Source organism: Mustela putorius, unplaced genomic scaffold (assembly GCF_011764305.1).
Source record: "Mustela putorius furo isolate JIRA1106 unplaced genomic scaffold, ASM1176430v1.1 tig00003834_pilon_pilon_pilon, whole genome shotgun sequence".
Lineage (NCBI taxonomy): Eukaryota > Metazoa > Chordata > Mammalia > Carnivora > Mustelidae > Mustela > Mustela putorius.
Genome location: NW_025421987.1, coordinates 13,421,085 through 13,493,173, shown reverse-complemented (window position 1 = coordinate 13,493,173; position 72,089 = coordinate 13,421,085). Strand labels below are relative to the sequence as shown.

General features: G+C 36.1%; 1 pseudogene; it reads left to right on the top strand.

Moving 5' to 3' along the window:
• The first annotated feature begins 14,657 nt into the window (after positions 1-14,657).
• On the top strand, positions 14,658-40,064 carry LOC101671710 (annotated as a pseudogene).
• The last annotated feature ends 32,025 nt before the right edge of the window (positions 40,065-72,089 follow it).

The following is a 72,089-nucleotide window of genomic DNA, read 5'->3' as shown; positions in this document are numbered from 1 at the left end:
TTGTACTTCCACAAGCCGAGGAAAATCTATAGCAAAAACTGAAAGAAGAAAAAAGGATCCTTCCCCTATAAGTTTCAGAGGTAACATAGCCTTGCCAATGTTGATTTTAAAATTTCAGCTTCCAGAACGCTGAGAGAATTCATTTTTCATTGTTCTAAGCCACCTAGTTTGTAATACTTTGTTATGGCAGCCCTAGGAAACCAATATAATATAAAGCTAATAGCTACTTTGATTCATAGCATATAAATTTCATGGACTGTGATTATATAAACACAGTTTTGAATAATTTATTTTAAAAATGAATCGTTACTGGGGTGTCTGGGTGGATCAGTTGGTTAAGCATCCAACTCTTGATTTCAGCTCAGATCTTGATCTCAGGGTGGTGAGATTGAGCCCTGCATCAGGTACTGTGATGGACACGAAGCCTGCTTAAGATTCTCTCTCCCTCTTTCTCTGCTCCTCTTCCTGCCTTCTTTCTCCATCTCTTAAAAAAAAAAAGATTATTACTTTAACACTATGGATCTTTAACATTATGGGCTATTTTGATAACATAATAAAGAATACTTCTTTGTGTCTACTACCATAATAAGTGTCTTACCTTTATCAATTCACCTAATCCTCATAACTATATTTCAAAATAGTTATTACCATTATAACCCCTTTTAAAGCACAAAGAGGTGAAGTAGCTTTCCCTGATGTAATCCCTAGTATGTGAGGGAATCGATTCAAACCCATAAAGTCTGCACACAGAGTCCATGTTTTCAGTCACTACATGAGATAACTTTCATCTAGTCTATCCCCCATGACTTCACCTGTTCCAACCAATGTCTCACGTTGTCCACCTTTTAAAACATAGTGATCATGGGACACCTGGAAGGCTCAGCTGGTTAAGCATCTGCCTTCGGCTCAGGTCATGATTCCAGAGTCCTGGGATCGAGCCCCACATTGAGCTCCCTGCTCAGCTGGGGGAGTCGTCTTCTCCCTCCCCCTCTCCCTCTGCTCCTCCCCCTGCTCATGCTCTCTTTTTCTCTCTCTGTCTCTCACTCACTCTTTCTCTCAAATAAATACATAAAATCTTTAAAAATAAGTAAATAAAATGTAGCTCTCGTGGCTATAGCCAAACACTCAAAATACATTTTATCATTGTTTACAAGAAGGCTGCCAGATTCTTCGGTGTGACATATAGCATTCATAGTGTTCCATAACCTGACATAAACTTGCATTTCAAAATCTCTAGTCACATTATGTAGAGAGACATTAAAGGAAAGGAAATTGCATAAGTGGTGTTGGAGAACAATAAAAGAATGTAGAAATGTCAGGATTTAGATTCAGTGCAGAAAATACCACTGACAATGAGTCCTTTTTATAAGACATCAGGTCAGGATAAGACACATAAGCATAAAATTTTGACCTTGTCCCTACTTACCTGCCTAATCCTATCTTCTCCTACACTTGCTTTTTCACAGCACACTCAGCATATACTTCTGCAATTTTAGAGTGATCGCATTCTCTCTTATATTCTGACATTTATGTTTGCTGCTGTCCTTTCTTGTGCTCTTTTTATCCCTAACATAGTTTCCCCTCCACCATCCCATTGCACCTCTTTATGCATAGCTTCTCCTAGAATTCTATAAAACAGCTTGTTTGTCTCCTGTCCTGAGAGGCTTTCTCTCATTTGCCTCCCATCCACTGGCCAACCCAGAATCTGTGCCTCACCTGTGTGCTTCTTGGTCTTTAGCATTCATTGCACACTTTTGAAATAGTCAGTTGGCTTGTCAGCATGGCCATTCTAAACTTCACATTTAGTCTTTGGCTTCCCAGAGCACATACAATAACTAGAAAGAAGTAGCAACTCAATAAGAGTTTGATAAATTAATAAATAAATGTTGAAACCTAGAAAAGCCTGGGAGTGTATGCTGAAGAACAGAGGAAAAAATGCCCAGAGTCTGGAAAGACCCTAAAGCCAGAGCTGTCTGTGGTGCTGAAACTCTGACATCAATAAATACTGGTACAGACTGAGTCATGCCTGCCAGTCAAGAGCCCAAAGGCAGGGACAATATCATGTTGTTGCAAGAAAAGGACTGGAAATATTGCATAGGCCAAAGCAGATTGTTATCCAAACTGACTAGCCTGGAGGAAAAAGCAGAAAGATAGTTGAAAAGAGTGGATCATTGTAGAGTCAGAATCTATATAGACAGAAAGAATGAAAGGAAATGCAGGCAGTAAAGATCAGGTGACACAAGTGGTAATTCCATAAGTAGATGAATTAGAAATAGAAAATTGCCACATTAAAAGATTATATGATCTTTGCTGCAGAAAGTGTTCAGGCCAGGAAATCAACAGACAGGAAAGCAGATGCAGCCACAATTTTGTAAAATATTGATGACTACAGTAGATGTGTAATTTAGACCCTAAAATTTTATGGAATTCCTACTAAAGCAGACATCAGCTTCTATATGAGTAGCCAAGGCCATAAGATCCATGAGCACAGGCTTATATCTGTCTGACTCACTGCTGTATCTGCAGCCTAGCATCTCATTGGCACAAAGAGATATTTAGATAGGATGGGCCTTTCAGTTACATGACATGCTAATCACTCTTCACTCTCTCTCCTCTGTCATCAGTCATCTATTTGTCCAAGCAAGAAACCATGAATCATCGTAGACTTCTCCTTCACTTGCTCTCCCAACATAATTAGCAATAAGCAACCTGTTAATTCTAATACCAGAATTCAATTTAGTGACTCTGTGTCCCTATTTTTCTATCAACACAATGCTTGTTTAGGCCACAAGTCTTTTTAATTTATACTACTGCCAAATTCTTGTAATGATCTCTTCTGTTTCTAACTATTCTCCTAGAATCAGCTCTCCAAATCGCTACCATACTAATAAGTATTGTGTATTGAATTATGTTCCCAAAAAGATATGTTTGAATGCTAACCTCTGATACCTGTGAATGTGACCTTATATGAAAATATGTTTAATATGAGGGTGTACCAGTTTGGGATGGACCTTAATTCAATGACCAGTATCCTCATAAGAAGTAATTTAGACCCAGAAAACAAAAACAAAAACAAAAACAAAACAGGTAGACTGCTATAAGACAATAGAGAGATGACAAAGGCAGAGATTGGATGCATCTACAAGCCATGGAACACCAAGGATTTCCAAGAACCACTAGAAGATGGAAGGAGGGACACCTGAGATCCTCAATCCATTGGGCATTAGGGCTTTGGTTTCTGCTCAGGTTGTGATCTCCACTAGTGATCTCAATCCCAGTGTCATGCTCCATGGTCATTGTGGAGTCTCTTTCAGATGCTTTCTCCCTCCCCCTCCCCGCTGCCCTTCCCCACTCACATGCACATGCACATTCATGCTCTCTTTTTCTCAAATTAAAAAATATATAAAATTTTTTAAAAAGGTTCCTACCCTAGAGCTTTCAGAGAGACAATGGACCTGCCTGCTGATATCTTGATTTCAGAGATTTAGCCTCCAGAACTATAGGAATACATTTCTGTTGTCTTAAGTCAACCAGTTCATAGTTATCTGTTTCAGCAACCATAGGAAACTAATACAATCTGCAAAAAACAAAAATCCAATCAAACCACTCTATTGCTCAATATCTTTAACAATCCTTTTAGATAAAATACAAAAATTTTTATAAGTCCTTTGAACCCCATGTGATCTAAATCATACCTATCTGTTTTTACTTTTACTTTCTGGGTTTGCCATACTTCAGAGACCTGGGACTTGTTTATTTTCCTCCAATATGTCTCAATTTCCAGGACCTCATACATATGCTCCTTCTGCTTGAGCATCCCATTTCTCTGCACTCCCCTCCTATAATTAACATGACTAAGTGTGATATTTTCCTATCTCACAGTCTCATTCCATCAAGGAAGCTTCTCAAGATGCCAAAACTAGTTTAGGCTCACCTGCTATGTAATAGTATGATATAGACTTTATTCTAAATATTGGATTATTTCTATTTTTCTTCTATAAACTGTAGATTCCCTGAAAAGAAGAACAATATCTTTTCTGTGTTTTTTTCTGTATTTCTTGCATCTAGAAAAATGTTTGTGAATTACTATGAATACCTTGCTATTATTATTAGTCACAATTGCCACTACTAATAGTAATAAGTTAAAAATTATTGAACACTTATTTGTACCAAGGATTTTGAAAATGATAAAAAAGTCACATTACTTGATGTTCTTCTCTAATAGTTATGTACATGATAATCACCATTATTTCTAAGCTATCACTGAGAAAAGTGAATTTACAGTTGTTGAATTTCTAATGCAAGGTCACACTGCTCTGAAGTGATAGAATGAGAGCTCATGCTAGTTGTTTCTGACTTCAAAAGGCCATATTCCTAATGATTTTGCTCAATAAATATTTGTTGACATTCCAACAGAGAGAGCAACACAAATAAAGGCCAGGTGCTGAAATTAACACAACTGTGTTTGAGGAAAATGAGACAGAGATTTAACTTTTAGTGATAAAATGAAAATGATGGTTTATAGCATGTAAAGAACAGATAAAGAAGCAAATTTGAAGAAGATAATTGTGACCCTATGATTCAAAGCAAAATGGTTTTGAGGAAGGTAGTATAGGGAGAAGCAAAATTGTATTAATTGTTAAGTCAAATACAACACGATCCTCTCTGAAGATACCAAGCAATAAAAATATCGCTGGATCAACAAAATGTAAATTGATTCAGACTCCTCAAATATACAGCATCCTATGGAAATTAAAAGAAAAGTACTACCAATTTGGGGGGGGAAAGCACAGGATGGGGTAGAGTGTTGTGACATATATGTTTTGATATATTACGATATAGCTGTTTAAGTTTGTTGGTCACCATTGGCTTAATTTCTGAAAACAAATAATGTAGCATGTACCAGAAGTGAAGAATTCATTTTACTACCTAGATTTAAATCCTTTAGTAAGATTTTCAAGAAAATGTTTAGTTTTGAAAGGCACAGGAGAAAATTAGAGTAATATTGTCCTCTTTTTCCACAAAATTAATGCTGCTTCAGGCAATGACAGATTATTAATAGATTAATCCCATTCTGCATATACTTTTTTAATAACAGAAAATGAATTGTAGGGAGCCTGGGTGGCTCAGCTGGTTAAACATCTCACTTCAGCTCAGTCATGATCTCAGGGTTCTGGGATGGAGCCCTGCGTTGGGCTCCCCACTCATTGAGGAGGCTACTGGTTCCTCTGCCATCCACCCCCAACTCAGGCCCCCCCGCCACTTAAATGAATAAATACAATCTTAAAAAAACAGGGCGGGGGTGCCTGGGTGGCTCAGTGGGTTAAGCCTCTGCCTTTGGCTCAAGTCATGATCTCAGGGTCCTGGGATCGAGCCCCGCATCAGGCTCCCTGCTCATCAGGGAGCCTTCTTCCTCCTCTCTTGCTGTGATCTCTGTCTGTCAAATAAATAAACAAATAAATAAATAAGAAAGAAAGAAAATGAGTTTCATCTCAATGTAGATGTTGAAAATGTGTGTAAAAATTATACATTGGAAGAAACTTAGGAAATGCATATGACCCCATCAAGCTTTGGTGGAAGGAAGCTTCAACTTCTGATAATGCTTGAGGTAAGGACACAGTCACAATGACTTCAGATTTGAACCTGAGCTGTGGTGATTGAAAGTTGATTTTATAGTTTAAAAAAAAAAACCACTTTGTACTCATATTATTAGAAAGACATCCTAGAAAGAGATGGAATACTTTCAGAAGAAAGGATGATAAACAATTGAAAACTGGAAGGGTTTTAAGTAGATTGGAGGGGTCCATATTCATCCTTTGATTAAAGAATTTACTAAAACTCATATATCTTTGAGGCCTTGAAGAAAAAGGCGTCTGAGTGGTTTAACTTAAGAGAGATTAGAATACTGGTTTTTAAACATGAATATCTCATGTTAAAAATGTGGGGTTTGGGCCCAACCAAATATCTTTTGATTGAGTAGATAGGGGTACCCAAGAATATTCATTTTTAAGGGCACCCAAATTAATTTATCTCCAAGGTGACAGAGGTACTCTCCTCCCACATTTTGAAAATATTAGTGGGTAGTCCAGAAAACACTTTAAAATAATAATAAAATACTTATTTTAAAAGATGGAATGAATTCTAGTGAGAAAGAATAAAGACGTTAACTTTAATTTGTAGCAAAGAAGCCAGAGGATGATTTAATAACTGTCTCCAAGTGTATTAAGTGTATATATGAGGATGGCTGGGCAATATTTCTCCATTTCTATTGTTGTCTACACAAGGGGAAATTGACTTGGATTAAAGTAAGAACTCATTTACAAGAAAAGATTTCTTGACTTAAATAATGATTATAGGCTAGAACTGTCATGAAGGACATTCTGGAGAATCCATATTCCTGTTTTGTTGTGTCTTGCTTAAATATTATAATCACCATCCTCATCATCTATCAGTCCTGGCTATTTCAGGGTGTGTCCCTTCACCAATATTGGAGATAGGGTCATTGACCATAGGCTCTTCTGAGGTTTTTCCCTGTTCTATGATAGGGACATTTAATAAGGATATATTGCTCTTTGAGTAGGCTATGCAGGAGTCATTAACTGTGACTAATATGCTATCCTCAAGATGTGCCAGAGCAGCCTCATTAATCAAATCAAATTGCTGCTGAAGACATTTTTGTATATGGATGTGTGTGTGAGTGTGTGCATGAATGTGTGTTTGTGCATGTGGTCATTTATTAAACTCTTTTGTTGGAGTTACAGAATAAAGATAATGACTTAATTGAAAGGCATACCTTGTCTCTCTCTCTATTTCTTTTTTAACCTTTTCTCTCTTTCGCCTAACCCTTAAGGACTAGACCTGCAACCAGGCTGCTGTTCTCCTCAGACAGCATTTGTAAATGCTAAGTGGTACAGAGTTGCTCAAGCAAACAGAGGGTGGAATTCCACCTGGTCTCTCTCCCTGCTACTGCTTGGTTTCTGCAGCCCTCTCATGCTGTGATAAGCCATAAAAAAGACTGGCTAAAGTGACTACAGATGTTGTGTGAAATAGCCAGTATGTTTTCCACCTGTCTATATTTGCCTAAGGGGTCAGGGACAATCAAATTAAAGCAATATGCAAGATGTGACAGATGTTTGTCCTATTGAGATAAATCTGAGCAAGTTACAGAAAGGTAGAATAAATGTAATACATAAAACAAAACAGAGAAATCACTTTAGAAGGTGTCCTGAGAATAACAACATTTCTAAATAAAGGCCCATTACTATATGCCCTTCCCTCCTAATTAGACCCATAATTGGACACTTTATAGTACCTAGTGGAAGCATAATTAGTTATTCTTTTTATAGCACTGTAATTTGTTGGGAGTTAGATTGTTGAAGTGGAAGAAGGATCATTTTGGAGATTTTTTTAATCTCTTTTTCGGGCAATGGGTAATGACATGCATGGTGCATTGTCCATTTTGTTGAAAGAACTTGGATGAATGTTTCTCCATCAAACTAATGTCCTACAATTATCACATGTTCTTCTCAAAATATAGGATGCTGGTCTGTATCTCTGAGGCTAAGCCAGGTAATGAAATAGCCTTTCAATAACTTATTGACTGGAACATTGCTAACATGTCAAGATCAGGCAAGAGGGAGTTAGATGTGACATTATGATTATATATGTCTTGAAACAATACATTAATATGGAGCATTTTTCTTTTGTGTCACACTGGCTAGATGTCTCTGGCCAAATAGACAATATATGTTCCCTGGCAAAGTTCTTTTCTGGTCTTTATCTTTCTTTTCCTATCTCAAATATTTTATGCTCTGAAATTTCAGCAACTGCTCCTGAAAATTATTAGGCTTAAAAAATATGAGTTGGCCAGCAAAAGCATAAAACCAACCAACCATTGGATATTAACTCTTTTGAAGGTTGTAAAACCATACAAGACATGATGAAATAGTATTCATTGCATTTTGTAGAAGGAATAATCTGTTCCAATTCAAGTCATTTGTAAATACTTTCAGGGACATAATAGAAGGTTGTGTGTTCGTTAAGGCAAAAGACTATTATGATTACAGGTATATATTATTCCCTAATTTCATTGTTCTAATGTGACAAGTGGGTCTGAATATAGGCAATTCACTTCTGGTCCCACTGCTGCCAACTGCAGGTTGATTTAGATGACAACCTATGTGGCTGTAGTGAAGGCCAATGGAAATTACATAAGCCATTTTTCTTTCCATATGGAGCTTTCCAAACTCTCAATCACAAGACAAGTCAAGCACAGAAGCCTAATTGAGATTTGGATACCTACTGCTTATTGCAGCATCCCTCTTTACTAATATAGAAGGAATATTCACTGTGAACCTTGGCCTTTTTGTTAAAGTCATTCAGTGTTGGGTAGTGTTTAAGCATTGTTGGTTTTGAAAAGGTCTTTCTCAGGAGAACACCAATATTTTCAAATTGACCTAATTGATCTGTAATTTAGCAATATATTTGTTGAGTTCTTATTATTTGTCAGACACTGCTTTACACCTAAGCTTTTTCCTTCCCAGATTCTGTCTGTTGCAGCAACTGTAGTACTGGAATCACTTGATCAGTGGTGATTTGGAACACACATCATTCCATACCCTCTCTCATCCAATCCTTCCAGGAACAGGGTGTGTAAATCATCACTATTCTCATGAGAAAAGGGAACGTACTCAGAAGGTTCCAAATTTCTCCTGGCATTAGTAGTGAACATCATGAGAATGTTGGGAAGCCAGGGTAGGTGGCCAAAAAAAGGGAAAAAGAGCAACAAGATGGGAAATGAGGATGCCTCAGGCTAAAAAGATGCTAAGAGGAGTGATTGCTCATTGTTCCATCAACCAACTCTGTCAATCACATGGCAATAGGAAAATGTGCCTGCCAACACGAAGGAAATGGATGGACTAATTTAACTAGCACTAATCAACTAACTCAGGTGGAAATTTCAGTTAGATTGCACTGATGTGTATTTGTTGACAATAGGTTAATTTCTAGGGCAGTTCAGGCATTAGGAAATTCCTTGGCTAATAAAATTGACTGATTTGTGTGTTTGTGTGTTCTTCACGTTTGAAAGAACAGCATAGCCTCAAAACCCATTTTAAAAGAATTGAAAAATGATAGTTATTCTTCAAAAAAAAAAAAAAGAAACTTTTGAGATCTCTGGTATCGTTTAATTTATAGTAAATGCATCCTTGACCAAAGATTTTTTTTTTAATGTATATAATTTTGAGCATTTTTAGTGTACTTTTGGCCATTTACTTATATTACTTTACTTACATAAATGCCATTTATTTACACTATTAAAAGGAAGAATTGTTCTGATTTTTTTTTTTTGAGAGAGTGCACACAAGTGGGGGGGAGGGGCAGAGGGAAAGGGAAAGAAACTTAGCAGGCTCCATGCTCAGCGTGGACCCCAATGTGGGCTTCAATGTCACAATCCTGAGATCATGACCTGAGCTGAAATCAGGAGTCCTACACTTAACCAACTGGGCCACACAGGCACCCTGTTATGATTAAAATTTTATGATTATATGGTGGACTTCAGAAAATCTGTGTGAAAATGTTTATAGCCTCCTGGCTATAAATTTACATATCATGAAACAGTTTTTAAATATTATGAAATTATATAATTTTATACCTCAAAGAGATTGTAAAGATTATTTGCAAAAATGCAATATATGCTCCATAAAAATTGTGAAATAAGATTCAAAGTTATGAAACTGAAGAACTTAGAAATCTATATGACCATATGGAATACAGAATTAAATTTAAATACAATTGTTCTTGAATGCAAAGATAATACATATTTTCTTATATATAATTAGTTTTACTTGTATTACCAACACTTGTTTTCCTATCAGCTCTTACCATATATACCCTTTCAAACAAAATGGAGAATCACATAAAAATGTTCTTGAATGGGAAGGTTAGAATTTTTTTTAACTTAATGGTGTTTTTTTTTTAAATTATGGAAGAAGTTATCTTTTTATTTATTCATGGGAAAGAGAAGAAATAGATTTAAAACAAAGTCCAAGCAAAATACATGAGAAATTAATGCATTTTTTGTAGCTTATAAATGAAGGTGACTGCAAGGTGTTCCCCATAAACATGGAAATTATATTGGAAGGTTCCACCCTGAGAGTTTTACTTTATGAATCAGAGATATGTATTGTCAACTTAAATAAATTCTGAAAGGCTATGTGTTCCTGTCCATGACTGTAACCATTTTAATATCTAGAGAAATAAAGTATTTATCTGTATTCTCTTCTGGTTGGTTTCCAAAGACCAAAGAGAAAGAGAACAAGAAAAAAGGAAGAAGAAAGAAAGGTAGAAAGAAAGAAAGAAAGAAAGAGAGAGAAAGAAAGAAAAGAACTTATATAGAGTGTTCATGAGAGGAAAATGCCCTAACAAGTTCATCCTTAGATCTAGTGTGCTGGATCAGTACTTCACAAGTGAATAAAAAGTTCTGGGGATATAATGTACAGCATGGTAAATATAGTTAATTAATACTGCATTGTACTTTTGAAATTTGCTGAGAGGAAACCTTAAATCTTCTAACAATGCATACAAAATTCCAGTAATTATGTCAGATGATAGATTTATTAAGTGGATTATATATATATATATATATATGTCAAATAATCTCAATGGACACTTTAAATACATGTATTTATATTTTATAGAGATCCATTCATATTTATATCCCATAAATGCATACATATATACACATTCTTATTTGTCATTTTTTTTAAAAACAATTGAGAAGCAGAATGCTTAAGACTAATGGCTCAAAACTTACCAGACCTAGCAATTGTATTTTGTAACTGTATTCTGTCCTGTAATATAACTTAAAATGAAATTTTTAGGTAATATAATTATGCTCTGCATACAAATTTATATGTATAGGGTACCTGGGTGGCTCATTTGGTCAAGCGACTGCCTTTGGCTCAGGTTATGATCCTGGAGTCCCAGAATCCAGTTCAGCATCAGGATCCCTGCTCAGCAGGGAGTCTGCTTCTCCCTCTGACCCTTCCCCCTCATGCTCTGTCTCTCTTTCATTCTCTCTCTCAAGTAAATAAATAAAATCTTTTTTAAAATTTATACGTAGGGGCGCCTGGGTGGCTCAGTGGGTTGGGCCGCTGCCTTCGGCTCAGGTCACAATCTCAGGGTCCTGGGATCGAGTCCCACATCAGGCTCTCTGCTCAGCAGGGAGCCTGCTTCCTCCTCTCTCTCTCTGCCTCTCTGCCTACTTGTGATCTCTCTCTGTCAAATAATAAATAAATAAATAAATAAATAAATATTATATGTATATATGTAAATAATACTCTAACAATAAAAAAAGAGAGAGAGAGAGAGAAATTAATGATAAACAATGGTCAGGCATGATTACATGAGAAGATTTCATGAAGTTGACTAGTACTCGTATCTTCTCAAGAAGCCATTTCATACATTAAGGTCAAGAAGATGAAAGATCTCAGTATAGTTGAGAATCTACTATGATGGTTAGAAGCCAAAGTATTAAAAATAACTATAATAATTTGTTAATGGATACACAAGGTGAAAAAATGTAAATTGTGATACTAAAGACACAAATTTTGCAAGTGGGAGAGTAAAATGTATACCTTTAGAATGTGTTCAGAATTAAGTTGTTAACAACTTGAATTAGATTGTTGTAAATGGAAGATACTGTATATGGTTTCATGTTAATCACAAAGCAAAAACATACAGTGGTTACACAGAAGATAGAAAGAACCTAAGCTTATCATTACAGAATATCATCATATAACAAAAGAAGAGAGGGAGGAAAAGAAAAAACAAACAAACAAACAAACAAAGACACTACAAAACCATCTAGAAAATAATTAACAAGGGGCGCCTGGGTGGCTCAGTGGGTTAAGACCTCTGCTTTTGGCTCAGGTCATGATCCCAGGGTCCTGGGATCGAGCCCCACATCAGGCTCTCTGCTCAGCAGGGAGCCTGCTTTGCCCCTCTCTCTGCCTGGCTCTCTGTCTACTTGTGATCTCTCTCTGTCAAATAAATAAATAAAATCTTTAAAAAAATAATTAACAAAATGGCAGTAGTAAATCCATACCTATCAACAATCCTTTTAAAAGTAAATAGAATAAATTTACCAATCAAAAAAAAAAATAGAGTGGCTGAATGGATGAAAGAAAGGAAAAAGAAAAAAAGGAACGAGAAGAGGAGCAAGAAAGGAAGGGAAGGGAAGAGAAGAGAAGGGAAGAGAAGAGAAGGGAAGGGAAGGGAAGGGAAGAGAAGAGAAGAGAAGACAAGAGAAGAGAAGAGAAGAGAAGAGAAGAAAAGAAAAGAGAAAGGAAATGAAAGGATGAAAATATGTGCTGGCTAAAAGAGACCCACTTTAGCTTTAAACAAAAACAGTCTGAAAGTGAAGACATGGAAAAGATATTCCAAGCAAACAAACACCAAAAAAAGCAAGATTGATTAAACTTTTATCAGAGAAAATAGACATTAAGCCAAAATCTATCATCAGAGATAAAGAAGGTATTTATATAATGATGAAGAGGTTAATCCCATAAGAAGACATAACATTTGCATATATTTAAGCATCTAATATAGGAGCAGCTAAATATATAAAGGAAATATTAACATACCTGAAGAGAGAAATAGATAGTACAATAATGGTAAAGGAATTAGTATTCCACTTTCAAAAATAGATAGAGCATACAAACAATAAAAAAAATCAATAAATATTTGGACATAAACTACAGATTAGACCAGATTAAATTAACAGCTCTTTACAGAATATCCTCTCCAACAGCAGCAGATACATTCTTCATCAGCTCATATGTTAGGCCACGAAACACACCTTAATAAATTTAAGAAGATGAAATCATATCAAATATGATCTTCTGACTACAATAGCATGAAACTTGATATAAATCACAAGAAGAAAACTTAAAAATTCATAAATATGTGGAGATTAAACAACATCCTGCTGAAGAACTGAGGGGTCAAAGAGGAAATCAAAAGAGAATTCAAACAGAATCTTCAGACAAATGAAAATGAAAATACAACACACTAAAATTTACAGGACAAAGGAAAAGCAGTTCTAAGAGGGAAGTTTATAGTTCTAAAAGCTACATCAAGAAAAGAGAAGGTTTCTAATAAACAACCTAAATTTACATCTTGAGGATCTAGGAAAATAATGATAAATTAAATCCAAATTAGAAGAAAAAGAATAAAGACGATCAGAATGGAAATAAAAGAAATTGAGAATAGAAAGACAATATAAAAGATCAATGAAACTAAGTTTTTTTTTTTTTAAATTAACATACAATGTATTATTCCTTCAGGTGTGCAGGTCTGTGAATCATCAGTCTTATACAATTCACAGCATTCACCATAGCACATACTCTCTCCAGTGGCTATCACCCAGCCACCCTATCCATCCCCACACCCCCAGCAGCCCTCAATTTGTTTCCTGAGATTAAGAGTCTCTTATGGTTTGTCTCCCTTCCTAGTTCCATCTTGTTTCATTTTTCCCTCCCTTTCCCCCAGGAACCCCAACCCTGCCTTTCAAATTCCTCATATCAGAGAGATCATAAGAGCTGGTTTTTAAAAAGATAATCAAAATAAACAAATCTTTAGCTAGGCTTACCTAGGAAAAAAAGATAAAATAAAATAGAAATGAAAGAGGAGAGGGCTGCCTGGGTGGCTCAGTCAGTTAAGCAACTGCCTTCAGCTCAGCTCATTATCTCAGGTTCCTGGGATCAAATCCTGTGTCAGGCCCTCTGCTCAGTGGGAAGCCTACTTCTCCCTCTCCTTCTGCCTGTCACTCCCCCTGCATGTGCTCTCTCTCTCTGTCAAAAAAATAAATCAAATCTTAAAAAAAAAAAAAAGAGAGATGAAATGAAAGAGAAGACTTTACAACTGATACTACAGAATTTCAAAGGATAGTGAGACTACCATGAACAGTTCTATGCCAACAAACTGGACAACCTAGAAATGGATAAATTCCTAGATACATACAACCTACCAAGACTGAACCATTAAGAAATAGAAAATCTGAACAGATCAATATTGACTAAGGAGATAGAAGCAGTAATCAAAAACCTCCCAACAAAGAAAATTCTAATACTGTCTGGTTTCACTGGTGAATTCCAACATTTAAAGAATTAATATCAACCCTTCTAAAACTATTCCAAAGTATAGGAGGGAAACACACACACACACACAAACACACATACACACACACACTCCAAAACTCATTTATGAGAACAACATCAATTACCCTGATAAAGCCAGACAGGAACACTAGAAAAAAAAAAAAATTACAGGTGAATTGCCTTAGTCAACATATATGCAAAAAATCATCGATAAAATATTAGCAAACAAAATTCAATAATGCACTAAAAGTATCAAACAAAATAATCATGTAGAATTTATTCCAGAGATGCAAGGATGGCTTAACATTTTAACTCAATTAATGTAGTATAGCACATTAACAGAATGAAGGGTAACAAACATATGACCATCTCAATCAAAACAGAAAAAACATTTGACAATTTCCAATATCCATTCATGAAAAAATTCTCAACAAGTTTAGTGTAAAGGGAATGTAACTCAACATAATAAAGAACAGATATAACAAGCCCACAGGTAACATGGCACTCAATGATGAAAAACCGAAAGCTTTTCCTGCAGGATCGGAACGAGGGTTTCCCACTCCCACCACTTTTATAGTACTGGAAGTCCTAGTAAGAGAAATTAGGCAAGAAAAAAAAAATCATACAAGTTAGAAAGATACAAGTAGAACTGTCTGCAGATTATATGACCTTATACAGAGAAAATCCTAAAGAATCCACCCAAAATCTGTTAGAATAAACAAATTCAGTAAAGTTGTAGGATGCAAAGCAGATACACAAAAATCAGTGTATTTCTATCTACTAATAACAAACTATCAAAAAGAAATTGAGAAAATAGTCCTAATTATTTCAATTGCATCAAAAATAGTAAAATACATATAAATAAATTTAACCAAGTACTTGAAGGATCTATACAGAGAAAAGAATAAGGCATTAATCAAAGAAATTTAAGAAAATATAAGTAAATGGAAAGATATTCTTTGTTCATGGATTAGAAGAATTGATATCATTAAAATGTCCACACTAAGCAAGGCAATCTACAGATTCAGTGCAAGCACTATCAATGGTATTATTCACAGAAATAGAAAAGAATTTTTTTTTTAATTGGTATGTAGGATCCCCTGGGTGGCTCAGGCTGTTAAACATCTGCCTTCAGCTTAGGACATGATCACATGATTCTGGGATCAAGCTCCCACATTGGGATCCCTGCCCAGGATAGAGTCTGCTTCTCCTCCCTTTGTCTTTCCCCCTCTGCTTGTGTTCTCTCCCATTATCTGTCTAACTCTCTCAAAAACTAATTAATTAATTAATTAAAATCTTAAATAAAATTAAAATATAAAATAAAATTTGTTTAGAACCATAAAAGACCCCAAATAGTCAAAGCAATCTTGGGAAAGAACAAAGCTGGAGACCTTACACTCCCTGATTTCAAACTCTACTACAAAACTATAGCAATCAAAACTATATGGCATTAGCATAAAAATAGATATATAAAATAAAGAAACAGAGTATAGAGCCCAGAAATAAATCCAGGCATATTTGGTCAATTAATGTACAACACAGAAGTGTATATAATAGGGAAAGAATAGTGTCTTTAGTAAAACGTGTTGAGAAAATTGGATGGCCACATCCAAAAGAATGAAACTGGATCCCTACCTTACAACATACATAAAAATCAATTCAACAGTTATATGCCAATAAGCTAAACAACTTAGATGAAATGGATGCATTCCTGGAAATCTATAAATTTCCAAAACTGAATCAGGAAGAAAGTGACAACCCAAATAGACCAATATCTAGTAACAAGATTGAAGCAGTGATCAAAAGCCTCCCAAAAAACAAGAGCCAGGACCTGACAGATTCCCAGGAGAATTATACCAAATATTTAAAGAAAAAATAATACCTATTCTCCTGAACTTTTTCAAAAAATAGAAACAGAAAACTTCCAGACTTTTTCTATGAAGCCAGCATTACCCTGATCCCCAAACCAGGCAAAGTCCCCATCAAAAAGGAGAATTTCAAACCAATATCCCTAATGATTCTCAACAAGATCCTAGCTAATAGGATCCAACAGTACATTAAAAAGAATATCCACCATGACCAGGCAGATTTATCCCATTGAGCAAGAATGGTTCAATGTTCACAAATCAATCAATGTGATAGAACAAATCAATTCTAGAAGAGAGAAGAACTACATAGTTCTCTCAATTGGTGCAGAAAAAGCATTTGACAAGATACAGCTCCATTCCTGATTAAAACACTTTAAAATATAGGGATAGCGGGAACATTACTCAACTTCATAAAATCTATCTATGAAAAACCCACAGTGAATATCATTCTCAGTGGGGAAATCTGACAGTCTTCCCTTTAAGATCAAGAACACGACAAGGATGTCCACTCTCATCACTCTTGTTCAATTTAGTACTAGAAGACTTAGCAACAGCAATCAGACAACAACAACAACAAAAAGGTATTCAAATTGGCAAAGAAGAAATCAAACTCTCTCTCTTTGCAGAAGACATGATTCTTTATATGGATAACCCAAAAGACTCCACCCCCAAACTACTAGAAGTCATACAGCAATTCAGTAATGTGGCAGGATACAGATTCAATGTACAGAAATCAGTTGCTTTCTTGTACACTAACAATGAAAATATAGAAAGGGAAATTAGAGAATTGTTACCATTTACTATAGCACCAAGAACCATAAGATAACTTTAAATAAACCTAACCAATGAGGTAAAGGAACTACATAAGACTCCTGAAAGAAATTGAAGAAGACACAAAAAGATGGAAGACCATTCGATGCTCATAGATCAGAAGAACAAATGATAAAATGTCTATACTGCCTAGAGCAATTTATACTTTCAATGCCATCCTGATTAAAATTCCACCAGCACTTTTCAAAGAGCTGGAACAAACCTAAAATTCATATGGAACCAGAAGAGACCCCACATTGCTAAGGAAATGTTGAAAAAGAAAAACAAAAGAGGGGGCATCATGTTGCCTGATTTCAAGCTTTACTACAAAGTTGTGATCACTAAGACAACATAAAACTGGCACAAAAACAGACACATAGACCAATGGAACAGAGTAGAGATCCCAAATGTGGACCCTCAACTTTATGGTCAAATAATCTTTAACAAAGTATGAAAAAATATACAGTGAAAAAAAAGACAGTCTCTTCAATAAATGGTGCTGGGAAAATTGGACAGCTATGTATCAAAAAATGAAATTTGATCATTCTCTTATACCATACACAAGGATAAACTTGAAATGGATAAAAGACCTCAACATGAGGCAGGAATCTATTAAGATCCTAGAGAAGAACATAGGCAGTAACCTCTTTAATATCAGCCACAGCAACTTCTTTCAAGACATGTCTCCAAAGGCAAAGGAAACAAAAGCCAAAATGAACTTTTGGAAATTCATCAAGATCAAAAGCTTCTGTGCAGCAAAGGAAACAGTCAACAAAACTCAGAGGTAAGCCATGGAATGGGAGAAGATATTTGCAAATGACACCACAGACAAAGGGCTAATATCCAAGATCTATAAAGAACTCCTCAAACTCAACACACACAAAACAAATAATCATGTCAAAAAAAAAAAATGGGCAGAAGACATGAACAGACACTTCTCTAAACAAGTGTCTAATGGCTAACAGACACATGAAAAAATGTTCATCATCATTAGCCATCAGGGAGATTCAAATCAAAACCACATTGAGATACCACCTTACACCATTTACAATGGCCAAAATCAACAAGACAGTAAACAAGTATTGGAGAGCATGTGGAGAAAGGAGAACCCTCTTATACTGTTGGTGGGAATGCAAGTTGATGAAGGTACTTTAGAAAACAGCGTGGAGAAATTCCTTAAGAATTTCTAAAAATAGAACTACCCTATGACCCTGCGATTGCACTACTGGGCATTTACCCCAAAGGTACAGATGTAGTGAAAATAAGAGCCACCTGTAGCCCAATGTTCATGGCAGCAATGGCCACAGTCACCAACTGTGGAAAGAGCCAAGGTGCCCTTCAACAGACAAATGGATAAAGAAGATATGGTCCATTTATACAATGGAGTATTATGCCTCCATTAGAAAGGGTGATTACCAACTTTTGTATCAACATGGAGGAGATTATACTGAATGACATAAGTTGAGCAGAGACAGTTAATTATCATATGGTTTCACTTACTTGTGGAACATAAGAAATAACATGAAGGACACTGGGAAATGAAGAGGAAAAGTGAGTTGGTGGAAATCAGAGGGGGATACAAACCATGAGAGACTGTGGACTCTGAGAAACAAACTGAGGTTTTGGGAGGGGTAGGATGTTGGGTGAGCCTGGTGGTGGGTATTAAGGAAGGCACACATTGTATGGAGCACTAGGTATGGTGCATAAACAATGAATCTTGGAACACTGGAAAAAATAAATAAAATTACACACACACACACAAAAAAAAGAATATGTAATTCTAAATGTTATTATAATTATTGAATATGACATTGTTAAATAAAGCTTTGCAACTTATGAGAAAAAAATCAATTCAAAATATATTAAATATGTAAATTTAAGATCTGAAACCATAAAAATCCTAAAAGAAAAAACTCCAAGGGCTTAAGCTCCTTGATATCAGTCCTGGCAATGACTTTTGGGATATGACATCAAAAGCAGAGGCAATAAAAATGAAAATAAACAAGTGAGACCAAATCAAACTAAAAACCTTCTACATAACAAAGGAAACCATCAACAAAATGAAAAATCAATCTACTAAATGAGAGAAAATATTTGCAAATCATATAACTGATAAGAAATTAATATCCAAAATATTTATTAAAGAAAAAACTCATATAATCTAAACACAAAAAATAAAATCCAATTAAAAAGTGTCAGAGGATCTGAATAGACATTTTTCCAAAGAAGACATACAAATGGTTGACAGTTGAATGAAAAGGTGTTCAATGTCTTTAATCATCAGGGAAATGTAAATCAAAACTATCATTAGGTATCACTTCATACCCATTAGAATGGCCATGATGAGAAAGGCAAGAGATAACAAGGGTTGGCAAATATGTGGAGAAAAGGGAAACTTTAACACTGAGTTTTTTGTTTTGTTTTGTTTTGTTTTCCCACTTTTATTGAGATATAATTAACATATAACATAATATGTAAACCATAATGATTTGACACTTGTATATATGGGAAAATGATTCCTACTAAGTTTAATTTATACCCATGACTACATGTAGTTACAAAATTTTCTTGTGTTAGAAACATTTAAGATCTACTTTCTCAGCAAGTTTTGAATATAAAACTATAATATATTGGGGTTTTTTAAATTTCTTTTTAGTGTAACAGAATTCATTGTTCATGCACCACACCCAGTGCTCCATACACTACATGTAGTTGATGGGAATGTAAATTGGTTCAGCCACTCTGGAAAACAATAGGGCGGTTCCTCCAAAAATTAAAAAAAGAGTTACCATATGATCAAATAATTCCACTACTGGGTATATATTAAAAGCAAATAAAAACAATGTATTGAAGAGATATTTGTACTGTCATGTTTGTTGAAGCATTATTCATAATAGTCAAGACATGAAAATAATCTAAGTATCCACTGTTGCATGAATGGATTAAGAAACTTTGATATACATCTAGGTATGCCAACAAGGGAATATTAATCAGTTATGAGAAAGGAGGAAATCCTGCCATTTACTGCAACATGCATCAACCTTGAGGGCATAATGCTAAGTGAAATAAACCAGACAGAGAATGACTAATACTGCATATCACTTATGTGTGGAATCTTTCAAAAAAAAAAAAAAAAAGAAAAGAAAAGAAAAAGAAAATTTAAAAAGTAAAACTCATAGAAATAGTAGAAAAGTGGTTGGTTGCCAACTATAGCAACAAAGAAAGATAAATATGTTGGGCAATAGATATATTAATGAACTAGATGAGGGAATCTTTTTACAGTGTCTATATATATGAAATCACCACACATACACTTTAATTATGTTACAACTTTATACATCAATTTTACCTAAATATCATGAAATTTTTAAAAAGGTAAACTTCCAGAAATATTTATAAATAATTAATTTAGTCTCTATTTCATAATATTTATTTTAAATAAACTATTCTATTGATACAATTAGAGAAAAGACTGCCCTAACTAAAATAGAGAAAACTGTAAAATTTATATATTATTCATGATTTTATACTTATTTTGGTTATAAAGTTTTAAGTATTTAAAAATGAAACATTTTTCTAAGGATTTTTTTTTTTTAAATACAGAAACAGTTTTCAGAGAAGCTATGGGTAAAATGAGTGAATACATAAAAATGGCTTTGCTGCAGCTTGGGAATATTTCCCTAAATGGTGAATAGAATGACCCAGGTGTCCACCAGTTGTGGTGATAAAAACTGTGCTGTTATATTACTTCAAGGAGGTGTGAAAATATATGAGTGCAGATAGAAATAGCAATTAAAAATATGTAAGACCATTAGCCTAACAGACAAAATTGGCAGAGACAAAATCATTTGCTGCCACAAAAAAATAAATAAATAAAAATAAAAACAACTTAAATGCTCCAGGTTTTAGTGTCAGCCGACATCTAAGCTATTCAATAAAAAGAATAAGTCTACAAAGCAAAGATGCAAGTGATAGCAAACAGTTGCAAATAAGGGATATTGTCAATAACTCAAGGTTATGAATAAAAATAGGCATATCTTATTTTAATTATTTTATATTCTGTGCTTTTTTTAAACTTCAAAATTTACAGTTCTTTTCTTTTTTTTTTATTAAATTTTTTATTTTTTTTAAACATATATTTTTATCCCCAGGGGTACAGGTCTGTGAATCGCCAGATTTATACACTTCACAGCACTCACCATAGCACATACCCTCCCCAATGTCCATAACCCTGCCCCCCTCTACCAATCCTCTCCCCCCAGCAACCCTCAGTTTGTTTTGTGAGATTAAGAGTCACTTATGGTTTGTCCCCCTCCCAATCCCATCTTCTTTCATTTATTCTTCTCCTACTGCCTTAACCACCCATGTTGCATCTCCACTTCCTCATATCAGGGAGAGCCTATGATAGCTTTCTCTGACTGACTTACTTCGCTAAGCATGATACACTCTAGTTCCATTCACGTCATCACAAATGGCAAGATTTCATTTCTTTTGATGGCTGCATAGTATTCCATTGTGTATATATACCACATCCTCTTGATCCATTCATCTGTTGTTGGACATCTAGGTTCTTTCCATAGTTTGGCTATTGTAGACATTGCTGCTATAAACATTTGAGTGCACATGCTCCTTCAGATCACTATGCTTGTATCTTTAGGGTAAATACTCAGTAGTGCAATTGCTGGGTCATAGGGTAGTTCTATTTTCAACATTTTGAGGAACCTCCATGCTGTTTTCCAGAGTGGTTGCACCAGCTTGCATTCCCACCAACAGTGTAGGAGGGTTCCCCTTTCTCTGCATCCTTGCCAGCATCTGTCCTTTCCTGACTTGTTAATGAAAGCCATTCTGACTGGTGTGAGGTGGTATCTCACTGTGGTTTTGATTTGTATTTCCCTGATGCCGAGTGATATGGACACACTTTCTCATGTGTCTGTTGGCCATCTGGATGTCTTCTTTGCAGAAATGTCTGTTCATGTCCTCTGCCCATTTCTTGATTGGATTATTTGCTCCTTGGGTGTTCAGTTTGATAAGTTCTTTATAGATTTTAATCTGCCTTTATCTGATATGTCATTTATCTGATATGTCTGCCCTTTATCTGCTCTTTATCTGATATGTCATTTGCAAATATCTTCTCCCATTCTGTCAGTTGTCTTATGGCTTTGTTAATTGTTTCCTTTGCTGTCCAAAAGCGTTTGATCTTGATGAAATCACAATAGTTCATCTTTTTCCTTGCTTCCCTTGTCTTTGGTGATGTTCCTAGGAAGAAGCTGCTGCAGCTGAGGTCAGAGACGTTGCTGCCTGTATTCTCCTCAAGGATTTTGATGGATTCCTTTCTCACATTGAGGTCCTTCATTCATTTTGAGTCTATTCTTCTGTGTGATATAAGGGAATGGTCCAATTTCATTTTTCTGCATGTGGCTGTCCAATTTTCCCAACACCATTTATTGAAAAGGCTGCCTTTTTTCCATTGGACATTCTTTCCTGCTTTGTCGAAGATTAGTTGACCATAGAGCTGAGGGTCTATTTCTGGGCTCTCTATTCTGTTCCATTGATCTTTGCGTCTGTTTTTTGCCAGTACCATGCTGTTTTGATGATGACAGCTTTGCAATAAAGCTTGAAGTCCGGAATTGTGATGCCACCAGCTTTGACTTTTTTTTTTTTTTCAATATTCCTTTGGCTATTTGAGGTCTTTTCTGGTTCCATATAAATTTTAGGATTATTTGTTCCATTTTTTTGAAAAAAATGGATGGTATTTTGATAGGAATTGCATTAAATGTTTAGATTGCCTTAGGTAGCATAGACATTTTCACAATATTTGTTCTTCCAATCCAGGAGCATGGAACATTTTTCCATTTCTTTGTGTCTTCCTCAATTTCTTTCATGAGTACTTTATAGTTTGTGAGTAAAGATTCTTAGGCTCATTGGTTAGGTTTGTTCCTAGGTATCTTATAGTTTTGGGTGCAATTGCAAATAGGATTGACACCTTAATTTCTCTTTCTTCTGTCTTGTTGTTGGTGTAGAGCAATGCAACGGATTTCTGTGCATTGATTTTTTTTTAATTTTTTAAAATTTATTTTCAGTATAAGAGTATTCATTGTTTTGCACCACACCCAGTGCTCTATGCAATACGTACCCTCTCCAATACCCACCACCTGGTTCCCCCAAACTCCCACCCTCCACCCCCTCAAAACCCTCAGATTGTTTTTCAGAGTCCATAGTCTCTCATGGTTCACCTCCCCTTCCAATTTCCCTCAACTCCCTTCTCCTCTCCACCTCCCCTTGTCCTCCATGCTATTTGTTAGGCTCCACAAATAAGTGAAACCATATGATAATTGACTCTCTCTGCTTGACTTATTTCACTCATCATAATCTCTTCCAGTCCCATCCATGTTGCTACAAAAGTTGGGTGCTCATCCTTTCTGATGGAGGCATAATACTCCATAGTCGCTTCAATAAATGGTGCTGGGAAAACTGGAGAGCTATATGTAGAAGAATGAAAATTGACCATTCTCTTACAGCATACACAAAGATAAACTCAAAATGGATAAAAGACCTCAACATGAGACAGGAATCCATCAGAATCCTAGATGAGAATACAGGCAGTAACCTCTTCAATATCAGCCACAGCAACTTCTTTCAAGATATGTCTCCAAAGGCAAAGGAAACAAAAGCAAAAATGAACTTTTGGGACTTTATCAAAATCAAAATCTTCTGCACAGCAAAGGAAACAGTCAACAAAACAAAGAGGCAACCCACGGAACAGGAGAAGATATTTGCAAATAACAGTACAGACAAAAGGTTGATATTCAGGATCTATAAAGAACTTCTCAAACACAACACACACAAAACAGATAATCATATCAAAAAATGGGCAGAAGATATGAACAGACACTTCTCCTATGAAGACATACAAATGGCTATCAGACACATGAAAAACTGTTCATCATCACTAGCCATCAGGGAGATTCAAATTAAAACCACATTGAGATACCACCTTACACCACTTAGAATGTGCATTGATTTTATATCCTGACACATTGCTGAATTCCTGTACAAGTTCTAGCAGTTTGGGAATGGAGTCTTTTGGGTTTTCCACATATAGTATCATATCATCTGCGAAGAGTGATAGTTTTGACTTCTTTGCCAATTTGGATGCCTTTAATTTTTTTTGTTGTTGTCTGATTGCTGAGGCTAGGACTTCTAGTACTATGTTGAATAGCAGTGGTGATAATGGACATCCCTGCCGTGTTACTGACCTTAGCGGAAAAGCTTTGTTCATCAAGGATATTGGTCTGTAGTTCTCTTTTTTGATGGGATTCTTGTCTGGTTTTGGGATCAAGGTGATGCTGGCCTCATAAAATGAGTTTGGAAGTTTTCCTTCCATTTCTATTTTTTTGAACAGTTTCAGGAGAATAGGAATTACTTCTTCTTTAAATGTTTGGTAGAATTCCCCTGGGAAGCCATCTGGCTCTGGTCTTTTGTTTGTTTAGAGATTTTTGATAATTGTTTCAATCTCATTACTGGTTATGGGTCTGTTCAGGTTTTCTATTTCTTCCTGGTTCAGTTGTGGTAGTTTATAAGTCTCTAGGAATGCATCCTTTTCTTCCAGATTGTCAAATTTCTTTGCGTAGAGTTGCTCATAGTATGTTCTTATAATTGTTTGTATTTCTTTGGTGTTAGTTGTGATCTCTCCTATTTCATTCATGATTTTATTTATTTGGGTCCTTTATCTTTTCTTTTTGATAGGTTTGGCCAGAGGTTTATCAATCTTATTCATTCTTTCAAAGAACCAGCTCCTAGTTTCATTGATTTGTCCTATTGGGGGTTTTTTTGGTTTTTTTGTTTGTTTGTTTTGTTTTGTTTTGTTTTTGGTTTCTATTTCATTGATTTCAGCTCTGATCCTTATGATTTCTCTTCTCCTACTGCGTTTTCCATTTCTTTCTTGTTCTTTCTCCAGGTCCTTTAGGTGTACGATTAGATTGTGTACTTGAGACCTTTCTTATTTCTTGAGAAAGGCTTGTACCACTATATATTTTCCTCTCAGGACTGCCTTTACTGTGTCCCACAGATTTTGAACTGTTGTATTTTCATTATCATTTGTTTCCATTATTTTTTTCAATTCTTCTTAATTTCCTGGTTGACCCATTCATTCTTTAGGAGGATGCTGTTTAGTCTCCATGTATTTGGGCTCTTTCCAAATTTCCTTTTGTGATTGAGTTCTAGCTTCAGAGCATTGTGGTCTGAAAATATGCAGGGAATGATCCCAATCTTTTGATACTGGTTGAGACCTGCTTTAGGACCAAGGATGTGATCTATTCTGGAGAATGTTCCATGTGCACTAGAGAAGAATGTGTATTCTGTTGCTTTGGGATGAAATGTTCTGAATATATCTGTGATGTCCATCTGGTCCAGTGTGTCATTTAAGGCCTTGATTTCCTTGTTGATCTTTTGCTTGGATGATCTCTCCATTTCAGTGAGGGGAGTGTTAAAGTCCCCTACTATTATTGTATTACTGTTGATGTGTTTTTTTGATTTTGTTATTAATTGGTTTATATAGTTGGCTGCTCCTACGATAGGGGCATAGATATTTAAAATTGTTAGATCTTCTTGTTGGAAAGATCCTTTTGAGTATGATATGGTGTCCTTCCTCATCTCTTATTATAGTTTTTGGCTTAAAAATCTAATTGATCTTATATAAGAATTCCCACCCCTGCTTTCTTCTGATGTCCATTACCATGGTAAATTGTTTTCCACCCCTCACTTTAAATCTGGAGGTGTCTTCGGGCTTAAAATGAGTTTCTTGGAGGCAACATATAGATGGGTTTTTTTTTTTTTTTATCCATTCTGATACCCTGTGTCTTTTGATTGGGGCATTTAGTCCATTAACATTCAGGGTAACTATTGAGAGAGATGAATTTAGTGCCATTCTATTGGCTGTAAGGTGACTGTTACTGTATATTGTCTCTGTTCCTTTGTGATCTACTACTAGGCTCTCTCTTTGCTTAGAGGACCCCTTTCAATATTTCCTGTAGAGCTGGTTTGGTGTTTGCAAATTCAGTTTTTGTTTGTCTTGGAAGCTTTTTATCTCTCCTTCTATTTTCAATGATAATCTAACTGGATATAGTATTCTTGACTGCATGTTTTTCTCATTTAGTGCTCTGAATATATCATGCCAGCTCCTTCTGGCCTGCCAGGTCTCTGTGGATAAGTATGCTGCCAATCTAGTATTTTTACCATTGTATGTTACAGACTTTTTTTCTCGGGCTGCTTTCAGGATTTTTTCTTTGTCACTAAAACATGTAAATTTTACTATTAGGTGACAGGGTGTGGACCTATTCTTGTTGATTTTGAGGGAGGTTCTCTGCACCTCCTGGATTTTAATGCTTGTTCCCTCTGCCATATTAGGGAAATTCTCTCCAATATCTTTTGCTCCCCTATCTTTCTTCTTCTGGAATCCCAATTATTCTAATGTAGTTTCATCTTAAGGTGTCACTTATCTTTTGAATTCTCCCCTTGTGGTCCAGTAGCTGTTTGTCCCTCTTTTGCTCAGCTTCTTTATTCTCTGCCATTTAGTTTCTATATCATTAATTCTTTCTTCTCCCTCATTTATCCTAGCAGTGAGAGCCTCCATTTTTAATTGCACCTCATTAATAGCTTTTTTTATTTCAACTTGTTTAGATTTTAGTTCTTTTATTTCTCCAGAAAGGGCTTTTATATCTCCCAAGAGGGTTTCTCTATTATCTTCCATGCCTTTTTCAAGCCTGGCTAGAACCTTGAGAATCGTCATTCTGAATTCTATATCTGACATATTACCAATGTCTGTATTGATTAGTTCCCTAGCCTTCAGTACTGCTTCTTGTTCTTTTTTTTTTGTGGTGAATTTTTCCTCCTTGTCATTTTGTCCAGATAAGAGTATATGAAGGTGCAAGTAAAATACTAAAAGGGTGGCAAAGACCCCAGGAAAATATGCTTTAACCAAATCAGTAGAGATCCCAAATCATGGAGGGGAGAAAGGGGATAAAAAGAGGTTCAGGGAAAAAAAAAAAAAGAAACAATTGAAAAAAGAAAAGAAATAAAGAAAAAATATAACAAAGAAAAAAAATTAGATAAACTAGTTAAAAAGCGTTAAAAAAGAAAAGAGTAAAAGTTAAAAAAAAAACTTAGCGGAAGAAGAAAAAAAAATTGAAAAAAAAATTAAATTAACTGCAAGACTAAAGAATCATGGGGAAAGAGCCATGAGTTCCTTGCTTTGCTTTCTCCTCCTCTGGAATTCTGCTGCTCTCCTTGGTATTGAACCTGCACTCCTTTGTAGGTGAACTTGGTCTTGGCTGAATTTCTTGTTGATCTTCTGGGGGAGGGACCTGTTGTAGTGATTCTCAAGTGTCTTAGCCCTAGGCAGGATTGCACCGCCCTTATCAGGGGCGGGGCTGAGGAATCAGCTTGGGTTTTCTTTCAGGAGCTTTTGTTCCCTGAATGCTTTCCATAGAGTTCCAGAGGACAGGAATGAAAATGGCAGCCTCCCACTCTCTGGCCCAGAGAAGCTAAGAGCTCGGGGTCCCACTCCTCAGTGTGCCCTCAGAGAATAGTGCCCAATTACTTCTGTCTCCCTGGCCTCCGGCCATGCTCCGAGCTTAATGAGCCTGAGACCCTTTCAAGGTAACCCCAAGCTGAGAGCTCACTCCTCAGCTCTGTCTCTGTAGCCTGCTTCCCCATTCTAATACCTGCAAGTTCTGTGACACTCAGACACCCCCGATCCTTCTGTGACCCTGCGGGACCTGAGGCCACGCTGACCCTGCATGGGCTTCATCCCAGTTTAGCCTCTGGAGCGATGTGCCTCAGTGGAGCAGACTTTTAAAAGTCCTGATTTTGTTCTCCATTGCTCTGTCACTTGCCAGGAGCCAACCCCTCCTCCCGGGGTCTATCTTCCCATCGCTTTGGATTCACTTCTCCGCCAGTCCTACCTTTCAGAGAGTGGTTGATTTTCTGTTCCTAGAATTGCTGTTCTTCTTCTCTTTGATCTCCCGTTGGATTTGTAGGTGTTTGCAATCTTTAGATAAGCTAACTATCTGATCTCCTGCTACCTGATGTAGTCTCAGCCTGCTACTTCTCTGCCATCTTGATTCCTCTTCAAAACTTACAGTTCTTGAGGCTAAAGATTCTGGATGCCTTTGTATGAGTAAAGTATTAGAAATCACTTGGAAATTCTTGACAAAGCTTAAAAATCAGAAAAGTTAATTTTGATGTTTTTCTAAGTATTAAAAGAAAAAGATATTCTTGGAGTTAGAGTTTTTAAATTCTTGTAAATTTTTATGAATTTTTTATGTCCCCACAAAGTAATTCTTATCAGATACTCTGTTGTAACCAGGCAGTTTGAATGAGTTTATACATAGGACAGAAACTCAAGAAAAACAGATATTTTGTCTGCTGTGCTCACTGAACACCATTAGTGGGGAATTGATAAATATGTTTTTTAACATAATAAATAGGCCATGTAAAAACTTTGCAACAAAATGTAGTGAATTTTTTTTTATTTGAGAGAAAAAAAGAGAGATCATGGGGGTGGGTGGTGCAGAAGGAATCAGGACAAGCAAACTTTATGCTGAGGGAGGAGCCTGGCACAAGGCTTGATCCTAGGACCCTGAGATTCCAACTTGAGCTAAGTCAGATGCTTAACCACTGAGCCACCAATGTGCCCCAATGTAGTGAATTTAAGTGCTTTCATAATTAAAACATCCTAGGGAGTCCTTAGAGTTTAACACTGTAAACTATTAATTAGTTATTCAGGAAAATGGGGAAAATTAAGTCCAAACTTAGGTCAATTTTTGTTATTAAATTCTGAGTTTGCCTATTTATTTAGTAACACTATGGGTTGATTGACTGAACTTCCCTTTTTATCCTTTTTCTTCCATGCCTTTATTATAAAGGCTGCAAAACTTTATAAACTCAACTACTCAAATTCCAACTTTCCAAACTTTCTTGCTGCTAGGGTACCCATATTCTCACTGTCCCCACTGAAAAATGTAAACAGATGTCACTGATTCTTTTTTCCTGAATGTTTCCTCCTTTTTGCCTGTAAATGATGTAAGGCCTAGGTCATATCATATGATGTCAGTCTTCTTGTGACATAAGGCAATAGGATGTCTATGTGAAGATCTAAGAGAGATTCTGGACTGAGAAACTGTACCAGTCCTGGATTAAAGATCTCCTTTTTTTTTTTTAATTTCTGATTTGATCCCAGGGGATATGAGTGGGGAGTGAAGAAGTGAGACAGAGAAAGGAAAGAAATAAGTAAAGGAACATTATCCATTATCACCAATATGAATAGAACTTTGGAATAACTTCTTAGAGATCTGGTTAAAGTTCTGTCTGGCTGGCAGCTTCTGAAGGAAACAATTTATAATAGGATGAGTAAATCCTGTAGTCAAGTGCTTGTTGTCCTAACTCTTTCACCATAAAGTGAAGGCAATGTTATATGCAATCTCAAATCCTCAGACAGTCGTGATGGTTAAGGCGTTGAAGACAGAAAAGTAAATCCATATTGAAGATACTATACAATACCAAGAGGATGAATTGCCCTCCACCCAGTACCTAGAGGATGTAATACAATCAACTTGCCATCAAGTGACTGATTGGTCCCTAATGAATTGTATCCAAATCTCTGATAGTTAAATTCAGCTACATGGTCTCAGCAAGTACAAATTAGAATCATTCCCAATTCCTATCATTGACTGATCTACAGAAGATAGCTCTACTTCTCAACAATATTGGTTTACCTTTTATTATCACATTCTCTGTCAATTTATAGAAAGGTGTACCCTCTGAGCCCTACAAGAGAACACAGTACACTGGCTGATTCTCTAGAATCACGCACTAAAGCCATTCTAACATAATCACATTACTAACACTTTAATCCTTTCTTTGATATTTCCCACAAAAGTTCTTTGAAGAAAGTGCTAGGACCTTAATCATGAATCTCAGGAGAATTCACCATATCAATAAACTGTTTTTTCCTGCCTTAGATTCCACTCCCCACCCTCTACCACAGCCTAGCCCTTTTAGCATTCATTGTCAAGCATGTTCTCCTAGTTTCTACTGTATATAATATACAGATTCTGCAACTCATTTAGTAAATAATCCCTCTCTTCCTAAAGTATATACTAGAAAACCAGGAAATCCTTATCCCATGTCTCAGTATCCATTCTTTCCCAGCAGGACCCTACCATCAGTGTAAGAGCTTTGCCAGGACTGAAAATTCAGCTCACTTTGTACTTCTGTTAATAGTCTGCTCTTCCACTGTTGGAAGAAAGGGTCTTTGTATCATACCAAGCGGAACTGTTAGTTGGTTGCCTCAGGCCTGTCCTATTTATTTATTTATTTATATTCAGTTACCCAGCATATAGTACATCATTAGTTTTAGATGTAGTGTTGGATGATTCATCAGTTACATATAACACCCAATGTTCATCCTAACACATGCCCTCCTTAATACCCATCACACCACTACCCTATCCCCCCACAACCCTCCCTTCTGTAACCTTTTTTTGTTTTCCAGAGTCAACAGTCACTTATGGTTCATCTCCCTCTTTGTTTCTTCCCATTCAGTTTTTCCTCTCTTCCTCCATGATCCTCTGCACTATTTCTTATATTCCACATATGAGTGAAACAATACAATAACTGTCTTTTTCTGATTGACTTATTTCACTTAGCATAATGTTGATGCAAATGGTGGGTTTTCATCCTTTCTGATGGCTGAGTAATATTCCATGGTGTATATGAACCACATCTTCTTTATCCATTCTTCTATTGAAGAGCATCTTGACTCCTTCTATAGTTTGGCTGTTGTGGACATTGCTGTTATGAACATTGGCGTGCATGTGCCCTTCTTTTTACTACATCTGTATCTTTGAGGTAAATGCCTAATAGTGCAATCACTGGGTCATAGGGTAGCTTATTTTTAATGTCTTGAGGAATCTCCATACTGTTTTCCAGAGTAGCTGTACCAGCTTGCATTCCCAACATCAGTGTAGAGGGTTCCCCTTTCTTCACAACCTTGCCAACACTTGTTGTTAATTTTGGCCATTCTAACTGGTGTAAATTGGTATCTCAGGCACCTATTACAGTTGTCATATGCCAACCAACACCATATCTTTATGAGTATAATTACCCCATATTTCCCAAGAGGTACAGGTCTTGGCTGAACTAAAGCATCTCATTTTCCTGTAACCCATTCCAATTCACCACAGGTGAGACTCTTAACATAAGAGATATTTATAACCTTATAACTTATAAGGTCCTTGTTGCCATATGGCTGGTAACTAAACCAGTTCTAGAATCCTTTCCTAAGAGTTTTCTCCTATGACCTTTTGGCACCTGTTGCCTATTTGGAATCCAGAGCAGCTGCTGAGAAAAAGATTCAACAGTGGGGACTTTATTTGAGACATGATCCCAGGAAGCACATCTAGAGGAGTGGGACAGTATGACAGGAAGGAGAATGAAACCAAGAAAAGGTGGGTTAATGGGCTAGTTACCAATTTAGGCAAGTGAGCGCAAATCTATTAGGACTGTTGGGGGGAGGAAGGGGTGGAAAAGCTGAAGTATTTCCTCACTAAGTTTCCCTGTGTCATTGCTGGAGCTGTTACCTGCCCTTTCCACCAGCCTTGTGTATAATGCATGCCTCCACAGCTATACTGAAGCAGAGAGTCACAGGTACTCACAGTAAGCAGGCTTCAGGGTATAGAGACATATACAGAAGGGACATAGAAGGGAAAAGGGCTATACCTGTTTCCACAGGGAACATCTTCTTTTTCTCAAAAATCATACCCTAGAAGGGTATGATTATGCCAGATAGAGAAATCTATTTCTGGTGACATGCCAAAGCAAAATAAGGAATTATATATATACAGCATGATGAAAAGTGCCTCAGGACTTCTTTCTCTAAATATATTTTATCAACCATCCCCTTGTTCTAGTGCCTGAAATCCCCCCATTTGTTTTTATTCCTTTCGCCTAAACTCTTAATATCCTTTGTACAAGAGTAAGTTATACCTGGAAAGAATCATGCATTAAACCATTATAACAATAAAATATAATACATAAAATAGGAAAATTATAGTGTCATTTAACAACCAAACAACCAAACCAGAAGGTAGATTCTGGCATTTAGTCACACACACACACACACACACACACACACACACACACAAAATCACAAATCTCTTTAAAAGCTAAATATCTGTTGTTCAGTCCATAAATTTAAAACTATGGTGATTTTATATATAGATGCCAATCAGTCTGTTAAACTCACTAACTGGCTACATGACTCATTCCAACATAATAGCCTATACATAAGCAGTTTACAATGTGCTATTTCATTTAATGCTAAATAATAAATGATGGCTACTATTCTATTTTTTAAGTACCTTTTCCTTCACCCTATCTTCTAATATCTATACCCAAGTATATCCATATCTAAAATCTATACTCAAGTATAAGGTGCTATGAGTAAAAACCATGATGTAATACTTTGGCATGATCAATTTGTGTCTTTCCTGGGAGTTCAAGGGTAAAAACACTCCTGTCTTCCCAATGATATGGTTTGTGGGGGGTTTTTGTTTTTATTTTTGTTTTTGTTTTTTTCTGAGCTTTCTCTATTTTACATCACTTTGCTTTGGGATTTCCTCATCTAAGTCCTTTCATGCAGCTATTATAGTAAAATAGTCCTGAAATCACCTACTTTCCAAAAGCAGAAAAGGACCACAGTAGGGTAAACAGAGAGCAGGTATATGGTGTTCCCTACAGAATAGCTCTGCTCTGGGTCATAGGAAGAAATGTCTTGAGAGAGGATACTTGCCATTTTTGAGGATACCTGTATAATTTGGGGTCCCAGGCAAAAACAGATGGCACATCCAAATGATAATATTTTGAGAAGGATTTAATTAAGGGACAATTTACAAAAATCAGAGTAGTTCATAAGGAAGTCACAAGGGATCTCATGCCACCAGCACCCATAGGTTTAACAGATCAAAGAGTGCAGTTATAGGATCCCAGTCATCCAGAAAGCTAGAAAAAACTGGAAAAGACTCCTACAGAAGCTAAGGATTCTGTCAAATGATAAAGCCAGTCCACGGAGACTAGAAAGACTAGAAGAAAGACAAGAAATAAATACCCTTATCTCTCTCTCTTTCTCTCTCCTCTCCAGTTGGTCTCCTGCCTGAGGTTTCGGCTGGTTACCTCAGCTAAAGCCAAACAATAAGGGGATGAGTTGATGGAGTCTGCACAAGTCAGCACTTCAAAGAACAGAGCAGGATGCAAAAGGATGGAGAATAAATCTGAAAAAGCACAGGAATATTTCCAGGCCACTGCCCTTATTTATATTTGGGGAAATCCATAAAAGTATTAACTTGGTAAAATTTAAGGACCACCTTCCAATAAAGAAACTTTAAAATTATACATTTGCTCTCTATGATTCCTGGAAGTTATGCTCCATCAGTCAGGTACTCATGCCAGGAAAATACAGCAAATTTAGGATTAATTATGACTGTCTAGGGGAAGTAGTCAGGTGCTGCCGGTAGCAGCCTCTACAGTCAAGGGGCAGCAGAGCCAGTGGCAGAATCCAGAATCCAGTGGTGGCTGTCTTGGCACTATACGCACATATATTTCTTTAGATGACCTCACCTAGGCTTCTAGCCATTTAGGTATTCTGAGTTTTTCTGGGCCTATTTCTCTAGCTTCCCTATTATATTTGTCTTTTTTTTTTTTTTTTCCAAATGAGTTGTTTGGCAGCTCAAATTCACCAGAGACCATTTGTGGTTTCTGGAATAAAGAATTCTGATTAGTGGGGAAAAATGATACCATGAGTAGGTTGCAGAGGTGACATTGGAGGGGCTACCATAATACACAGGGGAACCAGGGTTGTACCCCAGTGATCTAACCTTAAACAATCTTGATAGATAAGAAGGAATTTAGAATTATTCATCTTGCTTAATTAAGGCTGAAAACAAACAAACCCAAAGTTCATCTAGTGTTCTATGAGAAGAATCTCAACACCCAGCATGACATAGCACATCTCTGATTCACTTTTTACCTGTAGTCTGAAGCAAAGAGTTCAATGAAGGCTTTGAGAAACAGCTACTGCCATAAGAACAGTATGCTAAGAAGGAGGCATTCAAGGACTGCAGGGTGAGCAGATGCTTCGAATGGCACTGGGTAGTTTAAAGCAAAACAATGAGCAACAGCCTAAATCCCTAAATCCTTGGCTCAAGTAATAGACTGAAACCTGGGAAAGTTCTACAATTAAGCTAAAGAATATTTTATTTTTTGCAATGCAGAGCTAAAACGGGGTTGGGGGGGTGCCCATTTGAGATTACAACTACCATGTCAATCTGGAAACAAGAACTTTATCAGTATCTATCCCACATTTCCTAAACTCTTACCCTCCATCTTCCCAGTCCATACTCTCTCTGTGGTAGAAGTCTGACAATGACACGCATCACTGAAAAACAGTAATGTGGAAAGGCTTTAGTATGCAGGGTGAGAAGTCCAAAGAGGGGGGTCTTGGGCCCTGGAAGGTGATGTAGTCGTGACCAGGGTGGGACGAAAAAGATATGTGGAAACGTCTACTGTCAAGGACGATCAGGGGAGCCACTTGTACACATTCAGAAAACATATATATGAGTAAGGCTCTCCTAAAAGGGAATAAGAAAAGAAATTGGGCAAGGGGAAGATAATTTTTTTCTTGCCATTAGGTTTCTTTCCTGAATTTATTTAAATAATACCATAGTATTTCTATAAGATTCTTGTAATCTTTTAAAATAGCTACTATAGACATAAATATTTATTTATAGAGATTTTAGGGAAAAAATCTTTCCATTTATTTACCAACTTTCTATAAAATTAAGCTATGTCCTATTCTTTCATATAACTGTATCCCAGTAATATGCGGGTCTCGATCCCAGGACCCCAAGATCATGACCTGAACCGAAGGCAGAGGCATAACCCACTGAGACACCCAGATGCCCCAATGATTTTCTTTTAATAAAATACTGGTTTTATAGTATTATAAAAAAATTCAAAGATTCGATCATAGCCAACTGTCAAGAAATAATCATAAAACAGTTGAATCACTTAATTTATTGTGGTAGGAAATTATGATATGTACAAGAAAAAATCTCTAAAATCAGCATAATTTAAATGCAAAATACTTTCATAGATAATCTTGATTCCTGTTTTTTAAAAAAAAGGCATGGGGTAGAGGAGTCAATTCTTAAATAAGAGGACTATAGCAGTTGAACAACCAATATTAATTTTTAAATGTGTAATGGAGCTGAAATATCAGCAATATGTCAATATAATTAAGATGTTTTAAAACTGAACTTCAACAAAACCCAAGATTCTGATCTCCCACTTCATGCAGAAATCTTTATGGAGTCCACTTGAGATTTTCACTCTCTGGCTTTGGTTTGTTTAAAGCAGTTACCTTCCTGTTTAACTTCTATGTCAAGGTGTTCACAAGGCCATCTTAATTGTGAATCACTTGGGACCTGAACTGCTTGCTCCCAGAAGTTCACTCAGCTCCCTAAGGACATATAGCTAGGATGGGACATAAACTGTTTATGGCAGAATAGTCTTTGGTGTCATGCAGCTGTCAGATCTGGGATGATCATTTCCAGCAGAGAGGAAGCTCTGGGTTTGTTCCTCCCTATAAGAGCATAGTCCTCTCCACTTCCCACACATTCAACTAATGGATTTCCACTACTTACCTCATGGAACCTTTTGGTGAGATTCTCCATGTTGTATTTTGCTACTGGCAAGCACAAGCACAAGACCCTTACTCTCAGCCTCCCTGGATCTACGGGAATTTCTGGATCTCTTCCATTTCTCTTCTAGTGGAGTGGTAAATCAGAGGATGATCTGAAACCCTTCCTGTGTCCAGACCGCCTCATTGTGTGGCCATATTTGTTGCTCCCTCATCCTACTTTCAGTGTAGTAGGACATATTTGTGGGTTGATATTCTCAAATTCATTTATAATACAGAACCCCAGTTTCTTCTAGTTCTAAACCCTACAATGTCATGAGGAATTCTGTCAAATCTACTCCTTCCTTTTGAGGAATCGCTGAGTGGGAGCAGGATACATGTCTCTTGCACTTTCTTCTCCTTCTCCAGAACCCAACACCAGGATTTTTCAGCATCCCCACTACTAACATTTTGGGCTGCATAAATCTTCATTGTAGATGTGGGTGTCCTATGCATTATAGGATGCTTAGCAGCATTCGTGGCTTTTGCCCACTAGATGATAATACTCCATTCCCAGTTGTGACAACCAAGCATCTCCAGACATTGCCACATGTCTCCCTGAGGGAGGCAAAACCACTCTCCACTGAGAACCACTGCTCAACACTGACTATATCCATTGGTATAAAGGTATTTTGTATATACATTGTATGAGTTGAAAAAGAAAGATAGAAACCTGCTCTGTCTATTAAAATCTCTACAACTATACTGTCTCATCACTCAATGGTATCATCACTCAGTGGTAACTTAGTGCTTAAAAAGATCTGGGGATTCTCTTTTCTCCAAAGGACACTATCCCTACATAAATACATTTCTATTTAACATCAAGGTCAGTAAGGGCCAACACATGGCCTAGAAAACCAGGTAGAGAACACCTTCAATTAATATTTCGCATACTGTCTGGTCCAGGTTCTAGCACAATAGTTTGGGAACCAAGACACATATTGTAGTTATTTATTTCCTGCTGAGGGTTATAATGGCCTTGTTTAATATGGGTGTTGCTACCTTCCTAAAGTATAATCCTTATATTCCTGAGTCTAAAATTACAGCATTAAAATATTAGATAAATCTTACTCCTTTGAACATTTCTTCAAGGAACTCACATTTGACTGCCCCTCTAGCCATCCTTCTTGTTTAATTCACAGACCTTTAAAAAAGAGTCTACATTTACTGCTTTAACTTCCTTACTTCCTTTTATTCCTTAATCCATTGCACTATTACTGCTTTCACACCACTCCAGTAAAACTGTTGCTATTAAGATCATCACCTACAATATCCAACATATACTCTCCTGGCCTCATTTTTTTTTTATTTCTTCATCTCTCTGTATTTTATATTATGATAAGTTTGGCTTTCCATGAGTTGCATATCATCAGGCAATCCTAGAACAACCACTGTATCAATTCCCTCTTATTTTCTTGTCTCGTGCTAATGTTGCCCATTCTTTTTTTGTGTTTTTTGTGTTTTTTTTTTTTTTTTTTCTCATCTTGTTTGGCATACTCTGCCTGAAGCAGGCAACCCTTGGTGTTTCTGTGATGGGTAACTTGTACTGCTTCCTCCAGAATAACTCCTAGCCCTCTCACTTTGCTTGTGCCCTAAGAAGCAAACCTTTCCATCCTGTATCAATGAGCTCCTATGCACTATGGCTTCCTTTGACCTAGTTTGGCCAATGGGGATCAATAGCATAAGTTCAGAGAGAAGGAAGAAAGTCAGGTCAGTTTATTTATTCCCCTCATATGATGTCTCCTCTCAAGCTGGCTGTATCCCTCAACAGACGGACACTGTTTCTCTCATGGCCACCTGCATTCTTGTATGTATTTACATACAGCTTTAGGTGACCTTTACCCTCTCTCATCTGTTTAGGTTTAGAAAATGTAATAGTTTTATTGCTGTTAGTAAGTATCCTTCAATACTCTTTTGGTTTCCTTAACTTGCCCATACTTTTATAATCCATCTCTTTGTAAATATACCCTCCCCAAATTATTATAGTTATTACTGAGTGCTCGTAATTTTCCTCTTGGGAACCTGAATGAAATACCCACCAATGTACTATGATGGCCCTGTCCTTTTCTCCAAGGTCACAGCATGTTTATATGATTTTCTACTAAATATACATACATAACCTGTGCACTCCATGGGAACTTCAAATTCAACATGTCCAAATTGAATCTATTATCCTTTTTCTCCCCAAAGTCACATTCCTGGAAGTTAATTTGACTCTCCCATTCTCACTATATGTATGTATTAATTTAATCATTAAATCATATTTAAATGGCTTTTAATCTGTCTTACTTCATCTTTACTCCCTCTCTTAGGTTAGGTATTATTAAATTTACCACTCAAACTACGAAAATAACCTTTTAAGTTTTTTCCCTGTCACCTGGATTACTGCTAGTGGATTTTCTTTTACACTAGTAGTGTGAACTATCCTATCTTGAATAGCTGACCTGAAAACTTTTCTAAGCTATTTTCCCCAAGGAAGAAAAAAATAATAATAATAACTCCAAGTATTTTACAACTTACTACTCATCTCCTGATATGCTTGCTTTGCAGTCTCATACCCATCCACCAAATCCTTCCCTCCTTAATTTCTGAAAATGCCAAATTCACAGCCTCTGAACACATTACTTTGTTTCTCCATGCTCTAATACATGTTTTTTATACATGTTGTATTCATTAGTGAAGATTTCATTATATTTCATTTATTTATATTTTATTTATTTATATATATGCTCTGTCTCTGAAATCTTACTGGTCTCAAATAAAGCTCACTACTCATTACCCTGTACTATATATGTAGAAGGTAATAAATATGATAATATGCTTTAATTACTTACATTTTTTATATGTTGCTAAACTTGAACTCCTCAAGAGCAGAGACCATTTTTAAAAACCACCTCATGTTTCACAGAACTGAAAGTACCTTACCAAAAAGTATTGATTATTGACTCTTTTCACATAGAGAACATATTTTTTAAAAATAAAAATTTCACATTTCATTTTTAAATAAATCATATTTTGGCAGGCTGTCTTACATCAACTGCCTAAGAGTCTCCCTGTTAGAAGCAACAACCTCACCCCTTCCTCTCCACTATCTGATCAGCAGCCACAAAGCAGCAACCATGCTTGACTATATCTTCATCCATGTTGCCAGGCTGGTCAGACTGGCAATGTCTTCTGGGAGCTCTATTGCCTGGAACATGGCATCCAGCCCAATGGTCCAATGCCAAGTGACAAGACTATTGGGGAGGAGATGACTCCTTCAACACCTTCTTCAGTGTGATGGCTGTTGACAAACATGTGCCCGGTGTTTGTAGACCCAGCACCCATGATCATTGATGGAGTTTGCACTGGCACCTACTGCCAGCATTCCCACCCTGAACAGTCTAACACAGGCAAGGAAGATGCTGCCGATAACTGACCAAAGGCATTACACCCTTGACAAGAGGATCATTAACCTCATCTTGAACTGAATTTGGAAACTGTCTGACCAGTGCACAAGTCTTCAGGGTTCTTGGTTTTCCACAGCTTTGGAGGGGGAATTGGTTCTAGGTTCACCTCCCTGCTGATAGAATGACCTTCTGGTAAGAAGTCCAAGCTGGAATTCTCCATTAACGTACCCCCCCCCAGGTTTCCACAGCTATATTTGAGTCCTAAAAATCCATCTTCACTACCCAAACCATACTGGAGCACCCTGATTTTGCCTTCATGCTAAACTATGAGGCCAGCTGTAGTAGAAACCTCGATATTGAACATCCAACATAACACAAACCTTAGCCACAGTGTTAGCTAAATTGTGTCTTCCATCACCATGTCCCTCAGATTTGATGGAGCCTTAAATGTTGATCTGACAGAATTCCAGACAAACCTGGTACCCTATCCTCATATCCACTTCCCTCTGGTCATACATGCTCCTGTCATCTCTGCTGCAAAAGCCTGCCATCTGTACCTTCTATAACAGTGATCATCAATGCATGCTTTGAGCCAGCCAACCAGATGGTGAAACATGCCCCTTGCCATAGTAAAGACATGGCTTGCTCCCTGTGGGTCCATGGTGACATGGTTCCCAAAGATGTTCATGCTGCCATTGCCACCATCAAGACCAAGCATATAATCCAGTTTGTGGACTGGGGTCTCACTAGCTTCAAAGTTGGCATCAATCACGAGCCTCCAACTGTGGTACCTGGTGGAGAACTGGCCAAAGTAAGGCGAGGCTTGGGCATGTTGAGCAACACCACAGCCAGTGGTGAGACCTGTGCTCATTTGCACCACAAGTTTGACCTGATGCATGCCAACCATGCCTTTGTTCACTGGTATGTGGGTGAGGGCATGGAGGAAGGAGAATTTTCTGAGGCCCTCGAGAAGGATTATGAGGAGTTTGGTGTGGTTTCTGTTGAAGTAAAGGATAAAGAAGGAGGAGAGGAATACAAAAGTTAAAAATGTCACAAAGGTACTGCTTTTACAGGGAAGTTTAATCTGTCTTAAAAGCATTGATAAGCTGTGCTCTAATCCATTAATTTGTACATAACAGTGTATATACTTTCACATACAATTACTGACCTGTGTTTGAAAATATGATGCTTTATTTCAGACCCAAGCTGTCCATTTACCTCATGGGTTTAAATAAAGTATTCTCTGTCTTAAAAGGAAATATCAAAAGACAAAAAATAAATAAATTAAAATTAAAATAAAAAAGCAGTCAGTCAGTTGTGTTTGGGGGTATTGTCTTTAAGCAAGCATCCAGTCTAAGTACTTGTAACAAATATAACAATCTTATTTTCCTAGTAAAAAAGACAAATTTGAGGTCACATGCCAAATGGAAAAAGTTTGTATGTAGGCATGATTATTTCTTAAATTATTTTTGTTTTTCTTTTCTGACTGGTTTCCTACACCTTGACTATAAAATGTTCCATGTAAATGTAATCCTAATTCACTTTCCTAGGGACATCCAGCTCCATAATTTAAGAGTTGAAGTTCTATATATTCAAGCTCTTACTTAAAATCAGAACCAGAATTAGTGTTATTTAGATATATGCTTTGTTTGCTTTTAGATACTAGGTTAAGTTGAATTTCCACTCATCTTTAGCTATCAAGAAATGAAAGCTTTTTGTGATTTTCAAGTATGCCTGAATTTCATAAGTCTTGCAAACTTTGTTATTCTTTTCCCAGAGATAAGCTGCTAATCAAGATATTAAGCATAATTGATTCAAACTAGTATTTGGTCTTCATCATTCAAGTATAAACAAGATAATTTGTGAGTAGTAAGTATATATCACACAAATTAATATAATTATTTGCAACTAAAATACAATACTTTAATGTGGTGAATAACATTAATTAGAATGTAAGTCTATATGATATAGATATTTACAACTTCTTTAAAATTATTCTTTATTAATTTTATGGAAGATATATTTCAATGACTCTACACTTGACTCTAAATTCAAAGTTTAGGAATCCATTTATAAGTTTCCTTCAGAGAAAATTCATGATTCCTCATGACAAGCATTTAACTATAAATCATCAACTGAAAAAACTATAAAACTTTAAGAAAGGCTTATACAAAGCTATTCCGTTATCATAAAACCTTAATTAGTAACTACATAAAATTATTAATACTATAGCAAATTTTAAAATTAATCATGCAAATGTTGAAGAAAGAGCGTTAGATTTTTTATTTCATTTTGCAAACAAAGCAGCAAATGTCTTGGCTAGGAATTATATAGTGAAAAGTACCATCAAACAAGCAGACTAAAAATATCTTGAAGCTCTTTCAAGGTTATGTCCTAATATCCTTGAAAGGAGACACTTGAAAATTGTCAGATCTTCAGAAATTGACAGTCTGTGTTATACTATTAACCTACTAAATAGATGAAAACATTTGCATTTTAAAACATTATATCGAAATAAATATATATATTCTTGGGCTGGATGCAACATTTTCTTGGTTTAAAAAATAACAATAGTAAAACAAGAGACTTCCAAAAATTGAACACCCAGGCTCAAGTCTCTGGAAGCAGTATACAGAATGGTTTAGAAAGAGGGCCTGCAGTCAGATTTTCAAGTCCCATTTCCATCACCTACTAATTCACCAACTGTGAGCCTCACTGTGAGCCTCACTTTCCTTATCTCATGCAATGAGACTCATCCACTCTCCAAAAGTTATTTTGGCAATAAACTGAGACAGTGAATGTGAATTATAGAGCCAAGTCAATTCCAAACATTGAGACATTTTTCTAACTATGCGGCATTGGAAAATGCGTTGTTGGTGGTGGTGCTACCTTCCCTAGGGACAGATGTTTCCTGTGCTCGGAGAAATCTTTTGGTTTGAAAGCTTAAGACTCACTGAAACATGTAAACCTTAGATATCTCTCAACCTAGTTTACTTACTTTCCTGAGGTCATATGGCACACTTTCACCTCTGATATCCATCACTTAAGAAGCATCATCTTAGTCTTTGAAACCCTACATACCTTACAGTTTTGTTCCCTCTTCCTTGGCTTTTTCTCTGAATATACTAGATAAAAGTAACTTCTCCTTCCTCTACTGCAGGGATTACATTTAATTTATATTTTGAGCATTTATGATTATCTAGAAATATGTACTGTCTCCTAACAAACATCCTAATTAAGCAAATATTATTATTAGTCTCATAACTTTCAGATGAAGAAAGTGAAGGTTATATAGATAATATCACCAGTGAGAAAGTAGCTGAAAAGTGTCTGAGACAAGTCTACCAGCCTCCCATACACTTTCCAAAATGAATTTTCCCTACTACTTAAGTCTCAGTTATGATACAGTTGCCACTATTTCTATCGATGGCTTATTCTCCTTACTAAATTGTGAGCTCCTAAAATTTCACAATTATTTCATCCATTGTTACCTAAAACAAAAAGGCCAACCAGAAACCAGAGAAAGGGGAAAAAATTGCTTTTCATCTGACCTTGCTGAACTCAAGAAATATTAACATTCTCATGGGTAACATACATGGAAAGATTTCAAGACTATAAAGATTCAAGAGAACTGTTTTAACTTGCAAAGCTATGCCAAAGAAATCTGAATCTCTGGAATGTCACTATTAATGACACATGTCAAATTTCATAGGGTCATGAGATAAATAGTAACCTGAACCACTTGCTTCCAAAGCTTTTGTTTCCTCTGAAGGCTGACATGGTATCATATGAAGTCACAGGTCCCATTACACCTGCTGCAATCAATACTGCAATTAAAGGAGACTAGCACCTGAAGGAATTGATCAAACAGATCCAAACCTGTTTTCTCCACTTTATATGAATCCAAAACAACAAAATAACAAATTAAATATATTGCACATACACAAAAACTGACACTTCCAGAGAGCAGTAGGTCATAAAGGTACAAATCAAAAAATAAACAAGGTTTCATACAAATTTCAAATGTTTAAGTAGCCATGTGCAGAAATAAAAATAAATAAACATTACTACTAGTCAATAGTGTCTACTTCTTTTAGATTTTACACATTTAGTAGTTCAACACAGAACTGACATAATGCTTTGCACTTTTACAGTTTTGTCAGGAAGATTAAGATATCAATGACAAGCTAACATAACAGTTAAGATCAGCATTTCTGTTTAAAAGGAGGTCTTTGATTTGCCTGTACAAATTCAATAACAATTCATTAGATGTAACTATGACTTATTACTTTGTTTCTCCAATGATAATGCCTCAATATTTTGTCCTAGAAAATAAAGCAAATGATTTCCTGTAATCTTAGATTTGAAGTGCATCCTAAATATTATAAAAAATGCTTGAGTGACTAGAGTAAAAGATCCCCAAAATATGAAGACAAAGTTAGATAAAGGTTACCCTCTAAAGCCAAAAGTTATAAAGATCATAACATTTTCTCTCAGATTTAATTAAATATGTTGGACACATACCATGTTACATACATATGTTTTTATACTGATTGCCCTCATTAATAAATTCTATTATTACTCAGTGAGATATCTTAGTTGAAAGTGACAGAAGCAACTCAAGCTTCCTTAAGGAAAAAAAAAAAACATAGAGAGAGAAATATACTGTGATGAAATGGAGGAGAGGAACCTAAACAGAACTGCAGATGAGCCTCACATAGTGTCTAAAACTGAGAAATGTAAACTATCAGGACTTTATTTCTGTTCATGATGCTTCTCTTTGCATAGCTAGATCCTTCTTTTTTATTCTTTGTCCATATAGAATATTACAGTCTGATCACAGCTCCTGATGTTAACTGTTAAATGGTGTCTGCAAACAAAAGTCATTTGCTATCTCATTCCCAATTCCAAAGTTCCTCAAACAAAATCTGGTTGGCATCCATTGGGCCATGTCCAATTCAATCTAATCATCAGTGCCTGAGAGGCAACATCACACAGCATTGCATGGCTACCATGAGTTACTTGTGACAAATAGAGGTAATAGCATTATAAGCTTGAAAGATAACCGAAACCATACTATTGCATGTGGCCATCTACAGTAGTAAACTATCCAAATATCCAAAGCATTCTATGCCATTCAGTCAAAGGGACCAAACACACCTAAGTTTCCTGGAAAACTATAAACCTCTGTTTTTTCAAAACAGAAAAATCATGGCTTGTATGGAGCATAGAAAATAAGTTACGTATTAAAAATGAGTCCAGCTACCTAGCTTGTCTCAGAGACAATGGCTGTCATGAATAATTAAGTAGCTAAACAGGTTTGCTCTGTAGTATAATGTGGGTAATTCTCCTGAATCTAAACCATCTGATTAAATATTCCTTAAGACTCCCAGCTATCTTTCCTCTACTTTAATGAAGACTCACAGTTACATAACTTACAAGTTCAATTTATTTGGTAGCTATATGTAAGGAAAGATTGACTTGGATCATAGACACAAGGTTTCTCATCGCTAGCAAAATATAATCCCCAATCCAAATAAAAGGCTATCTAGTGTACAAATAAGTTATAACTAGTCTATCATGAGCCAATGTTTTTAAATGGATCACCCTTGAATGAACCAGGCCTTAAACCATTATTCTTTTGTTTTTTTTTTTTTTTAATGTAAAAGAATATGTTCAATCACAGGAAAAGGAATGCACATTCTCAAGATCAAAGAACTGCCTCTTATCTAACCAATCCAGATAGATCATGATGACTTAACATTTACTGAAGTTGGAAAAATTACTATCATGATGACAAACTCTCCCCACAAAACCTAGACTTAAATAGCTTGTTTAATATCAATTAAGATAACATATTCCAAGAGGTAACTGAGTCTAATATTTATTGACAAGATATCTAAGTGATCATTCTTATAGTAAGGAGCTCATACAAATAAGATACCAAGTGTGTGTTATAATGAAAGCTTTATGGGATTAAAAATGACTAACTCAAAATTGCACCACACCTACTTGAAATGTTAATAAATTGCTTTTGAAAAAATAATTACTTTCCAACTATACAAGTGCATGTACATTATATAGAATCTACTTTAGAGCAGTTGAAGAAGAAAGATGTAAGTTATGATTGAAATGGTAGTTCTAATTTATTCTCTTCAGTAATGTTGAGATATGATTTTAAGATGATTAATGATGATTATAAGCAATGAATTTAAAAGGTCATCAGGTGAAAAAGCCAATTGAGGAACTTCAGAATTCTTTACGTTAGTGGTTTCCAATTGTCTTTTAGCTGCAGAACATTTTTTAAAGTACATGTAAAACTTATGTAATCAGAGTATATTCTGGTTAATAGGAATGGATGAGAAGCATAGGACTACTCTACCCTGTTTTTCCCTGCATACTTACTTTCAGTTATCTCCTTAAAACTCTGAAGCCCTGTGGAATCATTTACAAACCACTGTTTAAATCCATATTTCTTACCATGGTTTCCATTATTTTTCACAACAAATTCTAAACGCATCAATACCAAAGTAATACAAGTACAGTGGTTGCATTCTACTATTTGAAGCACTTTGTTCCTAAATTGCATTTGGATTCAGGATAATTTAGTTTCCTCAGCTGGGATGATTTATAGCTATCCAATAAGTGCCATGTTTTGTGTACTTTCTACCATCATGAGCAGTCATGTCTAGGCCAAAACTTATTTTTCTTCATTTGGAAATGAGAAGAGTGTCCACATAGATTGAGGAAGATAATGGTCACTTACCATAAAGCCTGTTTATTGTTTCTTTTTCCTGAAATACATTTTCACCTTTCAGGATGTCCCACAAAACATCTCTGATTTCTTCAGTTTTTTATAACCAAATGATAACATTTGAGGCCATAACATTATGACATTTTCTTCAGCATTATAGCTGTGCTGTGTTCTTTCTTGTTCTCTGCTGGGAAATTAACATTAGCAAACAAGACGGTGATGACACATTTTATTATAGTTACTGACTTAGGTAAATTCTTATTAATAATACTCATAAATATTCCCACAACATTCAGTTATGATCATCATGTTTATTTACTGATCATTGATAATGTGTAGAATTTGACTGCATGATCCTCCAGATGAACTATGCAGGTAACAATAAATATGCTAGAAGAGGAAAGAAAAAGGAGAAGGAAGAGAAAAAGAAAGTGCTATTTAGAGTGTGTTTTATTTCTTTTAAAAATATATTATTATAGAATAAGAAGACAAACCCAGGAGAAAAAAAATATTTGCAAAAGACACATCTGAGAAAGGACTGTCATCCAAAATATGGACAAAACCCAGTAATAAAACAAACTGATTAAGAAATGTGCCAAAGAACTTCACAGATATTTCACTGAAGAGGTTGTACAGGTGGTAAATAAACATATGAAAATATGCTGCACATCATATGGCATCAGGAAAATGCAAATTAAAATAATAAGATACCATTATACATCTATTAGAATGGCCAAAATCCAGAATACTGACAAGATTAAATGCTGACAAAAATGTGGAGCAAAAGGAACCCTCATTCATTGCTGGTGAGAATGTAAGACTGTACAACAATTCTGGCAGGCAGTTTGGCAGTTTCTTAGAAAATTAAACATATTCTTACTATGATCCAGCAATCACACACCTTGGTATTTACCAAAACGAGTTGAAAAGTTATGTTCACACAAAAACCTGCACACAAATGTTTATGTCAGCTCTATTCATAATTGCCAAATATTGGAAGCAACCAAGATGTCCTCCAGTAGACAAATGGATAAACGATATCTAAACAATGGAGTATCATTCAGCATTTTAAAAAGGAGCTATCAGGGTGCCTGGGTGGCTCAGGGGGTTAAGCTGCTGCCTTCAGCTCAGGTCATGATCTCAAGGTTCTGGGATCGAGCCCCACATCAGGCTCTTTGCTCAGCGGGGAGCCTGCTTCTCTCTCTCTCTCTTCCTGCTTCTATGCCTACTTGTGATCTTTCTCTGTCAAATAAATAAATAAAATCTTTAAAAAAAATAAAAATTAAATTAAAAAAAATTTAAAAAGGAGCTATCAAGCCATTAAGCACATTAAAGAAACTTAAATGTGTGTTACTAAATGAAAGAAGACAATCTGAAAAAGCTATACCCTATGTGACTCCAAGTATATGGCATTTTGAGAAAGGTAAAACTTTGGAGACAGTATTGTCAGATATTGTCTCAGATTTCCAGAGGCTATGGGAAGGGAGGGATGACCAAGGAGAACACTGGAATTTTTCAGGCAGTGAAACTATCCTGTATGATACTACAATGGTAGATAGGTGTCATTATACATTCATCAAAAATCATGGAACATTCACCTATGGACTTTGAGTGAGAACATTGTATCACTGTAGTTTCATCAATTGTAACAAAGGTACCACTGTGGTGAGGGGTGTCAATTAGCGGGGGAAAGTAGTACACACATGGGGATGGGAGTACATTAGAACACTTTGTACTTCTCTGCTCAACTTTACTGTGAACTAAACATTTCTCTAAAAATTATAATTGGTTATTATGTAAACTTACTTGTCCTATATATCTCACAGATCTGTTGTGTAAGGCAGAGTCTGATGAATTCAAAGAGACTTCAAATAAATAACTCCACTCTGGTCTTCAAGTTTAAACTTTGTGTCCTAGATTATCTTGGTGCTCCAAACTATACACAGTCAAAGCCAATCTACTCATGTTTCTTGAAGACTTTTTCTTTCACCTGCCTTATCTAGCAGAGTTTATAGTGCTTCCATCATCCTAGAAGCCAAGGAAAGTAGACAACCATTCTTAAAAGGTACTATTCTTGTCCTGCATATACAGATATTGACTACATTTTATCTTTTAAATTTCACATGTACTTATCTTCTCCTCTTCCTTATCCCCAAATTGCTGCCTGGGGTACATATTAGCATCACTTGGGGAAACTTTTAAAGCTTCAGGTACCTGGCATCACCCCAGTTCAATTACAACAGAATTGCTTGGGATGGAACCCAGGTATCAATAGTTTTTAAAGCTCTCAGATGAATCTAATGTGCAGCCAGGGTTTTAATCCACAGATTTGATCCTTCATGATCTAGAGACGGGATAACTGCATTATTATGATCCTGACTGATAGCCCTGATTCCCGGACTCTCCCTGTCAAATGTTAAATCCATCACCCAGAGCATACTCTTAAAACACTCCCTATTTATTAAACATATTTTTATTTTTATGAACTTCAGGATAGAGACCAGGGGACACTTGACTCCTTGACAGGGGACATATGGATCTGCATGATCTGGCTTCCAGATTCTGCTGTCTCACAGCTTCATTTTCCACATTAAGTGCTTTATATTTGATAGTCCAGCAACACGAATTTGCTTACACTTCTCTGCACACATTGTGGCAGCTTATCTCATTGTCTTGTTCATGCTATTGTCATTCCTTCATTTCACTTAGTTATTGACCCCTCATTATTTAAGATTTATCTCGGAAGTTCTCCTCATCCTTAGAATGAATGTATACCTTTCATCTAGGCTGTGGTAGAATTTGCATGCTTTTTTCATTTGTCCGTACCCTTCATGGATTGTAATTCTTTTTGCATGATTCCCTTTACTAGTCTGTGTGCAACCTGAGAAAAGGAACATGCCCTATCAATGTTTGTATCTATACCTGAGGAGACAGCTCATTGTCTGTTATATGAATGGGTAAATTATGACGTCACCAGTGCAAGTGAAGTGACTGCTTATCTTTCTCCTCATGTTGGGAATGCAGTTATCAAAAAACAAAATTTTAGTTTTAAGAGGATGGAGAATGAGTAACCAGAGATCTCACAATTATTACATGAGGAAAAGTGATAGTTTTGGTTATTACTCCTAATCTACTTTATTGTACAAATCTTGAAAGATGGATTTAAAGGAAGATTCCAGATGATTGCTTATGAATTTATTTCCATTAGCATAAGATGCTTAGAGAGCAAGAAAGATTTTGCAGTACATGCAGACATGTAGCCGAAGGTGTCTGCCTACCTAGATAATCTTAACCCCAGTCGTTATTGAAATGAAAATGGTGATTATTGACAGATCTTCAATGTCAATCAAAACTAGAGGAAGTCCCAGGAGTCCTCTGACCATAAATCTGGACTTAAAAATAGTTATGTGGTGATCCTCATGTTGACTCAGACCTTTGTTAAAAGTTATGCTTATTTTTTTCATTTCTAGTAATTAGACCCTTTCTCAAGAAACAAGAAAGTTCTCAGGTACACAACCTAACCCTACACCTAAAGGAGCTGGAGAAAGAACAAGAAAGAAACCCTAAGCCCAGCAGGAGAAGAGAAATCATTTCTAGTAATTAGTAATTAAACTAGTCAGCACCACTCCCTAAATACTACATTTCCCAGCTCTTCTTAATATCCTCTCTGTGCTCTGCTAATTCCTTTGGGCCTAGTCACTCTCCTAAGCCAAGGGTTATACTCACTTTGATATTTCTTTTTTAACTCAATCATTTCCCTGGAGTTGTGTTCCTGCCACTCTACACCTAAGATGTGCTCCCAGGTCCTTTAGATTCCTGAGTTTAGGTTCCTTTTTCTGATTCTCTTGGTCCTTGAAACTAAGCCAGTTGCTTGACCTAAATGATTGAGTATCTACTCTTTTAGTTTCAACCTCTTTCCATCTGATTTCCTCACTAAAAGCTATTTCTCTCTGTTTGATCCAAGTCCCAAACTCACATCCCTGACTTTCTTCCCTTAGATTAAAGATCTCTAATATGGACACTTGTTCAGAGTTCCAGCTTCCTGTTTAAACCCTAAGTCAAAGTGCAATGCATTATAATTCATCCTATCATTTTGTAAGTCTGATATTACTTTAGAAAATGCAGCCTAATACCAGTTTTGTTATTATACTTGGAGTTTGGGACCTTGGGTCTTGGGTCTCAAAGACACATCTCGCCCAAACTCTAGACAGTTAATACCTAAACCTCAAACATGATACGAATTAATGAATATATGGGGCACTGCCACAGTGTCAAAATATCAAGTGGTAATTCGGTCAGGCTTCCAACTAGGGGGAAAATAATGAATGAAAGATGTGAATAAATACCATAGCATACATCTATAACATTTCAACAGGTATCACACTTGGAAAGGTTTTGTTTAGACTCTAAGGCACCCGTACTTTCACTGTCAGATTTCCAAAACTTACCTCTCACTTCGTTTTGTAACTATAATAGTAGTAGCAGTATTAGATTATCAAAATGATGTGTCCCATAGGCTTCTAACTCTTCCAAACCTGCTTCTAGTCTCAAACTATACCTAGACACTAAACGTGTCAATGACACTTGCTGTCTTTGAGGATTTCATAAGGCAGAAAACAAATTACACACACACAGAGACACACAAGACTGAATAAAGACTTTAGAGTGAATACTATCTCAGATAAGTACAGCCAAACAAAGGAAGAAAATGAATCTTAAAAAATGATGCAGGCAAAGGGAGATATAAAAGCTTCCCAAGAGGGGAAAGCAAGGTCAAAAGCATATGTAATGGGAAATTGCTTTCTTTCACAACATACAAATTTTACTTTTCTCAGGAAAAACTTAACTGGGAAGTGTGGCATGGAAGGAGGAGGAGGTAAAAGCAGGATCAAAAGATAGAGAAGCAAATATGACATCCATTTGTTCATGGCCCGTATTCCATAAAAATGATGTTCTTAAATGCACGAAGTCGAGTGAACCTATAGCACCTGTAAACTCATTTGATACAACTTTGATACTTTCAAAATTTGATCCTGTTTAGCAAGTTTAGTTGGTCTTCTTTATATTATAGACTGAAGTAATAATTTGGCCCACACTTATGGTCTTGTCAGTTATTCATTTGATTGATTTCTCCCTTTTGCATTCCAGGGGGTTGAGGGGGAGAAAATTCAAAGTGATAATAAACCACTTTTCTCCCCTCAGCAATAAAGTTAAACTACCTAAGGTGAGGTGTCATTTCAACAATATTTACTGATTTTGTTTACTTATCAAGTAGAGCAAAAGCCAAGCCTACCAGTAATTACTGCTTTAATGAATTATTTTGATTGCTTATTTCAGAAAGGCTCTCTGTTTTACATTAAATCCTTCTCAATTATTGAAATGCTGATTTAAATTCCCTAACACAGACTTGTGGACTTTCCTTAAATCATCCTCACTGCTTTCTAATAGTATGTGTTTATCTAGCAGAGGCATGAATACTTGCCTGGTCTCCATGTAATTATTTAAACCACTCAAGTAAATGTAAAATTACTCTCTTCTGTTTAAATTACATATTATAAAACTTTAACTGAAAATCAGCTGTGAGAACACCCATTCTTTGTTATTAGTAACATTTTGATTTTTTAATTGTTTAAAAGTTATCATTGTTGGGGCACCTGGGTGGCTCAGTGGGTTAAGCCTCTACCTTCAGCTCAGGTCGTGATCCCAGAGTCCTGGAATCGAGCCCCGCATTGGGCTCTCTGCTCAGTGGGAAGCCTGCTTTCCCCTCTCTCTTGGCCTGCCTCTCTGCCTACTTGTGCTCTCTCTCTCTCTGTCAAATAAATAAATAAAATCTTTAAAAAAAAAAAAAAGTTGTCATTGTTAGTGAGAAATATAAAGCCTGGCTTCTCAAGAATTAAGCAACACCCATAACAAATATTCAAAATAATCATCATTTCAGCAAGCATTTGTTAAATACAGGACCTTATAAACAGAAATGTATTCATTTTAAATAACATTTTTTTCTGACATAAAAGGCTTTCTTATGATTATGAGTGCTTACTTTAGGAAATCTAAGAGACAGCAAATAGGACTGTAAACATCACCTATAATCTCACAACAGTAACATAATTTTTAATATTTTGATGTCTATGTTCCCATTTCATTTCTCAATGAACATGCATTTGTATGCATCTGTCTTCAGTCTTAGAAATAAAACTGGAGTCAGGTTTAAAAAATTGTTTTACATTCTGCTTTTGTTCACTTAGTATCATATCCTAAAATTACAGAGTCAAGAGCAAGCCTCTCATACTTGAAGAGCATTATCAACCCCTAACATGTGTTAAGAGTGAGCCCTTAGCATTTAAATACTCAAAAAATCTCCCATACTCCTTAGAACTATCAGCCCCCATCTGCCAGGTCAGCAAAGAATTCTAGGCTGTCAGAATAAGACCACCTCTAGACGGGCTTCTGTACCATCTTCTACTGAAGTAAAAAAAAGGGTTCTTGGTCACCGGCCTCTACTGCTGAATCCTTCTCTTATGGACTCCTTATTCGCCTTAAGACCACCAGTATGAGTTCTACTATGCCTTTCTTTCCTTTATCTATTGGCCACAAAAGGAGATTCCCAGATCACAACCTCCCCCAACCCTGTATCTATTTTCCAGATAGTGCCTGCCATACATCCTCTATGATCTTCCTAGTTCCTATCACTCCCCCATTTACAAAACCTGCCCCTGTCCCTTCAGGTACTCACCATCCATCAACGCAAAATCTTCAATAAACCTAATGTGTTTTCTGATCCCTTCTTTTGGGACCAGAGAGTACATCTTCTCAGTGTCTCTCTAAAATAAATGAATAAATAAATAATCTTTAAAAAAATTATTTGCTAAGGTATTTTAGATCACACCAGCTTTGTGAACTGGGTCCTCCCACTAGCATGAGGGTAAGTTTGTGTCTATAAACATTTAAGTATGGTTTGAATTTTCCTTCCATATAGCACCAAGGTTTAGAAAACCAAGTCTCCTTGAGCCTTTCTGCATATCAGGTTTACTATTCACTCATTCTTTTTCTAGAATCTCCTGTATGATTTCCTGCTTTGGCTACAAGCCACCAAAACAGAAGGTCAAATTCCACCAGAATTTAAAGGATATACTGAGAACAAAAACCAGCAATGGTGAAGTTTTATAAATTATGCCAAACCTTGCCATGCCTTGTGTATATATATAAATAGTATATATATATATTATATATAAATATATATATATAAATATAAATATATAAATTATGCCAAACCTTGAGTCTCTTCTTTTTTTTATTTCATTTAGAAAGCTGACACCACCTTTTGTATTGCTATGAGTCTTTATGAGTAGTTTAATGAGAAGGTGGTAGAAAGTATATTTGTCACAACATATCTGCAGAAATGTAGATTTACTCTGCAGATATATAATCCCATATATTCAAACCATGTCATGACTCAGTTTGTTTTGTTTTGTTTTTTTAACCTCCAACAATGATGAACTCAGCCAGAGTAGTGATCTGTTTCTGGGGTCCCCAAAGATCACTCACATATTTAATGATATGCTAAAAAGACTCACAGGACTCAGGCATAGAGCTCTGTGAGGTAGAAGCTAGAATCTAGGTATGAACAGTGGAAGGAACACCTCAGGGCAGAGCTCCAAGTCCTTGAAGGGGAATGATAGAGACAGTAGCTGGAGGCAAGGACAGTGATAAATAAGGTACACATTATAAGCTGGGGAGCTCAACGTCCTAATCTCGTGGATTCCAACCCTTTGGGGACTGACAGACCGAAGAGCCATGAGTGTAGAACATTCACTCTCCTCTTCCACCTCTGTCCTAGTGTAACCCCTAGATTCATGATAACGCATTTGCATTAGGCACAGTGCCTGCATTCAGAAAGACTGCCACAAAAGACAGTTCCACAGTTCAGTACAAACCTTAAAGGGTCAAAAACTCCCCCTCCCAACCTGTACCACCTACAGGTTTTCCAAATGATAGGAATCAGCCTCCTTTAGGGACCACCCCACTGTGTCTCACTCTCCTCCCAGCCCAGAGACAACCAATTATATCCAATCCCAAAACAACCTAGGGGTTGGTTTCACCACGTGCAACCTGCCTGCTCTCCCACCTTGAGAGTGTGCTTTCATATTAATAAACTATAGGCTTGCTGCTTTCCTTCTGGCCACCTTCATTATGAGTGTGGATCTGCAGGTAAATCTGGTGGGGGAGCTAAGGACAGAGACCTCCAATGGCACAACACAGATACTCCCTCATTCTTAACAGTTGTGCTAATGGAAAATATTTATTATGAAAATATAGTAAAGATCACAGTCAGATGAGAAAAAGACATTAGGCAAAGACAAAAGAAACCTATGGGAACCTCCCTATCACCTCCCTCCTCCTTAGTGTCAGAGGTGACACACAGCATCCTCTTTTAGGAAAAAAAAAAAAAAAAAGTAAGAACACGCATAAGTAATATTTCCAAAATAGCCCATTTTAAACTCAGAGTTTAGAGGTTTCATTGAGTACTAGTCACATAGGCATTCTCTGGCCTACAATATGGAAATACCAGACTCACGGAAAGCAGATGTCACTATAAATCACATTGTTTGTACAAAGTCTGGGCCCAGCAAAATCACCATATCAGTTACGAATGTTTCAGAAGCCAAGTTCTCAGAACCCAGCTAAGGGCCAAGCTTGCAAACAAGTCTTCTAAAGACTATAGCCTCAAGTCTAATGTTTTAACTCTTTTTTGTACATAACACACAAAAAAATCTTTTGACACTCAAATCCTTTGATCTGGATTTATTTTTGTTGATGCCACCCGGAGAAATTTTATGGAAATCAGTTATGATTTGTTAGTGATTATAAAAACTGATTTCTGACTAAAATATATATTTTAAAATACGCCTATTTTGACTTAGCCAATAAAACCAAATTGTATGATTTATCTACTCCAGTAATTGCTATTTACATTTCTGCATTAAAATATTAAGAAATCTGACTTGCTGTTTCCAAATATGCTATTTATTCTATGTATTATTCTGAATAAACATTTAACTTGATTATCATTTTTAATCAAATTACTGCATTAGGTGACCCAAAATGTTTCAAATTAAACAGCATTACTACTGGTTACCTGAAGAAAAAATTATATCATGAATGGATTTGAAAAGGAAATATAAAGCCAGTGATCCATGACATAATCCATTTTGTAGAAGAAGTTCCAAACCCTGATATTCACAAATATGAGTATGGGCTAATAATTGTTCTTTATTCATCAAATTTTTTTTCTCCATGCATGTTTTGTTAAATAAATAATTAGCACTCACAATTTTAACTGAGCTCTGGAAACTACTTGTCTGGGAGATCAAAAATCGGTCTCACATGACTTTTGGGTATATTAAGATATAATAGCACTGCCACCAACACTTACAAGACTAGTGACATTTAAAGATTCCTCATAAAAATGGAAGAAATGGAGATAATCACGATTTATTTTACTCACACAATTGATTTTATTATAATTAAATTTGTTGTAAAATTAGAAGAAGAAAATTCCTTATTTAGTGCAAGAAGAACCAAGGTCATCTGAGGTGATGTGCTTTTGCAGACGATCAGGAAGCAAATCTGTTTTATCTTTCCTCTCACACACACTGTGTTTTGGCTGTGTGATAATTCATGAAAAGCGAAGACAAGTACAGAATTTTAGAGTCAAATAAGATTTTCTCTTTGAATTGTGAAATTATAATTGGCCAATCTCTAGCAGCTGCCTCTTAGAATTTGTATTTCCCAAATGTTAGTAGGCCCCAAGTTAGCAATAAATATGAACATTAAGTGGAAATCTTTTGTTTTGTTTTATCGGGGCGCACATAGAATTTTTGCTTTTACAGTATATTCTCATCATTCTCCAAACTAATAGTCTATGCCATATGTTATATGGTAAGCATTCTTCTGCTAACTAGACTTTAAAGCAGTTAGTGATTATTTCAGATATCAAAAATTAGTTCTTATAAAACAGAGACTTTCATCAAAACAGTGATATTACTTAAAATACGTGTTTCCTGTGTGGGTTTATTTTATCCAAGGTTTATTTCTCTCCCCCTCCCTCCCTCTGTATGTGTGTGTGTGTGTGTGTGTGTGTGTATTTGTAGCTGAACCATTCAACGACATGGACAGAAAGAATGTTCCTATGTTGGTTTTTTTAATGTAGTGATTATTGTCTGAACTGGAGCCCAGATGTAATTATTTTTTTTCTAAGCCTTTCTGTGGTATTGCCTAAACTACCATCATAAAATATTACTTCAACCATAACAAGGCTCTCAGAAAATCCCTATTTGTTAACGTAAAAACATTCATATATAAAACACAAAAATAAAACCAATTTTGTTCCAAGTATATGTTTACTTAAGAATTAAAGAAAAAAGAAAACTTCATAAGGGACATTCCATATATGTGAAAGGATCATGACATTGCATTTATGAACAGAATGAAAGCATAATGTAGAAATTAAATTGGGTTTCCTTTTTGAATTAACATCCTAATTTCTGCCTTGAATGGCCAACTAAATTTGGCACCATAGACACTTTCCTCACTTCTTGAAATTTTTAACTGTATTTAAAACAGATCACATCCACCTCCTCTGCATCCACATGCTAACTAGTCAATGGAAATCGAAACACAACCAAAATAGGCACTTCACCGTGCTGCCAAGAGGAGCAGGTTCAGGGCAAAAGGTGTAATTAAAAGTATGACTAAGCAGACAGTCACACTAAAGAAACTTCTCACAAAAAAAAAAAAAAAAGAGGGGGAAATGGAAAATGGAAAGTGTCCCCCAAATATAATATTGCCATCTAGGACTGAATCATTTGAGCTCTAGAATCTCAGCTTTCTGGTATAGGACTCAGTTGCTATAGAAACTTACAACTGGGAGCTAAATAAAGTAATTTCTATGCTAGTGTTGGTGTCTATAACTTCAGCACCTGATGCTAACCAAATTGTGCTCAATAAACAAATTTAAACTTTAAAAGCCTGCAATGCGATCACAATGCTTTCTATACAACTGATTAATCTCAATTGATCTTGGCTCAGAGCAAAAGAACATAAGAAATCTCAGAAACAGAAAAAGACTACTTAAGGCCAATATGCCTGCATCCTTTGTTTTTCTTATCTGATTTCCTACCTTATCCCCATACCTCTTCCCTGACTTAGTTTTAAAATAAAAAGTCAGCAAGCTCACTCTTCAACTCATCGATAATCCTGCTCTCCCTGATCCTTTTAGACAATTTATTCTATATTAAACCACTCCCTCTTGGCCTCCCCCTTTTCATTTATCCTACTCTAAACCTAAAGAACAAAGAAATCAGGCAGCCCAATAGATACTTAGTCCTTAATCCTCCCGACTGGGCCTGTTATTGCTGCACATTTGATTATAAGATTATTCACTATTTGGCAAGAAATCAAAAACCTGAAGTAGCCCCTTGATGCCCCTGTTTGTGTGGGCATGTCAGACGCTTACCCATTATGTCACAAAGCAGTGGGTTAGGCTTTGGTCATACTCTGTTAGAAAGAGAAATGAGACTGCAGGGCCTAAATACATATGTTTGTACCTTTTTCCAGCACCACTTTAGAAAGAAACAATGTTGGCATATACTATATGGACCCTTTGTTTTTCTCCAGCAGGGAGGCCACATATTCCAGGCCAATGTTATTGTGGTGATTTTAAGTATAAGAAAACCATCTGAATACGTTACCTTGTTAAAGTACATGACAGTTTTGCTACAAGTAATAAATACATATATTTGCAAATTTTTTACCCTCATTCAGAGATGTATAGTGATAAACATTTGAGGGTGCAATTTTCTGTTATAATACTGTGTTTGTTTCACATTTTACAAAGATCTTGGCTTCAGTTCCAGTGTACACTCTGGAGACTTACATGAGGCTATGATCTGGGATCTCAAAACCAAGATCCACCCAGGGCAGAGTATTTGACACAAATAGGAAAGGTGCATTGCCTAATTATGGAAAAAATAGGTCAGATGACACATTTTTCCAGAACTAATTATTTATATTTCTATCTACTGGCATTATTACCTACAGAAAAAAAAATTCTTAAAAGAAAGAAAGAGAGAGAAAGAGAAACAAAAAGAAAGGGCAACGTTTATCCACGTTCCACAAAATTGAGTTTTTTTAAAAATCTTTACTTTGAAATGAAGATGCAATTTTCAGGAGGTAATATTTTCTTTTAATTATCAAGATACTCACAAACACCAGGGGAGAATTTGAAACACCAAAATAAGAACTGATAATATGAGCTCACCATGCATTCATAAACCTCTCCCCCTGGGTTCCTCTGGATTCTAACTGCTACCTTGGCTTTTGTCCAAAGAGCTCTTAAAAGGAAAAGGGAAATGCTGGAGGGTTAAACCTAAGGATTGACCTGCTACTACCACTCAGTGTCTGACCAAAATTCTCATTAGGAAACAACATGGATTAATTTTTAGCTGCAAAAAAGGCACCCAAGAGAATAACAGAAATATATTAGGTTAACTGTCGGTGCTGCCTGTATACCAAAACAAAACATCCTGGGAGAGATATGAGCTATGTCAGAAACAGAGTCAGCTAACAACTGTCAGCTGGAATTGTTGAATAGCATTTAAATGCACTGAGCAGCATTTGGGAGCAGGTGACTTCCAAGAAGGATGGGGAAATGAAATTTTGTTAGCTGTGGGAATAGAGAAAGAATGGAACTTGGGAACTCTTTTTTTTTTAAATGTTCGAGAGAATATATTTCATTTTTTCCTGTCTGTAAAACCTGGACCCTTGCAAATTTGCATGGAAGTAAGTAATAGGTTGTATCCTCACACAGTGCACAGCATTCAATAGGCAACTTACGAATATTTGTTTTATACAAGAAGGAAAGGAAGAAGGAAGCAAATGAGGGAAGAAGAAAGGAGGGAGAATCAAGCCTGAATGAACTCTCACTGAGAAAAAAACTGGGAGCAGAAGTGAGTTCAGATGAGGCTGAGTATAGGCATCAGAATATTTACATGTTAGCCTGAAGCCCTAAGTGGCAGCTGGCTGAACGGCCAGCTGAGGCCAGGTGGTCAGTCAGCACTGGCTAGTAGAATTTGGCATTCAAGTCAAGCAGCTGCAAAGCGGAAACGGCCCAGCAGCTTTGCAGAAACAGAGTTACCGGCCATTTTATGGTTCCAGGCTCCCAGCCAATCAGGATAGGAGAGCGCTGAGGACACCTGCCTGTGCCCACAATGGAAAAAGCAGAGCTGGTCTACAATACAGAGCACCACGCAGGAAAGACCACATTCCAGAAAAAACACACTCCCGTCCCCATCCCTACCCCCATGAGTGAAAGAAGGGAATCATCTGTTAAGTGTGGCTTGCTTTGGAGAAAAGACCAAACAAAAATGGATAAGACTTTATAGGCAATCTGCCCTCAAAATTTTCATAGTGATGCTTCACATAGGGAGTTTGTGGTATAGCAGGGATTAAGGAATAGGTTTGCTGATTCTTAGCTCAAAGCTCTTCTACCACCACTGGTTCCAGACAAATAATTCCCATTTGTCACAATTGCTTTGCTCAGCAGAAACATGCAAAACCTGTTCATAAGTATATCAAAACTATTAAAGTAGTTGCTAATTTTCTGTTCTGTTAAAATAACCCCCAGAATGCTTTTCCTAAATCAACATGGCAAAGTAGAAATTCCCATAAAGACAATTTCCTCATTTTAGCATTCAATGTAGCTATGTAGCAGGCATAACTTAAAAAGAAGTATACGGACTCTGTCCCTGCCTTCTGGATTATTTTCTAAAACAAGAGATTGTTATGATTATGACATTACTGTGCTCCAGAAATTTAACCCTATAATTTTATTGGACCAGTTTATCACCAGCCATTAAATCTGTATTTTAATACTATATTTACCTAACCTAGAGATTTGGGACAAGGATTATTCAATATGTCTTATTAAAGCTTTTAAATTCTCTTTGGATTGCAAGTGTTTGAGGGACACTAAAGTAGAGTATCTATAGACTGTGGACTAACAAAAGATCTAAATCAGAAGTCAAGTGAATGAAAGAGCCAGGACTAGGATTAAAAATAAAGTCTAAAATCTCTTTGTTTTATGGGGCATCTGCATAACTCAGTCAGTTAACCATCTGCCTTCAGCTCAGGTCATGATCTCAGGGTCCTGATATCAAACCCCATCTCTGGTTCCCTGCTCAGAGGGGAGCATGCTTCTCCCTCTCTTGCTACCCATGCTTATGCTCTCTCTCACTCTCTGTCAAATAAATAAATAAATAAGACTTTGTCTATAGTAAATATATAAATAAAATTTCTTTTGTTTTATTGGCATATAATTGACATATATTACATTAGTTTCAGGTGTACGATATATGTATATACTGTGAAATGATCACTAAAATAAGTCTAGCTAATATCCTACACCACATAGTTACAGGTTTACTTCTTGTGATGAGAACTTTTAAGATCTGTCTTGGCAACTTTCAGGGATACAATATAGTATTAATTGCAGTCCCCATGCTGTACACTACATGCCATGATTTATTTATTTTATAATTGGAAGTTTGTACTTTTGACCCCCTTCACTAATTTCACCCGTCCCCTAACCCCTGCCTCTTGCAACTACCAATCTGTAATCTGTATCTGGAAGCTTTTGTTTTGTTTTCTAGGTTCCACATATAAGTGAGATCATATAGTATTTGTCTTTCTTTGTTTCACTTATTTCACTTAGCATAATTCCCTCAAAGTCCATCCATGTTGCAAATGGCAAGGTTTCCTTCATTTATGGCTAAATAATATTACATTATATATATGTATCACATTTTCTTTACCCATTCATCCATCAGTGGGCACTTAGGTTGTTTCTATATCTTGGCTATTGTGAATGATGCTACAAGGAACATGACAGTGTTTTTTTCCTCTGGATAAATACCCAGAAGTGAAATACCTGGATCATATGATAGTTCTGCTTTTAATTTTTTGAGGAAACTCCATGCTATTTTTCACAGTGGCTGCACCAATTTAAATTCCCCAAAATAATGCACAGTTTCCCTTTTCTCCACATCCTCATCACTACTTGTTATTTCTAGTCGTTTTGGTAATAGCCATTCTAACAGGTGTGAGATGACATCTCATTATGGTTTTGATTTGCTTTTCCCTGATGATGAGGGATGTTGAGTATCTTTTCATATAACTGTTGGTAATTTCAATGTCTTTTCAGAAAAATGTCTATTCAGTTTCTTTGCCCATCTTTTAATTGGACTTTGTGTTTTGTTGTTTGTTTCTTCTACTGAGTTGCATAAGTTCTTTATATATTTCAGATAAGCTTTTTTATATGCATTTATATATGCTATATTGCATTTTATATTCAGTCCTCCATATCTCTTCTTTGGTGTCTTAGCAAAGATTTTTGCTTATATGTGGAATAAACAGAATTGAGGGCATTATTCATGACTGCTGTAACGTGGTGGACAGGGCACTGAGTTTAGTGAATTAGGAGTTGATTACGCTGTCTTTTTTGTGTGTTATGTATAAAAAAGAGTATATATAATAAATATGCACAGTATGAGACAGTAATAAAATTTAACGCCTGGGTATCCACCACACAGCTTGAGGAACAGAACTTTATCAAGGCTCCTTGATGTTTTTTCTCAAATCCTTCTCTCCCTACTCCAGAGGATTTTTTAAAATTTATTATTTTTGCATTGTTTTTAATTTTGTTTTGAGAGAGAGAGAGAGAGAGAGAGAACAAGTGAGGGGGAGGGGCAGAGGGAGATGATGAGAGAATCTTAAGCAGGCTCCATGTCCAGCACGAAGCCCAACAGGGGCCTGATCTCACAACCCTAAGATCATGATCCAAGCTGAACTCGAGTCACTTAACCAACTGAGCCATCCAGGTCTCCCTGTTTGTTTTTCTTTACAGTTTTGCTACAAATCTTTGTATTCCTAAATAATGTATTTATTTCATCTTGCATATTTTGAACTCCACATTAATAGAATCATATTTTTGTTACAAATTTTCACTCAACATCATTTTTTGAGGGATACCCATGTTGATATGTGTAGCCATATTTTACACGTATTCATTGCTTCATATTATTCTGTTGGACATATTCACCAACATTTATTTACTTATTTTCCTTGCACTTGAGTATCTTCCAGTACTCTATTTTTTTTCTATTAAAAATAATGCTAGTATCTATATTCACGTTCATATCTGCTAACACACAAGTTAAGTTCACTTTCTTTACCTCTCAACTGAGGATAACAATTGCTGTATTCCATGAATGTTCTTAATGATGCCAATATTCAGTTTCTTGATCTACAAAGTAGATAATTGTTATGTTTAGCATTAAATGGCCATGTGTTTAAATACATAGAACTAGGACGGATTCATACTAAGCATTCCATAAATCTTTATTTACTCTCCATTTAGGAATTCAGAAATTATTTTAAACCTTTATATATTGACTTGCTTTATCGGGTATGCTAGGTGAACGGTAGGCACAGAAACATCTGAGTCAATATACAGAGTTATTATTTGGCTTCCAAGAAATGCAGATTGGTATGGTTTAATGATTATTTACATGTCAAATGGCCTAAAAGGCTTTTAGAAGAAAGGGTGATACCACATGTCATATAGTTAGAGAGGAGATGCTTGCCTGCTTCCCCAGGATTTGTCAGCATTATCTTCCTGGACAGAATCAAGCCAGCTCAAGTTGTCAGAGGTAAAGGCAAAGTGCATTATTTTGGCCCAGATCAAGCCTCCAGATATGGAAAAGAGCACCACTATCTTTTGTGGGTCTCCTCCAATACACGCACTGACTGTGTGACCCAGTTTTCTTCCTTCCAGAAATGCTGGCGCTCTTTGAGCCAGTGGAAAATACTTACATTACCCATCATTATTGCATTGATGCTGTACATCTTAAGATTCTTCTTCTGAGTTGGAGACTGAAAGACATGGTGAGAAAACTATAATAGCATACCTTCTTAGGAGTCTGGGGGGAAAAAATAACAAATAAACGTTTCTATTTAGCCAGATTTCTTACCATTTTTCCTGGGGTGAAACTTCTGGTCTTTTGAATCTTACCTTCTACACATTTTCTTCCCTTACTACCTGCCTAAACTTTTCCCTAAAATGATATCAAGCATTTTATAAATTAAAGTCTGATTACCAGCCATTAGCCATTGAATTACCTTGGGGAAAGGGGATGGAAAGAAATCCTCTGTAGGCAAAATTACTAAAATAAATACTTCAAAGTACAGAACTTACATTTTGTTACTAAAATAAGAGTCCCTGCTTATTTCGATGTTGTCTTCCATTTGGTTCACAATCAATCCATACATGACAATGGGTATGAATGTCAGATTCCATCAAATGTAGCTGATAAAAAGCAGGAAAAAAGGGAAGAACAAAAACTCTGGGTATAGATATATATATATATATTTAGAAATCCACTTTGACTATTTCCTGAGTGTCCCAATGAATTCAATTCTAATTTACTTTTGTTTACTTTCTTGGCTCTTCCAAAAAGCTCATGAGTAAGTATGAGAACTATCCTGAAACAACAGATCCTTCTCTTCAGAGGCTGCTACCAAATGTTTTATACCTGAAAAATAAATGGCAAAAGTCCATTGACATTTGACACATAAAATCTGAAGCTTATGCTTGGAGAGAAAATTTCTTGAGATACTGAAGTCATCATCTAGTTAGCTGTGGGGAGGAGGGGGTTCTTCGTTTCTGAAGCTTATGGCCAAGTATAGTATAGTGTGTCACTGCTTCAGGGACAATGTGCAGAACCAAAAATATAAGTGTGAAGAAATGATGGAATGGAAGAGCCAGTTGGCCTCGGGGCTGGCTTGACTCAGGAAAGGAAATGCAAAATTCTGGAAAGCAGCCCAGTGATCACTGAATAAAAGCTCAGACAGTGCTTTCTGAGCCATTTTCTCAGCACTAATTATAGACTTTACTACATAATATCATGTCATAATGACCAATGAGATGCTCTGAGAAAAGGAGGCACAAGGGAACTAGACTAGAATTGGCCACGGCCACCCCTTACTCAAAACTAACAGACCTAATGCGAAAGCCCCACAGTGACCCTTGTGGGAGGAAATTTTGCCAACTTGGAGGGAAAAAATGAAAACTCAAGTGAGTGTCAGGCTGACACCAACACTGTTCAGTCTCATCAAGTGGCTGATGAGGATCAGGATACTACGTTGTTCTCTGAGGATAGAAGTGCACCAAATAATGACAACATGGGGGAGAGAGACCTTAAAACATTCAGGGAGTATGACAATTAGATCTCAGTGTCTGATTAGGGATATATGTAAATGAACTACTTAGCATGAGTAAGTCAATGTGTATTAGGTACAAACTATGTAAAATAGATGCCTAGTGATCAGAGCATGAGGCCAGGGAAATTATATATGATTATATATGGAGCAAGCATTTTTATAGTAAGTTATGAGCTAAGGAGATAAGGTAAAAAAAAAAAAAGCAAGCCAAAAGTCTTAGTCTTTATGGTGTTTGACACTTAAATTTAGCACCATATCATTAAGACACAGCCAGCAAATGAGAAATACAGTAGTTAGTACAACAGAGAGAATATAGAAATTATTTAAAGAGTTATTAAAAACTGAACAATCCAAACTGGACTAATACAGAGATAGTAACTGAAGGAAGCATCTATCACCCTTAGAATGCAAGGAACAAGGAAAAAAGTTGAGATTTGGGGAACACTAGCAAAGAGACTTTGAGATGTTATGACTCATCTCTCTTCAAAGTAAGAATTCCTGTGGACAGCTAGTACCTCAAAAGCCCAAAGGAGATATCCTGTTAATCTGGATGACAGGGTCCTACTAACTGCTGCAAGTTTCTCCAAAGAAATGCCATGAAGTTGGTTCCAAGAACATGGAAGAAAGCAAGCTAGAACAAACAGCTACTACTGATATTAGAAGCTATGGCTGAGATGAGGCTAACAGGAGCATTAATACCTAGAAGAGGCAACAGAACACCTGAGTGGCTCAGGCGGTTAAGCGTCTGTCTTCAGCTCGGGTCATGATCCCACTGTCCTGGGATCAAGTCCCACATTGTGCTCTTTCCTTGGTGGCAAGTCTGCATCTCCCTCTCCTCTGTGATCTCTCTCACTCTCACTCTCTCTCAAATAAATTAACAAAAATCTTAAAAAGAAGAATAACAAGAACAAGAAGAAAAAGAAGAAGAAGAAGAAGACACCTAGAAGATGCGAGTGACTCCTCTCCAAATAACTTTCAGCTTCTTTCAGTGCCCTCCATTGACAGAACAAACAGGAGGATAACTGGCAAAGAAGAAATGTAGCTTGCAGAGCACCGCCCCCCATATCACAAATCTGGAATATAATGGTTAATAACTGTCACCTCAAACTTACAACCTTGAACCCAAAGGCCAGAGTATATCAAAAGGATTTATTAGAAGAGCTTAACAGTGCTATAGTTTCAGCTTAAAGTTATGAAAAGAAGATATATTTACTCCATCCTTACATATTCATGAATCTGAAAAAACCACCATAATAAAGTCTTTTTCAGTCTAGGTTTACCTATAAATGCAATAAACTCAGTATTTGTCTTTATAAGGTAGAGAATAAGGTAAGAGTATCCAGAGTTCAGTTAATTCAAAACTTGTATCATTTCCCAAAGTCTCAATTATCTCTTTCACCATACTTTTACCATAGATGTTAATGAGAAACAAAATGGATTGTTAATGGACTGAGAAATATTCAAATGCAGGGAGAAAAGAGGAAATAAAAACAATGTGAATATTCTAGAACAGGATAATTGGCCTCTGAATAATTAAGTCAATTCTGTGAAATCATCTTCCCTAGGAATCCCTATTTTTATGGCAATACATCAAGATGACAATTAATTCACAGAAGGGATGAAGTACAAAACCGATATAATTGCTACAGTGGCTGTAAAAAAGTCCAAATGAAAAGGTGAGCACTATTTTCAAGAAGAACAAAAAGAAGACATATGATGGATATCCCTTTTTCCAATTTGTACATCTTTATATTCATGTAAAAGCTAGAAAAGGAGTAATGAAATACTTTTCTAACATGTCGTAAGTTCAAACATAAATGCATACACACAAATCACATTAAGAAAAACGGTGCAGAGACCTCTGGATAAAATTAAGTAGAGTATTGTAAAACACATTAAAATTTCTTACCTCGGTGTTGGGCACCACATGCAGTATATGTCTCCTGAATTGTATGTAACTGTTCATTGGAGGTATTCACAAGAAAGTAGAGCTATCTCTTGTGTCAGCCAGCCATTGTCCAAAAATCCTGCATAAGAAAACAATGCAAAATTCAGGGGCTTGAAACAAAATTGATGATTCTCATGAATCTGCAGGTTGGCCATTTTGGTTAATTGAGGGTAGGCTCAGCAGGTGGTTCTTCTCCTGGAGCTCCTGTGCTATAGACAGTCGCTCTGGAGGGCAGCTGGAAAAGCCCTGCTCTATATGCCTTCCATCCTCTTTTTGCCAATGCAAGCCCTTGCTTTATTGGTGGCAATGGCAGAAGTATAAAACAGCAAGTGGAAATGTATGAGAAATTTTTCAAATATAGTATCACTCCTATCAATGTGCCAACGTCCAAAGCATATCAGAACTCTGAACTCAGAGTACCTGGGTGGCACACTCAGTTAAGCATCTGCCTTTGGCTCAGGTCATGATCCCAAGGTCCTGGGATCAAATCCTGCATCAGGCTCCCTGCTCAGTGGAGACCCTGCTTCTCCCTCTCCCTCTACTGCTCTCCGTGCTTATGCTCTGTCTGTCTGTCTGTCTCTCTCTCTGTCAAATAAATAAGTAAAATCTTAAAATTAATTAGTTAATTAATTAAAAAAATAAAATAAAGAACTCTGAACCCAAAGTTAAAGGACAGAGAAATAATCCTGACCATAAAAAGGCCATAGTGAAAAGGTGAGTTCCAAGAGGGTTGAAAAACTGGGGCCAATTATTCAATCTACAAGTTTGACCTCTGTTTCAGAAAGGAAATAAAGGAAATAAATAAAATAAAACAAAATAAATAAAATAAAACAAAATAAAAGGCCATGTGTTTATAGGTAAGGGAAGTTCTTATTCATTGAGTATTTACTCTAACAGAATTCTAGTGTGAGGAGTAGTAGTAGAATGTGTCTCTCTTGAAAACAGAAATAAGACTTTAGAGAAAGAATCAGAAAATTTCTTTAATAGAATAAAATGCTAAATTCAGGAAAAATAGTCAAAATGATCAAGGAAAACCTTTTATGCATTAACAGAACATCAGGTCAAGAATGAAGATTATAGGGGTGCCTGGGTGGCTCAGTGGGTTAAAGCCTTTCCCTTCAGGTCAGGTCATAATCCCAGGGTCTTGGGATCAAGCCCTGCATTGGGCTCTCTGCTCAGTGGGGAGCCTGCTTCCCTCTCCCTCTGTCTCTGGCTGCCTCTCTGCCTACTTGTGATCTCTGTCTGTCAAATAAATAAATAAATAATCTTAAAAAAAAAAGAAGAAGATTATAGCAAATGATAATTAAATGCAGACTATTGCTGGGCCACACTGGGCCTCTGCATTAGAAAAAGGCTCTCCCTGTGTGGGAGACAAGTCACATCTGGGTTCAGGATTTGTTAAGTGAGGCTTGGACTGGATTTCAGCTACCACCTGCTCTAAGCCAGGTCTCATTGTTTAGAGAAAAGCTAATCCTGCTGAAAGAGAAGAAAGCAGTGTTTGACTAATTTTGCCAATGTGCCTCACTGACTTGCTATATCTTAGACTCTATTGATTCACCTTAACAGTTCTCTCAGATGGTAGTCATTCTTTCCTTCCTTGCTTTCCATCTTCTTGCCTTTCTTCCACAAATATGTACTGAAATTCTTCTGTGTACCAAGTATGTTCCAGGCAGGTAGAATGCAACAGGAACAATACAGACAAAATCCCTGCCTTCCCAGGCTTTATAATGTAGCGAGAGAGTCAGACAATGAATAGTAAGCATACAAATGAACAAATTTTATAGAGTAATAGAGGATGATAAGAATTGTGCAGAAAAAAAAAAAAAATTGAAGTAGAGGGAGGAAAAGGCCAAGATAGTTTCAACAGGTAATAACCAGAGCGAACACCCTTTGAGATAACAGGTTTTTGTTATTTTTTGAAAAATTTGTAGGGAAGAAAACTTTATTATTCCATGTTTTCATTTTCCTACTTTATATACATGCTTGGCAATATGTAGGAAGAGATGAACCCTTCTTAATTTACTCATACCTCAATTCTGATTAATTGCATAAGGGTATTTTCCTAGTACAGCAAGACTAAACCCAAGAGAAAATCCAGTCAGAAGACAAATCTTGATAAAACATAAAATGCCCTTATTTTAGAAATCTTGGTTCATTATTTTCTATATATATATATAACAACTATGGCTATAGCAAGTGAAAGGTTGGTGAAATTTTACAGGATATTTTTAAAATAAATGTATGTGTAACATAGTTGATGTTTCAGCTTATGTGGTTCGTTTAAACATTTTTTCTATTTTTAAAATTTAGTATGTTAGGCACATTAGGTTGAACTTAAGATAAATTTATTTGTAACTTTTTATATTTGCCATAGTGCTTAATAAATAGTTTTAAAGACTAGAAAACCTTTCCCTTGGCTATGAATTAATCTATAGAACATTCAAAATGGTTGAATGTGCAAGTTGAGAAAATGAACACATTTGTTACAGTAACAACCCTCTAATGAATTACGGTCTTAAGCTGTTCTTGCAAGTTGTTTATTTAAAAATGGTCCTCATCAGTAGTCCAGTTTTCTGGTTAAAAGGGGTACTTAAAATAAAAACAAAAACAAAACTAAAGTATTTTTGTTTCTACCCAATCAAGACAAAGACATTGGAAAGCTTGGGTCATAATCATGCTACCATATTAGTTAATTCTTGGCTTTTTGAACTCTGAACCCTCTAAATTTTCATAAGCAGTTTAGAGGGACTCTCCCTGTGCTACTTTTAAAAAACACATAGCACTATGTCATCAGAATACTTTCTAAACCTTTAGTATCTACAGCATTTTAGACCCATGGAATTACAACATTGCTCTCCTTTTCCTTGATTCAATGGAAATGAATAAAATGTTATATTGTATAACATTGCATAAGGTAAAAGAATTTTCCTCCTTTAATCCTCTTTGATTGCTATAACTTATTTGATAAATGAATTCTGAGAAGAGTAATACATGTTTCACTTTAAACACCTTGGGTTGGCTTATGTGCAAATGCAATGGCAGCTTCCTGTGTAGATCTGAAATGGAATGAAATGGAATTGAATCCGTCTCTAGCCAGTTAATACTTCCTTACTTCCTATGTTGGATTGTTGGCAACTTTCTAAGTTGCTGAAAATATACCAATAAAAAGTCTGGAGATGAGAAACTTTTGGTAGGATATTTTCTTAATCTTGAATTTTAATCTCTGTATTACAGACATTTTAAACAGTCTGCCTGATACCTAATAGAAGTTCAATAAATGTTAGTTGAATGACTTCACATACATGTAACGATGTAGGTATTTTTATATAATAAATGAGGACTAGGTACCCTGTTTGTGTCACAGAGGATAGGGGTCAGCAAAAGTTTTTTTGTTTTTTGTTTGTTTGTTTGTTTGTTTGTTTTTGAGTCCAGATAGTAAATATTCTACTCTTGCAGGCCATATACTCTGTCACAATCAACACAAAATCAATATATAAATACACGTAATAAATGAATGTGAATAGTTCTATTCTACTAAAACATTTATAAAATGGTGATAGGCTACAGCATGTATAAGCTATAGTTTGCCCTTCATATAGACCATTTCAAATCGCACATGCTAGTTGAACTACAAGAATGGTCAACATAAATACAGGTAAACCCAAGGGAATTTTGTCGAACATATTGAAAATGCACTTCTATAGAGTTTCTAAAAATTTATGAGTTGTTTCTGACTCATTTAAAGAAACTAATAGTCCAAATTTTCATATATTTTATAATATTTAAATATGGTATGTTTAAAATATAAGGAATTTTGTTTTTCATTGTCCATCTGATTTAAAACACATGAATACAACTGAGCATGACAATTTACTACTAAAAACTAGAAAACAATGCAACTAGTTTAAATCTAAGTCCTTGTCTTAGTCTATGACTGGCTCATTCACTTTTTTCAGTTATTAATTATATTAGTCTGTAAAATGAGGAAGCTTCATTTCATTTTCTCTAAAATGTGAAGAAAACTAGCACAAAACCCTTCAGTGAATGAAGGGAAGAACTGGAAAAAAAAATTTGATTTGGGTCTCTCAAACTGAGAGGTCATAGCTAATTTGTTAGTGTGACTTTTTGGAGTATTTTGATGTTTCAGTCTTAAAAGCAGGTTGATGTTAACAAGATCCTCCAATATATTAAACCAAAAGTATTCAGCCTAAATGTCTGAGAGAACAATATCATAGAACTGACATTGCTGCTGAAAGCCTACAAGAATCAAATAAAAAAAAGATTATAAAGCATTTTATAAGCAAAGTGCTCTCTAAATGCTTAATAATATTTTGCTAATGGCTTTCCACTCCTAAATTCCGCCTCAGTCATTCGATTTCTTTCCTATATCACTGGTGTATTTTAATTCTTCCTAGTCTCCCTCAGATGTCATTCAGTGAGTTAGAACCATCTGGCAGGCAGCCGTGCACTACCTATAACAAAGAGTAGTAATTTTATTCAAGTTCTGTATCTTAAAGATAGAATTGTCATCTCTGTGCTAGGTGAGGTGGATTTGCAAAGCTTACTAGAGTAACTCTCTTAAAGGATAAGTTTATTTTTCATAACATAAACTGTAGAGACAACTAGATCTATGAGCACAACCCCTGACCACTTCTAATAACACCATGCCCTAAATAGGTATCCTATCGAGCTTATACTTAACAAACCTTCGAATAGCTAATTTATGACTCATCGATTCTACTTCCATGTTTTATTGCCTCTCGTTAGAGCAGAAGTTTCTTTTTTCAGAGGGTGAAAATGAAAAATAGGTTTGCAAGAGCAAGGTACACTTGGGAGTGCAAACCAAAGTCAAATCATGGAAGAATCTCTTTGATCGTAATTCCCTGAATCACATACAGGTGTCGGACCTTCTTAAACTTTGCTGATATTAACTAGGCAAGACAAGGGGTGACTTGTATGTCCAGCCTCTGCTGTTCCAGACTCTTACCTACAGCAGTTCTTCAACCTGTCACAGTGTATAAAAAGCCCTCCGAGAGCAAAAGCATAAGCACTCCTTGAGCTTTATGCACAACAGAGACAACTAGAAATGATGAGTTTATTTTGCAAATTTAATTTAGGAAGTTTTTACACTGTGTGCACACATCCTTTTCTGAAAGTCACAGGCAAAGTATTAGATTTCTTTCAGGGCCAACTAAATACAGTTTTTGCTGAAACCCAGTTGAAAAATATGTAAGAATTAAACCACATTAGAGAGAATGCCAGCACTGAGTTCATCATTTATGTAGTAGTTTACACTTGCATAGTGTTGTATATGTGAACAAAAACTCATCCAGCTTCTGGGATCTATCTTTAACTATATTTCCCACTGTACCTAATAATATTACCAACATGTAAACAATATAAATATGCCAACTTTAGTGTGACATAAGCCCATTGAATTTGGAATTTTAAAAATGAAAATAATATTAAATCCCTGTTCCACACATTTATTAACTTTGTGTCCTTGAAAAACAACTTAATTATAAGCCTCAGTTTTTGTATTTGTAAAATGGGGTAATAAAGGTACTTACCATATAGACTTATTATGGGAATTAGGTAAAATACTTATATAAGATTGGTAGTCCAGAACCTCACGCACATTATGCACTGATTCTTAAAAGCTTCTTGGGTTAGGTAGGGTAGAAATGAGCTTATTAAAAATCATCCCCTGGCCAGGCATCTGGCTCAATCCAATTTATCCCTAAGCAAAACCAAGCATTACTATATAATGAAAGAAGAGATGTCTGTCCATTTAGAGTAGAGCAAGCTACCAGTCCACATCTCCCAAGACTATTAAACAGAAGTTCGTTCTGATTTCTCATTATATATTTCCACATAAGACCCAATTAGATTACGAAAGAGATGAGGGTAAAGATGGGGAAGGGTAGTCACCGCTGGGGCAAACTATTTAATATGATTTTTAATGATAATGTGTGGAATCAAAACAGGACCAGTTCTATTCAAGCAGCAAGGACAATCACCTCGGTATTCTA